The following is a 54,940-nucleotide window of genomic DNA, read 5'->3' on the forward strand; positions in this document are numbered from 1 at the left end:
TCAAATGAGATAAGTATTTGCGGACAATTTGTAAAAAGGCAATGTGACGAGCCGTCAAACAGCAAAATCGAATCGCACCCATCCATACCACTCCCCGTTTGAATACAGAAGCCGTTCTGTTCAAAGTCGTGGGCGGCAGAAATAAAAAATTACCCGTATTATGTAGCTACTAGCTACCTACCGCGTCTGAGTCTGACAGAAAAGATGACAGCCGGAACGTAGTGTTGAAACCGATACCGTTGTCCAAGCCGTTCAAAGAAACGCCTCTCCCTCCCTTACCCCGTTTTCATTTTTTAGAACTGTAGGTTAGGCTGTAGGACTGAGGGCATAATCGAAAATAAAGGATATAGGTATGAGGGCATAAAAGAAAGGATTTAACTTCTTCTTGTTGTATTTGGTTTAGTAGTCAATTTATATTTATATATATATTTAAGAAACAGCCTCTCACGTGGTGCTGGAGTGCAGCGGAGTGGCCCCATAATACAGGGCAAAACATCTCGGATCCCCGAGAGACCTCCCCGAGGTCCTACTCAACATCAAAGGTTTGATAGGTTTCCTCGAGGAGCTGGGCTGGCAGGACTAGCCCACCCCCATGTCACGCAAAATAGGCGCCAGTCGTCGAGTTGCGGAAAATCGCCCGAACTACAATACCTATTTATATTTATTTATAGCATATTTACTTGTGAATAAAATGCAACGTTCTCATCAGTGTTTACAGAATTAAGAGAGCCTATTAACGATCTGGTGTGATGAAAAGGTTTTTATTCAGACCAGACGATGCACGTGACAAATCTCTCACCGTCTGGAATTGATAAAGAATTATTTAAAAACATAAAATTACTAAACATACAAACAAGCCAGATAGCGATAAAATACGAATATCCTGAGGAAACCAGCAATTTGTGCGTAATTGAAAGCAATCGGTCGCCGCTTTGAACTTGCACTTTTTACAACTTTGACACTTTTTTAAATACCGCTTATCTTTGGAGATCTATATGCGGTTACTTTAGCTTTTGGGGTTGCGTAGTCAAGGCATTAAAGCCCAAGAAAGTGGCTACTTTTTAAAATTAATCTTTAGCCGCCCAGACTCGATGTCTGCCAAAACAAATGCAATTATAAGTATAATATTCAAAATAGTATGGAATGGGAGACCTTTTTATATACCTCTGCGGCGGTATCATGGTTGAATTTTTATCACTTGTCATGTCATGCGTCGCTTTCGCTCTTACATATTTGCTAGAACGTGACATACATGATGACAGATCAAAACCGACCATCTTAGCCCTAACGGGCGGCTAATTAATTGCGATTGTCTGCGTAACATTTCTTTTATCAAATATGGGTATTTTTGGTTGATATTAGGTACTCAGGTTGTACGTGTACTTACTTTTCACTACCTATTTAACTTTTTGTCATCGGCTTATAAAGGGTTTGGACTATACGTCACTATAGGTCGTTCCCACCCAAAGTCCTTTATATATAATATAGGTATAAGTACGTTCGTAGATTTTATCATCTTTACTCGCGATAATTTAAGTTTTTAGCAATTCACTTAGCGCCACTTGCACCATTCCACTAATCCGAGGTTAACCGGTTAAACCTGGAGTTACCATGGTTACCAGTATAATTTGACACTGGGTTAACGGTTTAACCGCTTAACCCCGGGTTTAGTGGCATGATGCAAGTGGGCCTTACCTACGTGCTGGTAGGTTAAATCCCAGCAACGTCTTCGGTCCGACTCGGTAAATATTAAGCGCGGAACCCATTGTACAGCACTCTTACAAATCTTACAATCCCTCGCTACCGTGTCTCAAGGGACGTCAAGGGTTCTGACATGACCGTGATCTCGTTTTAAGTTTTTTCCCACTTATCTACTAAGTACCGCGTTAATGGAACCCGACATGATTGGCATATCCATTCTAGAATCGAATTGACTGAAATAAGATACGTTGTACACGCGCTTTTAGCGTTTATTGTTAGAGTCTTAAAGCCCAAAAAGGTGTGCTGCATGCTGTGCTAGCTGTCAATGCCAAACTCTTTAATATTTTCTTTAAAATGGGCAAAACTGTCGATTCACTAACTTAGTAACTTATGCCCGTTTGAAGCAAGAAATGATTTCAGGCCCATTTTTTCGTAAACATCTTTGCCGACGGCTTGCGTTGCGTAGTTTTTATGTTTACACATTTAATTGAACTGTCTAGTTCGGCCTTTTAAGTGGGTCACGAAAAGTTACAAAAAATGTATATTTTTTTAATGTTTTCAAAAGTTAATGAGATTAATTTTATTAGCCGTAGAATGTGTTAAGGGTCCCACTCATTACCAGTCCGCCGGGCCAATCAGTTAATCGCTAAAGACCAACATTAACAGTTCTCGTTCAGGTTTCGGCCTGACGGCTAACACGAACCGATAGTGTGGCCGCTTCAAGATTCCGGTCAGCGCTGACCTGACAGATATCAGCCGGACAGTCCGTGGTCTGAAATAGACTAGATCCGAGGTTAAGCGGTTAAATTAATCGTTAACCCAGTGTCAAATTGTACTGGTAACCAAACCATGGTAACTCCAGGTTTAACCGGTTAACTCCGGGTGAGTTGAATGGTGCAAGTGGGCCTAAATGTGTGCCTGTTGCGATTAAAGGGGCCCACTGACTATCAGTCCGCCGGACGATATCGACCTGTCAGTTAAAACAAAAATTTGACAGTTCCCAACATCTGACAGGCCGATATGGCCGGACTGGTAATCAGTGGGCCCCTTTAGCCAAGCCGAAGTTTTTTCCCCTCTCCTCTTACTGCTTTTGTTGCATCGTAAATGGGGCATTTTCTATGAAAAGGGACCTTATTGTCGATGGCGCTTACGCCACACAGCGTCGCGCGGCATGGTATTTATATCGGAGCATCGTTAATAATGGCGTAAGCGCCATCGACAATAAGGGCCCTTTTTATATAAAATACCACAAATGATTCCGGTGTCCCAACCTATTAGGGCTTATTGCATAATAATATACAAGCTAATACTATTAGCGCTAACCCGGGGTTAAGCGGTTAAACCGTTAACCCAGTGTCAAATTGTACTGGTAATCAGCATGTACTATTTGTACTGGTAAAAATGTACTAACTTTAATTTAAGTTACCTACATCATAAGGTTTCTGTGTTTTTTCCATTGCTGTACTATTTTGTGTCTGGTAATAAACGTATTTTTATTTATTTATTTAACTCCAGGTTTAACCGGTAAACCCCGGGTTAGTGAATGGTGCAAGTGGCCCTTAGTGATTTTACATACAAAATCACTAATAGTATATGCAATAGCACCCTAATCTAAAGAATTTTTGTGGCAGCGCCATTTTGTTTATAATTTCGAAAACCGCACCCCAGATGGAAAACTAAGCATTAAGTATATAAAACCAAGCATTATATAAAATTAAGCAATATACAAAACTAAGTTCTAATTTAGAAGTTAGTTGTTCGCATTTTCGGAATATCTCCCAATAGCAATCGTAGTACCGGTAGTCCGGTACGAAAATACAAATTAATTCACCAATATTAGAAACCTCAAGTTGCACATTTTGTAGTTACATTGCTGTTTAACAAAAAAGTTGGAGAACACAAATGCGAAAAATAAGCATACCTCCAAAGCCAAACCCCAATTTGCGAGAATTTGCTCTATCTGGCAGTTCCTTGAACGGCGCACGCGCAAACGGTATCGGTTTCAGCGCAACGTTCCGCCTGTCATCGTGGTTCGTGGTCTGTGTGTCACAGACGGGAAATTATGTAATGCATTTTATATTTTATCCGGAAATGTAAAAACCACACAGCAAAAAAATTTAGTTAATCTGTACCTACATATATTCGAATTTCGGTATCGTAATACGGATGACAAAACTAACAGGCGCTTTATTATCGCTAAAGAGCAATCGAAGGATAGTCTATATATATACATTTTACAATAATTTTATAAGAATATTAATAGATTCGACCACGCTGATACCCCCCCCTGATACGCTGATATTCAAACCCCGAAAAACTCATTGGTCAATGAGACTTAGGACTTATGCACGAAATATCAATGATATATATTTGTGGTATTTTATATAAAAAGGGACCTTATTGTCGATGGCGCTTACGCCATTATTAACGATGCTCCGATATAAATACAATGCCGCGCGACGTTGTGCGGCGTAAGCGCCATCGACAATAAGGTCCCTTTTCATAGAAAATGCCCGATTTTACCAGTCGTTTTTCGGTAAAGGAAAACATCGTGAGGAAACCGGACTAATCCCAATAAGGTGATGATTAAAACATCGTGAGTTAATTTCATAGATATCCTGGTCTGCTGGTCCTGGACATTTTGGCCTGATACACAGACAAGAGGTTTGAAGGATTATTTTACCACATATCACTATTGCCAAAGCAGCGGCGTTCGGAATGAGGGCTATCGTTTTTTTGCTCACCAGTTGGCGTCTCTGTTGATGGTGGTCCAAAAGACTAAAGAACAGCTGTCAGTCATTGAAGTGACAAGTGACATTTGACATTTCGAACTATGGAAAAGACCACCATCTACACTAGCGCCCCTAGCGGCGAATTCATACGCGTTAGCCCTCATTCAAAAATCCGCACTCCACAAGTCGGGGGTTAACATTCTTAATTTAAATATTTGTCATGCCGCTTCGGCTCATCGCGCGCGCGTTGACGGCCGTTATTAATGTGCGCGCGCACCCGGATGTGTCCGGATTGTTAGGCGCCACCAGGCTAGCAGGAAAAAACAAACGAGTATGGCGGACTTTTTATAGGAAGTAGAATTTTCATATAAAACAAGAAGACATAATTCCGAAAAGAATAGTGAATGCACGTACCGTGAGAGTGAGACAGAATGGGAAGGCCCATCTATCCTTTTTCAGGAATATTTTTGGTGAGAGGGTTTGTTCTGAAAATGTTGTAAATTGATATCTGAGAAGGGCTCCTTAACCCGTGTACGCATAATTAATAATTATAATAAGTTTTTGGCAAAAATTTCATTTTTGGTACAAGCTTTTATCGCTGATTGTACTTTTCTTTCCACAGGCAACTAATACTCATCGAGACAATTCTAAAAACCCCAAACACAATTTGGTTGCGTTGTTTTATCACAGAGTTCCTATAACCACCTCCTGTCTCCATCATCAGATCAGCTCGATGGTACCATAATATTGCATTGTCACCCGACTTACATATGTATGCAAACTTTCAGCTTCATCGGAACCCGGGAGGTGGGTCAAATTAAACTTGCAAAATTTGACCCTTACAAACCTGTTACATACATATTACATACATAGGTACATTGCAAGTTAATAAAAAGCTTGTAAAAAAAACCGCCGCCGTCTTGTATTTCTTCATTTTTATTCAATTGAGTCAAAAATGAAATAGATTTCTATGAAGTCAATCCAGTCTCCCTAATTCTGTAGTCAAAAGACTAGGTATTTCATGAAAATGCATGTACTTATATTAAAAAAGCATGTTTACTTGTAAAAAACCGTCCAGATTTGATCTGCGCCTGTGATTTGAGACGTGCCAAATAAGATCTGAATTCAAAATATTTATCAGTACGGTTTTTACTCACTATTATTTTCAGTCAGTGCACGACGTACAAGTCGTACAACCGCCGCGGACACTCGTGCCTGAGGATGGATTCCCAAAGAATCCGAAACATGTCGCCAAAAGCGACTAAAAATAATAGTGAGTAAAAACCGTACTGATAAATATTTTGAAATATGTCTCACGATAGTTTAAGTGAGATCTGAATTCTTCTCCAGCCAGAGAACTCAATACCAAAATCTTCTATACCAACCCCGGTGCAACTTGGATATAGATAAAAATAATGCGTACAATATGTGCATAGTTCTATACAACAATTTGCCCAACAGTATAAAACTACTAAACGCTATAGAATACAAGAAAAATCGGCCAAGCGCGAGTCGGACTCGCGCACCGAGGGTTCCGTACTTTTTAATATTTGTTGTTATAGCGGCAACAGAAATACATAATCTGTGAAAATTTCAACTGTCTAGATATCACGGTATCTTATTAGATACAGCCTGGTGACAAACGGACAGACGGACAGCGGTCTAAGTAATAGGGTCCCGTTTTTACCCTTGGGGTACGGAACCCTAAAAAACTAACTAGTTTTCTGTTAGAGCACCTTGGTACCTAAGAATTAATTACTTATTATGAATTTTAATATTGGAATTTTAATCTATTATAGTAATTATTAGATAACATTTTTTGGAAAATTTGCATGTCGTGCGACTGAATACTGTACACCATTTAACCAAAAAAAATACCTGTATTTTAGAATTAAGTATTCTTGCAAATAGATAATCTTTATCTCTTTACCTCTATCTTCAATTGCACATTTCTGTTGAATCGCGAGTTCACAGATTCACAGTGCGAAGTTCTTTCTAATGCTAAAAAAACGAAGTACGAGTAGGTATGTAATTTATTTTCAAAAAGTGCAATTAATTATTTCCGGTCAAAAAGCAGCAATATTTTCTTCTAATTACTTTTCCGTGTTAAAAGAAACATTAATAACCGCACACTATTTTAAAATCTTAATAATGACGTTGCATATCGATCCATCATTTCGCGTAACGGTTAATATTGTGGCGTTTGGTTCTAAATTCGAACGTTAATCGAGCGGCGCGGCGCGCGCGCTGATGGATGGAGTGGTTGAGTGGGGGTAATTGCGCAGGCGCCACGCTTGAGGCGGGAGAGTTCCTTTTGGATTCCAGTAGGCTTTGGTACTGCTCCGAGCATCCTAGTGATTCCTAAAAAGGTCACTCATTCGCTAATATTACGGCCGTAGGCGTGCAAATGTAAACCTTAGGGTAAGCTGAAGGTCTACCGCGAACCACGTTCGACGTGTTGTGTGTCGCACTTGTAAATTCGTACGTAAGTGTGACAGGGAGGCAACACGTCGAACGTGGTTCGCGGTAGGCCCCTGCCCGCGCAGCATGGTTTCCCCTATCACTAAGTCCGTCACTTTCGCACTCACATACTTGTTAGAACGTGACAGGCATGGTGATAAGCGTACCGTGCTACGACTCTGTCTAAGAGCACGTATCCGATAAGAGTACGCTACCACTTTTCGTAGCACGCAGTCATCCCGATAAGCTTACTTTTCGATTGTCGATATAAGATTGTCAGTAGACGTTTTTATGCTCAAGAATCATAATTAAAGCAAATCCCGTAAAAACACCATTTTAACAAACGGAACCGCGGAAACGTTAATTTTTTAATTGAAGTGTTTGATGTACTTCTAGATAATATTTCCAGTACATACATTTCAATGGCATCACTTAACACAAATAATTACTACACCACATAAACATACATTAACTACTACAGTATAAAAAAAAAACACAAATAACCAAACCAATTATAACTAATCAAACAACCCACCACGAGTCATTCCAGGCGCAAAGTTTCCCAACACGCTCGCTGCGTTTCCGCGTTGAATCGCAATAGATAACCTTTGCACCAGGAACGACCCGGAGCGGGGATCAAGGCCCCTCTCACGCAAGCGACTTCCGAGCTGCCTAAAGAAGGACTGTGCCTCCGAGCACCAACACCCAGTGGTCTCCAGCGCGAGTGGAACAAACAAATAACCATCCAAGCACGCATACTTTTCCCGCTTTCTAAGAGCGGCTTCGGCAGCTGCCCCTGCCGAACCTACTGTGCGACTTATGTGCAAAAAACCATCCAACTATGATTCACAAGTTCATTACGTGATGAAGTATCTATTTTACCAATCTTATTTTTGGTGTTGTCTGAGATCTTCCTCCACCTATGACTAGCCTTCAAAACGCGATGCGATTTTTAAATTTCGATAGCTCGATTTCGTCACTCGATTATCGTTAGAAAACGGCGAAATGCTAATTTTTGAAATACGAACGATTTAAAATACGAATCTAGTGGTATTGAACATTCGTTTTCGTTTTTAGTAGAATTGAAATGCCTAGTAATGGAGATATTATTGAACGTAATACACTAAATATTCAAGTTAGTTTTGGACTATAGTACTACTTTGGACTAGGTATAGTTGGCTGGTTTTACGGTAGGCGTTTATTTGCTCAATAATCACAACTAAAGCAACCCACCAATTTCACTACAGTTTGGTTACCCTACAGTCGGAAGTAATGACAAATGTCCCTGTTCACGCATTATTGGGCGCATCCTACACTACAAGACCACACGGTGACAGCGAAAAAAGTCGGCGCAGGAATTCCTTTTTTTCTCACTGAAAAAAATGTGTTGACGGTTCTGCAAATATATATCCTTCCTTAGATTTAAATGGTAAGTCATTAGTTAAGAGTTTAGAGTAACTACAGGTATGGTATAGGCCACACAGCAACAACAGCGGTATTTCGAACTTACACGCAAACCTAGCCGCCATACAATTGGAGTTAAGCTCTCATTTTAAAACGACATTCAGTAACATAATATCTATGTCTGATAAAAGTCATCTTATTAAAATTATTGGCTAACTATATAAGCAAAACAAAACCCCACAAACACGTCGACTAACACTACAGAACATCTTAATTTAACATCCAAAACCGCCTTTGAAAACATTAAAGCCAAACAAAAAACCGGAAAAAAACGCAGTTCTATATTCAAATTGAAGCAAGCGCGCAAAAGTGTCGTGGTGGCGAGGGCGGCCATAATTGAAGCTGACAGTCGTTGGTGTGTCAGCTCGTTTGCGGCTGCGCGTGCGATGCTACAGTTGCGACTGCTTAACGAGAAAGGGCGTGTTTTTAGGGTTCCGTACCTCAAAAGGAAAAAACGGAACCCTAATAGGATCACTCGTGCGTCTGTCTGTCTGTCTGTCCGTCTGTCTGTCTGTCCGTCTGCCACAGCCTATTTTCTCCGAAACTACTGGACCAATTAAGTTGAAATTTGTGTCACATATATAAGTTTGTGACCCAAAGATGTACATGTAACGTAAACAAATGAATTTTAAAAATGGGGGCTACTTTTGGGGGTAAATGAGAAAACTAAAAAAATAAAGTTTTTCAAACTATATCGTGTTACACATGAAATGAAAGAACTTGTTATGAGTATCTCAAATATTTTTTTTATAATTTTAGGATAAATAGTTTAGAAGTTATTCAAGAAAATAAGCAAAATATGACCATTCCCGCCCTTTTATCTCCGAAACTACTGGGTCTAAAATTTTGAAAAAAATACACAAAATAGTTCTATAAGATGATAGGAAAACCTATTATAAATGTGCAGTCAAGCGTAAGTCGGACAATTACTAAATTTTTGATCCGACCCCTACGGGTTTTTTAAAAACAATTCATTCACATTTCACAAAAAAAAATGCATTGTTAGAAATTGTGTAAAGTACGGAACCCTTGGAACGCGAGTCCGACTCGCACTTGGCCGGTTTTTTGGGAACAGAGTAACTTCCAGTTACGCCAACCTTAATTAGCAGATTTCACTCGGCAATGAACTATTAAACTTCCCATACAATAAAATTTTGCGAATGCTTTAACAGTGAGAGATGGTTTGGTGCAATTATAACTAATAACTAATGGCGAGTTCTGTAAGTCAAAACTTTTATATCTAAAAGCATAATAGATACAACGATAGCATAAACAATCCATCATAGCGAGGGCAAGTCATCCATCCGGATGATATAAGCCGTGAAAACGCAAGTTTCTGTTTTTCACTTTGAATGCAAGGAAAATTTAAAATTATATGTTTGAACGGGACTTTATTGCCTATTTATTTTTTAAGCCTAGCCTGAGAAGTTTAGCTCGTAATTATTCAGACAAATTTTATGAGCATAAAAAGTGAAAAACTTTTTTTTGTTGCCCTTGATCGGTAGTACGCTAGTACGCAATCGGAATAACACCCAGGGAAAATGTTATAACAAACCTAACCCGGGATTAACGGCTCTATGTCCACAGAATAAGAACACACGCAGAAAATCATTTTGTAAATCTTGTCGTTTAATAATAGGTAATACGAATAGACGTCGTAATTTAATTTAGAACTTGTAATGCTGATAGAATTAAAGGATGGACTAGGATTTACGAGCAGTTTTTAAAACTAAGAAGCCGATACGTATTCAAGTCAAGTCAATATATTCTTTATTTAAACAGGCCTAGCAACAAGCACTTTTAAATTGTCAAGTTTTAAATATTACCTTAATCTAAATATCAGAGCAATTTATTGATGCAGTTATTATTATTCATAAAAACATTGAACTATTATAGATATGTCAAACATTAAGAATTCACAAAAAAAGAATTTTCAAAATCGGTCCAGAAATGACGGAGTTATGGAGTAACAAAAATTAAAAAAAAAAACAACCGAATTGAGAACCTCCTCCTTTGAAATCTTGAAGTCGGTTAAAAATAATTGACATAACCATGGCCAGCTGGTCGCACAACATTTTGAACTTCCCGTAAGGCATTCTATACAAGAACTTGCATGCGATTTTCGTTACATTGCGGTATTTGGTCGATCATTCGGCGGCCGATCGTAAGATCAGGCAGATCGTGAAATTCCTAGGCATATCGTGAAACGTGAAAATCTTGTAGCGGGGCTCATATTTCTGGTTCGGGCATCTGAAGCAACTTAACGAACCTCTCCTACCTATCTATTGGTTGAAATGTGACTAGTCAAAACATTACACAGGGACACTACGATCTGCCTGATTTTACGATCGACCGCCGACAGATCGACTGAATTATTAGTACTCTGTAGTTAGAGTTAGACCAAGACAGGTCTGCAACAATTTTGATAGCACAGCACAGCAACTGTTATTTTAAACGTCAAACTTCTATGAAATTATGAAGTATAAATAACACTTGCGTTGCAGACTTTTCTTAGTCTAACTCTAGCATCGTATCGAACCGCCGTAACGTGTATCGGGCTTAAATGTAAAATGTATTGTGTCAATCTGTAGACGATCTGCTGCCACGAGTTGAGGTGATTTCATTTGAGGCAGGATGGATCCTGTCCGTTCTCTAGGTACAAAATTATACTGTTACTTTTATTCTGTGCTTACGTATAAATAACTACCAAGTTTAAGTCGACGTTCGTCACGTTTCACTAAAAAGTTTGGCATTTACAACTTAACAAGATTACAAAACTACCTAACTTATTGACTTACGCACTAAAAATACAATCTTTATACTTAGTTCAAAACAGAGCTTAATTTTCTTACCAAAACGGGAAGAGTTTTGAATGATTCACGGTTAGTTTCACTAGACTTATATTGACCGGGATTTAGACCGTGATTGAGTGTGAACGCGACCGGACCAACAAGTGTGAATGCGACCGTTGGTAACGTTGAAAGTGAACGCAGCCGACGCGCAAGAATGAGGGTAGACAGAGCGCTGTCTACACAACTTTGACACCCACCCGCTATCTTCAGTCACCCGTGAACATGATGCATGTAACTGCGTCGAAATATCGGGAGCTCACAAATAATACAAAAGGTAATCACGGTCTAAATCCCGGTCAATATAAGTCTAGTAAAACGGGACTTATTTCGTAGTCCACATCTAGTCTAGCGTCAAGTAGCGGAATTTATCAGTAGGTACTGCTAGTTGAGAATAGACTTAATCTGTGCAATATATGTCGACGAACGAAAAGTCTAATGCTCAACAAGTTTCAGCTACTCGTAATATTATAACTGGATTAACCGGAACTATTTTCCAATCGTACACGCAAAGATACGTGAAGTTGTGCCAACCCTAATAATTGCTCGGCACAATGCTGAGCCGAATGGAGCTGAGAATGCCCGAAAGGAGGAGTTTCGCACCCCTGGTTTTGGTAAGAAAACTGATGCATGGAGTTACCACTCTTTTCCTTACTTATAAATATTTCTCCATGCTGAAAATAAATAAAAATTGTCATATCCTCACTGTCCTAAAGATCCCAGAGTACCTAACTGCACGTTTGTCTTTTACTGGGACGTCAGTTAGCTGCGACCACGACCAGAGAAACCTGTGTCGAATCGTCGGTAAATAAAGGTAAAAAAATATTTCAATTTCAATTTTCAATCTTTATTTGCAACCAAATAAATTCGCGATAGACCCGTTTATAAATGTGATTTAATGTGTTCAAAGCGCGAAGGTTTTAAATGTTATACTTTTGTCTGAGTCTCATTCGAGTACGGAAGTTGAACGTTTTTCAAACAATTGAGTAACTACATTATTATTAACTTCATCGATAAAGCAGCGACTGCCCGAAATTTTTCGCAGACGGATTTGGGTGCCTTGAATTTATTTTCAATATTTATTTCAATTTACGCTGAGTCTTACGTAAGCGAGCAACTCGCTAAGCGAAGCGGCGCGGCGGGCCCACTGCGGCGTTCGCAACAAGATCGCCTACGTAGGACACTTCTATAGGTATCAAACGATTGATTCACCCCGCATCGCTTCGCTTCGCCTTCGCGTGTTGTTCGCCTACGTACTACGCTGCATTAGAGCACTAAAAAGTCATGCAGTGCCGTTCTCTCGACTAATATTGGGCTCAAATCAAGAGTGTTTTAAAAGGGAAGGATAAAACAACCAAAAAACTTGGTCATTCCTATACTGATTTAAATAATTAAATCATTTTACGGTTTAGACTCACTCGTTTCAGTCACTCGCGTGACATGTCGCGCGAGTGACTGAAACGAGTGAGTCTAAACCGTAAAATGATTTAATGTTAGTATGTCTCACAACAGTTTAAATTCGATGATTTAAATAAATATAATAATGACGGTTTTTTTTATCTCATAGTACAGTATTTAGTCAAGGCAGCATCCGCTCGGTGTACCCTTTACGTCATTATAGTGACTAAAGGGTCCCTACGTGTTGCCTTCGGCTCCGCGCACGCCTCCTAAATGTCCGGAACATTTTTCCATGGTGAGTAAAGAAGTAATAATAATGTGATGGAAATAGGCTAAGAAGTAGAAATATTAACAATTGACTGTGGGGTGTGCGAGTGTGCGTTCGTTTTTACGGTGCGCGTAATTCGCTGCGACAGCGCTATTCTTGGCGCGCATACATATATTGCTGCCCAGGGGCCCGTTTATCAAAAGCTTGTAGCTTGTAATACAAGTGGAAGTCCCTTTTTGACGGTTTTTGCTAGAAAGGGACTTCCACTTGTATTACAAGCTAAAAGCTTTTGATAAACGGGCGTGCTGTTTGTTTCATTATTTTAATATTCTAGTCGTACTAACAAGTAGGTAGGTACCTACTTATCTAAATTCGGAGTAGGACCAACAACTTATATTGTAAGGTCGTCCTGCGAAAGTAATACAAAATGATGTAGGGTACACAAATTATTCCAGCCAACTAAGGCTCGTCAAAAAATTACAAATTAAAATATTGTAGCGCTAAAACAAACCTGTGTTCACCTTACTGCACAGTCACACTATGAACACAGTACATCACCTGATAATGATTTCTATTTATCACATCTAATTCAATAAAGTTTGGCAATGTACAGAGCATAGCAGTCAATATCGTTCGCGTGTGACGGGACACTTTGGCATAGGTTCTACGAATAGATGCTACGCAAGCTACGCGGCGTTGAAATAAAGGTATGCCTACATTTCTGCCGTACAGCGGTGAAAAACTAGTTTAAATATGGAATTTTATGTACGATTCCCACCGACCGGCTGGTGTCGGGCCGCGTTTTCAATGTGCCTATATGGCAAAAGCGATGGCGTCCGTCCGGAGCCGGTCGCGTCCGCGAGGAGCCGACCGGCTTGCGGCCGAACAAATGTGAAATGCGCGCCGACTCCGCCCGTTCGGTGGGTGGGTGGGTGGTTGGGTGGGTATTTAAATAAAAGCGCGTTTTGAAACGTCGACATCGATTTCACATTTAAATTTCGAACCTCTCTAAAAAACAAAGGAGTTATAGTTGGTCAAACCAAATTGTCAGTAAATAAAAACGAAAAAAACTACTCATCCTTTTTTTTTTGGGTGCTGGTACTAGTGTAAGACAAATATAGTATGATTCTCTCTGTCTATGTTCGAAAGTTTGCCCGAAGCCATAAGATGTGAAAATAAGAAGTCTAAATTTAAATCAATGTTAAAAATACACTACCTCAATATTTTGTAGTAATTGCACTGCTATAAAATTAAGTTAAGAACATATGTAACTAGAGACTGATGACCCCACAGTCAAACTCTTTATTGAGTTTTGCGGGGCTATGATTATTGTAAGAATACTCTGTATTTTATTAAATAAATAAAATAAAAATAAAATATAGATTTGACCTCATTTTTAGTATGAGTCGAGATGACACTTTATTGAGTGTGTGATCGAATCCTGCAATGGCGGTTATATTATAACATGCGGTTCCACGGACGCAGCATGGTTCCATTTTTATCGCCTGTCACTATGCCTATCACTTTCGCACTTACATACTTGTTAGAACGTAACATCAGGCATGGTGAGAAGCGATAAAAATGCGACCGTGCTACGGCCACTGGTCTCGATAAGAAATGTATTGGTGTGAGAGAGATGGGCTGCGAATGATATCAAATAGGTATAAATTTAAAGTTCGAATACTGCCTCATCTTTATAATAATTCTATCAAAAATTTTCGGAAATAAATGGAAACGAAGGGAACCACACTCAGACCAGTTTTTACGCACCATTGACTTGCTTCTAATTTAGACACTCGTAAAAATCAATTTCCACATCCGCGCTACAAAAACATAAACTTTTCAGAACCAATCACATAACAACTTAATTTAAATTAACTGTTCAGCGCCCATAAATAATAGACGTTGACGCGTCAATTATTACTCGAAATCGCTTCCCGTTCAAATTTAAAAAAAACATGGGCGGGTCTATTGCAAGCCACGCCTTGAAATTTAAACTTATTTCGAAATAAGCGTGGCGCGCGGCGGCGTTCTAAAAATAATTTAAATTAAACAGTTATAAGGTTGGTTTTCCGATTACTGAACGAAAATTTCAAAGCTTTTAATAATGGGGCTTATTGCTTTGACTTAAGGTGTAAGTGGTTTTCGAATGATGCTTGTGGGAGTGTACCGGTTGACGTTTGCGGGATACTTTTTCCCCCGCACATGTTTTGGTTTGGGCGTCCAACGCTAACAGCCAGAACCGAGCAAAGACTCAATTAGTTCACACATTAGTAAGAAAGTTAGAATAATTAAATTATTTAAAGTAATTCGATAAGCTAGTGGATTAATAACAATTATTTGCGAGTGGGAACGATGGTCTTAATTTAAGTAGAGTTGACAGTGCGCGTTCAAGATACTAAACCTGTTGGCTAGATTTATCTAATTTTGTGGTTTTCGACGTAATTGAAATGGACCAGAGCAAAGGTGAGTGTTTAAGTTGACGTAATTTTTGTTAAATTGTGTTGTGGTAATACGTTTACATTTTGAGCGTCTGTTTCCTTTTATTACTGTTTCATGTTTAAATTATGTTCTACGATTTATTTTCGTTTAATATCGTTGACTTTTTATTTAATTTTCTACATGTTAGGTAACTTATTGCAATTTTAAATAAAGTGGGCAGTTATAATGTGTCTTATCTTGTTGATTATTTTGGGAAATCTGACCACCAAATAAATACTAAGCTGAAAGGCCTAAAAAAACGGATTTTCAGGCAGTTTAAAAATGGTTACAGAATCGCTTTACAAATATTATTTGTATATGTTGTACTTTAATATTATTGTACATGGAATAAATCATTTATTTACATAAAAGATATATACAGTGGTACTACTAAACTCTAAAATCTAAAATAGGCCCTTGAGGCATTGTACCAAGGATGCTGGCGGCATTTCCTCGCTGTATCACAATGCTGATACGTTGTGCGAGGAAGCCGCCAGGTCTTCGGTCACCAGTTACGTCAACCAGACGCTTCGCGATTTCTGCAAATAACTTGTGCGCGCTGGGACCCCATGGGCCTAGACTCAACTCAAAATGGTACTCTTTACCGAGGCTCTATGTATAAAGAACTTAAAACAACCTATCAGCTAAAAATGATGCGTTCAAACCCCGGCTTCGTACCAATGAGTTTGTCTAAACTTATGTACGAAATATCTTTGATATTTACCAGTCGCTTTTCGGTGAAGGAAAACATCGTCAGGAAACCGGACTAAATCCCAATTAGGCCTAGTTTTCCCTCTGGGTTGGAAGGTCAGATGGCAGTCGCTTTCGTAAAAACTAGTGCTCACGTCAATTCTTGGGATTGGTTGCCAAGCGAACCCCAGGCACCCATGAGCCGAGGCAAAATGCCGGGACAACGCGAGGAAAATGAAAATTTTGCGTGAAAACGTCATAAGAAAACATTGATGAAAAATTTCATACTTTTATTTATGAATTGAATTGAATTATTATCTGTCCACAACGTGGCCGTAACGTTACCATGGAAAGCTGTCCACAACGTGACACTTTTTCGTGTAGCAGTACTGATAATTCCGCTACTTGACCCTATAGATGTCGACTACGAAACTAATAGTCTTTTTGGTAACAAAACTGATGTATGGAGTGAACTCTATATCTTCTTAATTCTCTTTGGTAAAACCACCCAATTATACTCCAAAAGCTCCCAACTTGGGACCATCCCAAATTACCTCAAATATCTTCCATCAGGTGTGACTATTATTTACATCCATAGACATAGTATATACAAGTAGTTATAGAGGCGCCACCGAGCGACCGGGGGTAAGAGAAAGAATATTCATATAACATTTGGGCAGCATAGGATTTTTTCTCTTTCACTCTTATAAATTTCAGTATTTCGCCATCGCCTACCTATGATGCCGCCCGGTCGGTGATAAGGATGGCACTATTTTCTCTTTCCTCTTATAGGAATCGCAATAAGACTATCTTTCTCTATCAAAGAGTGTCAGGCCCTTGTTTACATCCGACCGCTCGATTTCGTGTATTTCGTTCAATAATATCTCCACTACTAGGCATTTCAATTCTACTAATAGAATTGAAAACAAGTGGTCAATACCACTATACACGTAGATACCTAATTTCTATCGCTCGTATTTCAAAAAATTGCATTTCGCCATTTACCAACGATTTTCGAGTGACGATTTGACGAACGAAATTCAAAAATCGCCCCCTGCTCTACTTAAATCTCTTTGGTTTTACCATAGAGTAACTTATACTAGAGCGGTACTGTCATAGTAAATTTTGTAACCCCAGTAAATTCACTGCCATCTGTCGACACACTTTAAAACTAAAAATGAAGATTTATAAAAATACGATAGAATGTATTTAAATATATATAAATGATTTTTTTTATTTGCATTAATTATTTTTATGATTTTGACCCATGTTCTTTCACTGATATGCGTTAAAATTGTTAAATAACTAACGAAACCGTCAACGCCATCTATACGACTGTAGGCCAAAACTAGTAGCGCCCTCTGATCGAGAATCAAATTTTCTTGATTTTCTGAGGCACGTTTTTTTCTTAGACTGTATCCATCTATTACGGAGTTATATCTATTTTTGGTTTTACGGAATAAACTTAGGTACCTGTGATAACGATACAGTGCAACTATGACCCATCCCTGGAACCTTGGAAATAAGAGTGAAATCCAACAGGAACTACCCCTTTTCTACAATTTTTAGGGTTCCGTACCCAAAGGGTAAAAACGGGACCCTATTACTAAGACTCCGCTGTCCGTCTGTCTGTCACCAGGCTGTATCTCATGAACCGTGATATCTACACAGTTGAAATTTTCACAGATGATGTATTTCTGTTGCCGCTATAACAACAAATACTAAAAAGTACGGAACCCTCGGCGCGCGAGTCCGACTCGCACTTGGCCGGTTTTTCATTGCTTCAACTATTTTTGTAGATCACTACACCTTATGAAACAAAGTCCCCCCGCGTCTGTCTGTTTGTATGTATGCTCGCGTTAAATTCAAAAACTACTGAACGGATTTACATCCGGTTTTCACCTATCAATTAGAGTGATTCTAATGGGACCCACCAGTTAGAACAAAAATTTGACAGCTCCGAACAACTGACAGGCCGATATCGTCCGGCGGACTGATAGTCAGTGGGCCCCTTTAAGGAAGGTTTGGGTGTATAATTAGTTAAGGTTTTGTGTAACCTGTGCTAAGCCGGGACGGGTCGCTTGTATACACTAAAAACATGTTTAATATTATTTTCCCCTCACTAGCTCGGAAAGTTGTCTTTTATCCTTTAAAACAAGCGGGGAAAGTAATTTGACCTTGGATTGATCGTATTTAAGTAGCTTGACAGATAACAAAACGTAAAACGCTCATAATAATGATTCGTTTGATATTAATTATCATTAAACAAATGGTTTGAGAATCTAATAAAAAATACCAAATTTAGCTTTATTTAATGATTTTATGTCATAAACCTTAAAGTTCCATAAGAAACGTTTTTTTTTAATAATGACATTAAATATAATTCTGAACGCACAAGTTGAGTCGATGCAATTTCAAAACGCATCATTGACATTTCATACGTCAGAAATGTCAACATTGTCAACAAAATTTTTACTTAAAACTTCTAACGTAAAAATACAGAATTTCCAGAGTTTTTTGTTATAATATCGTAAAAAAATGAGTGATTTCAGTGATGAAGATGATCTAACGCCTGTGGATGTTGCACTTTCCTCGCTATAGTGAGGTGAAAAGTTTTGTGTTACACACGGGTGCAAATGTATTTTACTTCTCGTGTGTTGAAACACATGCTACGCTCAGGATTCTATTTTAGAACAACTCGCTTCGCTCGTGGTTCAACTATAGAATCCTTTCGCTTGCTCGTGTTTCAATTCTACACTCGCGGGTAAAATACAACTTTGCACCCTTGTATAACAAATAACTATTTACTCCGTACGGTTGAAGTCAATGGAAATAAATTGTAATATTTTATTTGTTTACCTAAATATTATCATGATTTCTTTTACTTTGTGTATGTATTCTCATTTTTCTAATAATTGCTTTGCCGCTTCGCGAATTATTAGATTTTTATTTAGTACATATTTTGTTTACGGCGAAAATTTCTCGTTTGATTGTAATATTTCATTCGACAGCAAAACTATTTGGCGATTTATTTGATACCCTCGCAACACTCAGCTTTCTAAAAATTAAGTCTTGTAATACTTTGAAATGCTCGTTTATCTATGTACATATTTATACATATAAGCATTTACGGTAAGTAAATAAAAAATTACAGTTTTACAATAAAACACTGATTTAAACTTTCACGACTTTTACACATTATTATTCAACAACGATGGGAATTAATCGCGTAAAATAAGTTTTAAATTTACCTCCGTCGTCCCCGTGGTCTCGGAGAAGACAACGCCGTCCTCGAAACGTCGGAGGTAAATTTAAAACTTATTTTACAATAAAAGTTAATAAAATCGCGACTAGCAACTTTGCCCGCTTTATGCGGTTTCTTATATTTTTACAAGTTTCTTTGCTTTTGAATTGTATGATATAATTAGGCCACAATAAGGGCAAACATGTACCTAAACATACTTTTCTTTGTGTCAGTAAAAATATACCTGCTCGTTTTAAAATTCTGAAATAAGCTGACCAAAGTATACTTAAATAATAAAATATTAACTTTAAGGATTTAAATTTTAATATTCTCTCTTTTAAGAATAACTTTCCGCCCTCTAACTTTATAGAAAATACTTTGTAATTTTTTTGCTTTAATACGGTTGCTCAGCTACTGTTTCGGAGTAAAGGATCTGATTTCTACTGACTTTTTCTCCAATACACATAAAATTGATAAAAATATACATTTGTAATATTATAATTTGTAAAATTTGCCGTCTTTTTCTACTGACATAGTTGGCTTACCAGAATATATTACAAATGTATATTTTTATCAATTATGTGTATTGAGGAAAAAGTCAGTAGAAATCAGATCCTTGAATTGTTGCATGTTTCCAAAAAGCCCTAGAATAGTACATTTCGATGCTAGTGCGGAAAGTATGTCATTACTTGATGACATTTCCGCACGTGTATCGAATATCGAACGACGTTTTTTAATACAGTTGCGAAAAAATAAGAAAAGCAACAAGTAAGGAATGGAATTCGAAACTTTTATATTATTAGTTCTGTGACATCATTGACATTGACATTATGAAGAAGTGTTTTTCTAGCTTTTATTCGACTAGAATAGATTTTGTTATCATTATTGAACCCACTTCAATAAAAGTTTTTTTTTTCAAATGCATGTTCTATAAGACAGAAACAATTGTAAATATTAAAACATTGTACTATTATTACCTAAATATCGTTATTTATGATTATTTGTGTATCGTATATTTATAAAAACAATATCGAATGTTGCCATTGGAAGCTTAAAACATTCTTGCAGTAAGAAAATACGCCTCTTCTTTGACAGGCGTTCCGTTCCATTCAGACAACTTATTAAGAACGGTTTTTCAACATTAAAAAATAAACGTGTTATAATACTTATAATGATGAAGAGGTAAGTAATAAAATATGAAATATGCATATTTTTCGTATTCTTACATTAACAGTAGGTTTTTATATTGATTACGTTTAAAGGAAACTAATATTAACACTCATCAATAAGTAGTCATGAATTGGAACAAGTAAAAATTTAAAAAAATTGGAAAAGTAAAAAAGCACTAGTTCGCGAAAACCAACTTTCCGCACGCTAAACAGCCACGAAAATTAGCACTTTTTGAGCAACTGTTAAAATTATAGGCCCTCTGCCGTCACCTTATCGTACCTACGCTGAAGTTTTATCTCATAATATTTATCACAACCAATTTGCTATGAAACTGCTACACTGATTTAGTTGAAATTTGGTATACATATGTAAGTTGGTGATCCAAAGATGGACGAGTAACGTAAATCAATGAAAGGCTGCCATTTTTGAGAAATTATATAAAAAGCAATTTCTTCCTTTCATATCAAATACAAGGGCTTGTGGTAAGCATTTAAGGTGTATATTTTTTAAAGTTATATTGTTAGAACATATACGAAAATTAAAAACGGTTTATAATGTTGAAAAAAAAAATCTGAATAAATTTAATTATCCATAAATTACAACCTATAAGAAAGGTCTGGTGTGAGTCGATCTTTAGGAAAAAAGTGTGAATATGGAACCCTCTAAATATGACACCGACATGCACTTGGCCGATTTTTAATTATTAATACGGTGTAGATTATTTTTACAAACTGCATGTCTACCTACTAAACTTTTTATCTTAATATAGGTATTCGAGAAATAAAAATATTTCAACGGAAATAATTAATAAATCAAATGATAAAGCGTTAAATAACGTACCTTTTTCATTTGACGCATCAGTTCAATTCCTTACAATAGTGAACGTTGGCTATGAAACTTCTTTTTCTTTGTCGTATTCTCATGACTGAGGGACGTGACGACTGTGGACACTCTTCACCATTCAGTGCTCTGCTCTCCAAGCGACGGGCCCAATCTTGGCCTACCTATTTATCTTTGGTATTTTATAAGAAAACTAAATGGTAGGTACTCGTTATATTATAATAAAACAATATCGTAAACAATAGAGAGTATTAAGTAACTAGCTTTTGCCCGCGACTTCGTCTGCGTGCACTTAGTAACAGCAGCTAAAGTAGCGCCTGGAAAAATTCTCAAAGCAATAATTCAATTTGAGCATATGCACACAAATTAGCAGGCACTTCATTAATTATCTCAATTCCACCCCGCTTTTTACTTTCTTAAGGGATGATTTTCGGGATAAAAACTATCCTATGTCCTTCTCAGGGACTCAACCTATCTCTATGCCAAATTTCATCTAAATCGATTGAGCGGTTTAAGCGTGAAGAGGGAACACACAGACAGAAAGACAGACAGACAGACTTTTGCATTTATAATATTAGTATGGAAGTATGGATGGAAGTATGGATTATGAAATGTTGCAACAATTTCAAAACTTATTCAAATTTTGTTAATTTACTTGTATAACAATTACGTAAACCCAGAAAAGTTGGCAACAAAAAACCTCTGATGTCTTTGTGAAGTTTACATTTGATAGGCTTGAACTTTGAACGAGTTATTTAAATTATTCTCAGACTAAAGGTTAAATACCCCGTCGGATTATATGTAGTAGATTATACAACTAGGGTATAAAGGCGAGGCCCGTTGTAGGTTGGTGATTAAATGGGGCATTTATGCCCAAGTTATATACTCTGCTTTACACTTCGATTGCGAGGAAAATATACGGAAATATCTAATATTTTAGGTTATTTTACCATATTTTGATAGATGTATAGATTTTGTACTTTATTGCCAAGTCAATAAGAGTCGTAATAGATGCCAGATGATTTTACTTTATGCTCTAAACTTCCAGAGCATAATAACCAACTTTGTGCCGCGGATTAAGGCCGAACGATCGGTTTGCCACTGTCTTTGTCACATCTCGCAAGAAAGAACGGGAAAGAACATACGCGCCAAGTGTCAATTTTGATCGAATTTTGTCGGTTTTTATTTATTTTAAAAACGTTACCTTACAATATCGAAATTCTAAAGCTATGAAATTACTATTTATGTTAAGATTGTTTTTTCTTCTTTTTTTGTTTATAGTATCACATAATAAATAACAGAGTAAAGTAGGATTAAAAGTCCGAGTTAGAGGTTACTTTGGGAATTAATTGTATCGAGCGAAGTGTCATAATTCGTGTATCGGAAGCTATGTTCTTAAAGATAATATAGTCAAGAACTACATATATTTTTTCCACGTCTACGAATATCAACGCCTCTTAGAAAAACATGATCATATAAGGAGATTTTTCGCCTTCTGGCTCAGGGAACCGAGTTAAGTCGAATGCTGTAACCGCCCGGCCCCGACATCGCGCGGCGGCGGCAGCGGCGAGCGGCGGCCATACGTGGGAAAGAAAGGTCCGATCGCTGTGTCTAGTTCGAACCTATGGCCGCCGCTCGCCGCTGCCGCCGCCGCGCGATGTCGTGGCCGGGCGGTTACAGCACTCGACTTAACCCTTAAATGCATGATTTTTTGTATAACTTTTTAATAAATTAAAATAGATGTGTCATGCTGTATAAAAGTAATAAACGTGATTTTGGATAGCTGCATATTGAGCCACGGACCATCAAATATACGATGCATATATACATCATTATGCATTTAAGGGTTAATCCGCGGCACAAAATTGGCCGTGGCCGCCGTGGCCGGGCCGTGAGGCACGCGACTTAATCCGCGATTTTACGAGCATGAGATTGAAAGTTTCACGATTTTTACTCATTATTATTCACAACGAACTTATTTGTGATATTTTCTATAAAAAGGTACCTCATTGTCGATGGTGCTTACGCCATTATAAACGATGCTCCGATATAAATACAATGCCGCGCGACGCTATGCGGCGTAAGCGCCATCGACAATAAGGTCACTTTTCATAGAAAATGGCCCATTTTACGGGATTAAGTCCCGTCGTTGTGAATAATAATGAAGTTGTTGTTTAACCTCTCGTGCTAATATTGATACCCTAGCAAGATTCCAAAATAGAACCAAGAGCATAGCGAGTGGTTCGAAAAATGGAATCTTGATAGTTGCGAGGGTTTCAAGGCACGCAAGGGTTAAACAAATAATGCCACCGAGTGACACAAAAAATTTCACCGCACCAAAACAAGGAAAATACTAACTGTAAAATATCTAACAAAATCAAAGCAAATCGATTCAAAATGAATGAATGAATGAATGTTTATCATTCAAAATCATCATTTAATAGTCAATTCTACCAGCAAACATAAGAAAACAAACTCAAAATTTGCATTAGATTACTTAGCCTCACATGTGAATAAAATATGAAACTTTCTTATCAATTTTTGAACAATCAAAAGAGTCTTTACCAGCTGGTGTGCTGAAAAAGTATTTTTTAAGAGTTTGTGGATGTGGATTAGAAACAACGGGTAGTTCAACTAATTTACACAAAACCTTTACAAATTATACATATAAACCTTCCTCTTGAATCACTCTATCTATTAAAAAAAACCGGCCAAGTGCGATTCGGGCTCGCGCACGAAGGGTTCCGTACCATTACGGAAAAAAACAGCAAAAAAATCACGTTTGTTGTATGGGAGCCCCATTTAAATATTTATATTATTCAGTTTTTGATATTTGTTGTTATAGCGGCAACAGAAATACATCATCTGTGAAAATTTCAACTGTCTAGCTATCACGGTTCATGAGATACAACCTGGTGACAGACAGACGGACAGACGGACAGCGGAGTCTTAGTAATAGGGTCCCGTTTTTACCCTTTGGGTACGGAACCCTAAAAAACCGCATCAAAATCCGTTGCCTAGTTTTAAAGACGTAAGCATACATAGGGACGAACATACATACAGAGCGGAAAGCGAATTTGTTTTATACTATGTAGTGATGATGCTATTGGTTGATTCCCGCGCGTCTCCTCTCATCTCCGACTCAGTGGAAAGGCAGCCTAAACTACATTTTCAGTGTAAAATATATTTGCACAAACGCACTGATCGCTCAGAACACAAACAGTATAGTGTCCGTATGTGCCACACGCACCGCCGCTGCTCTGAAGTATCGGTTACACACGTGGTATCGCTTTTACGGTGGCTGCGCCCGCGCCGGCGCGGATTCAGATTACTAAATATCATAGTCGACATGATATTGTTCATCGCACGTATGATAGGTATCGAAGTTCAAAGATGCACTTTGCGCCGAAGCTAACAATATTTTTTCCCCTCACTAGCTCGGAAAGTTGTCGTTTATCCTTCAATACAAGCGGGGAAAAACGCGTTTTATCCACTAGTGGGGAAAGTAATTTGACCTTGGATGGAGCGTGTTTAAGTAGCTTGACAGATAACAAAACGTAAAACGCTCATGATAATGGTTCGTTCGATATTAATTATCATTAAGTAAATGGTTTGAGAATCTAATAAAAAATACCAAATTTAGCTTTATTTAATGATTTTAAGTCATAAACCTTAAAATTCCATAAGAAACGTTTGTTTTTTTATAATGATGTTAAATATAATTCTGACAGCACAAGTTGAGTCGATGCAATTTCAAAACGCATCGTTGACATTTCATACATCAGAAATGTCAACATTGTCAACAATTTTTTTACTTAAAACCTTTTCTCACCGACTCGCGTAAAAATACACAACTTTCAGAGTTTTCTGTTATAATATCGTAAAGAAATGAGTGATTACAGTGATGAAGATGATCTAACGCCTGTGGATGTTGCACTTTCCTCGCTATAGTGAGGTGAAAAGTTTTGTGTTACACACGGGCGCAAATGTATTTTATTTCTCGTGTGTTGAAACACTCGCTACGCTCAGGATTCTATTTTAGAACCACTCGCTTCGCTCGTGGTTCACCTATAGAATCATTTCGCTTGCTCGTGTTTCAATTCTACACTCGCGGGTAAAATACAACTTTGCACCCTTGTATAACAAATAACTATTATTTTCCAATCTCGCCACCCAGGGCTAACTTGAGACGCGCCTCTTCCGAGATATTGAAAAAAGGCGCTTTATCTTTCTATATCTCTTTCGTGCTAGAAGGTGCGGTGCTGACACATAGGCGCAAAAGGAATCGCTGAGAGATTGATTTCGTGTTCGTATCAGAAATAAAAAAATGGCCAAGCCCGCAGTCATAACACTCATAACTGCGGTAGCAAGTGTCCCGTGCGTAGGTAATCCGGACGGATTAAATTTTACGCATTCTCAAACACTATGAAATGCAGGGCCTTATTAGCTATAAAGCTTTTATCATTGCTGAAAGGTATTTCGAACAGGTTTTAAGACGATAGTGGAGGACTGGGTAATTACTACGTATTGGGTTTAATAGAGCTAATAAGGTACAAAGAAATGTTCTAATCAAGCGATACCAATACAGTGACAGCATTATTCTAGACACCTATGATTATGACTTCCCACTTACTCCTATAATCACTACACCATATCAAAGATAGATATGAGTCCGTAATAGATGGATACAGTCTAAGGAAAGAACGTGCCTCGAAAATCAAGAAAAGTTGATTCTCGTTCAGAGGGCGCTACTAGTTTTGGCCTACAGTCGTATAGATGGCGTTGACGGTTTCGTTTGTTATTTAACAATTTTAACGCATATCAGTGAAAGAACATGGGTCAAAATCATAAAAATAATTAATGCAAATAAAAAAAATCATTTATCTATATTTAAATACATTCTATCGTATTTTTATAAATCTTCATTTTTAGTTTTAAAGTGTGTCGACAGATGGCAGTGAATTTACTGGGGTTACAAAATTTACTATGACAGTAACCATAACTATTTATTAATCTGTGCAGTAACGCTCTAGTATCAGTTACTCTATGACCATATAAAACAAAGCCCCCCCCCCCCCCCGCGCGTCTCTGTTTGTGTGTATATGTATAGGTACTTATGTTCGCGATAAACTCAAACACTACTGAACGGATTTTCATGCGGTTTTCACCTATCAATAGAGTGATTCTTGAGGAAGGTTTAGGTGAATAATTTGTTAAGGTTTTGTGTAACCCGTGCGAAGCCGGGGCGGGTCGCTATAGTCCCTTAGTTACCTTGGATTGTTATCCAGTGTTGCTTTGCTTTGGGCTTTGTAGACTGGTTACCACTTGCATGACTTGTTTGATTTTTCACCCTCATTCACACAACCAACTCACATTGATAAAAATCTTGTTATTACGGTCCATTTGGTTTATGTAAGCATAAAGATAATATATATACGAAACTCTCTTTTCATCTTTATTTACCAAACACCAAAATAAAAAACAATGTAATAAACGTCAAAGTTGACAATAAACATGACAAATGACTTCGTACGTGAAAAACTAAATAGGTCAAAAACAGTAAGTCATGATAACAGCCTATGACAATTATTAACATAGTATTTGAAACTTGTAGACTGGACGCGACTCAAAATGGAAAGTCAGTTTTTGTCACTTAGGTCCGTTTCTTACAAATACCCCTTTACGGTTTTTTTTAATAAGAGGTATATAAAAGTAGCAATATAAGAAAAAATACATTTTTTCTAGGAGGTAAGACTTGAGACATTTAGGTACGTATATGATTTGACGTTGTAGCCGCGAACGTAATTATGGATGGTATAGAAAGGATGCCAATCTCTTATGGCAATCTCTTATATAGTCTCCATGAACGTAATGTTACGTTCAAAACGTCAGGCCAATATGATAAAAGTGAGTGCATTCTATTAAATCCCGTTTTAGTATTAATTTTGGGACATTTAATTCTCGCCAGATCTCTAGCAGAATACCTACTGTGAAAACTAGTTTCACCTAGTGAAAATGCGTTTTCCCGAAAAGTCAAAACTAGTTTTAACCAATGTACTTTTGCGACTAGTTTTAAAAATCCGAGTTGTAACTCGGATTTTTGTAACTAGTTCTAACGCCTTTTATAGTAGCACATACATTATTGCCATGAAACTGTGTTGTACTTGTACCATATTGTATAAATGACCATTCATTTGTAATATGTATAAGGTTCCTATCTGTCCATCACACAACCCTTATCCAGGTTTACTTGACAGTAATTCGATTAATCAGATAGTGAACTGTCAGTCGTAGTCAAAATTAAAAATCAAATCATCAACACTATTTAATAAATATTAAATAAATTTATCTAGCTAACTACGATTTAGTAACTCAATGCACATATAAATTCCACGAACAAATTAACTAAATGACTTAAATATGTGAAAAATCCCGTTCCAAATTTTAACATTTCTATTCGAATAAGGTTGTATTTTTAAGGTAATAGTTCAACCATTGTAAAGTACAGAATTACTAAGTACCGATTCCCTAAGTAACCTAAGATCAGGCTGCAGTCAAAAACTAGTAAAGGTAAGGTTATCTGGATAATTTTCCCCGCGTCTTCATACTCGTTTTAGTTGGTTATTGTCTGGTTAGCTGCCTGTAAGCTTTAGTTTTTCCGAAAATTCCCAGAACAGAGGCGAATCTTTTTGTATGAGCACTTGCAACTTTACATTTTTTATCGAAACTACTGCAGTCTAAAATGAAGTCAAAATCAGTCCATAGACTAAATTTTTTGCAAGCTTTCTAGTGGTACCCCACACAATTCTTACAAATAAAATAAAAATCTGTTCACCCCTCTCAACCCCCAAAATTTTCCCCTAAAATAAGCGGTTTTGACTTGTATTGTATTGTATTGTATTGTAGTTCGGGCGATTTTCCGCAACTCGACGACTGGCGCCTATTTTGCGTGACATGGGGGTGGGCTAGTCCTGCCAGCCCAGCTCCTCGAGGAAACCTATCAAACCTTTGATGTTGAGTAGGACCTCGGGGAGGTCTCTCGGGGATCCGAGATGTTTTGCCCTGTATGGGGCCACTCCGCTGCACTCCAGCACCACGTGAGAGGCTGTTTCTTCTGTCTCCATGCATCCTCTGCATAGGGGACTGTCTGTGACACCTGTTATAAAAAGATGTTTGTTAAATAGTCCATGACCTGTTATGACACTGGTTACCATGCTCAGTCGGGTCTTTCCTAATTGAAGGAGCACCCTTGTGAGCTTTCCGTTGATGCCAGGCATGGCTTGTTTGGCCTGTCTGCATCCAGTCTGGTTTAGCCAATGTTCTGTGTGTAGTTTCCCTGTACGTGCCAGCAGCATTGAACGTACCTTGCTAAACGGTATCGGGAGGATCGGTTCTGGGCCAATCGCTCCCGCACTCGATCCTTGCCTGGCAAGCTCGTCCGCAGCATCGTTACCCCGGGATCCGCTGTGTCCTTTGATCCATTGTAGGGTGATCTTATTGTTATGACATACCTCCATTAGTCGTTCGTGGCATTCGTGTATAAGTTTGGATGTGACTATATGGCTTTTTAGAGCCATCAAGACTGCTCTACTGTCGGAGAGTATGCGGATGGAGGATCCTACTACCTTCCTTGCAGTAATGGCAGCCGCCGCGTTTATGATGCCCATGCACTCAGCCTGGAATACCGAGTTATGGGCTCCTAGCGGAGTGGTGATTGACATGTTCAGGTCTTCTGAGAAGGTTCCAGAGCCCGATCCGCTGTCTGTTTTGGACCCATCAGTGAAGATTCTGAGCTCCCGAGGATTGAGTCCTTCGTAATTGTCGTCCTCGTATAACTGTATTTTGTACCTTTTGTCGAAGATAGCTTGTTTATGAATCCGATCCGTGCCCGAATTGAGCACTGGAAATTCGTCATATACCTTATCCAGGCAAGTTGTGTGAAGAGCTCCTATGATGTTGGACCATATGTTAAGGGCTCGCAGCCTTACCGCTGAGAGACTGGCCTCTTGTTGTATGTGTAGGTGCAGCGGTGGAAGGCTTAACATGACCTCCATGGCTGCAGTCGGTGTGGACCTCGTACAGCCAGTGGTGGCCGCGCATGCGAGCCTTTGGAGTCTTTGTAGCTTGTCTCGTACGTTGCCTAGGTTTGTTCTTGGCCACCAAACCAGAGCACCGTAACAGAGTAAGGGGCGGATTATGGTCTTATAGAGCCAGAGAGTAATTTTTGGGTTGAGTCCCCACCTCTTACCAATCATCCTTCTGCATTGCCAAAAGACAACTCCCGCCTTGTCTATACGTTTGTTGATGTGATTGTTCCAGTTGAGTTTACTGTCGAGAGTTAGCCCTAAGTACTTAACTTCATCGGTCAGCTGTAGCTCGGTTTGGAAAAGTGTTGGTCTGGTAAAGTTGCCAAGCGCTCTTTTATTGGTGAACATTACCATTTCTGTTTTGGTGGGGTTGACTGATAGGTCGAATTCTCTACACCAGCGTTCTACAATCCGAAGAGCAGCCTGGGTGAGATCGCAGACTGTACTGGCAAATTTACCTGATATTAATATTGCCAGATCATCAGCGTAGCCTATTGTGTAGAAGTGTTTCTCGTTCAGTTTGGTTATAAGGTTGTTGACTACTAGGTTCCACAGCAGAGGTGACAGGACTCCCCCTTGAGGGCATCCTCGCACCGCCGCCACGGCCTGCGGTTCACCTGCATACCTTATAGTTCTTTTGTTTAGCATGTTCATAATCCACTTTGTTAGTCCGGGTTCCGCGCCGTGGCTATCCAAGGCATTCCCTATGCTGGTAAAGTGGGTCTTGTCGAAAGCGCCCTCGATGTCAATGAAGGTGCCAAGGCACAGTTCTTTGGCATGGATGGCTCTCTCAATGCGGCTGACGACCATGTGTAGTGCCGATTCTGTGGATTTACCTGAGCTGTACGCGTGCTGGTTGTTGTGCATCGGTGTGTTCTTTAGCGTTCGATCCCTCAAATCCCTGTCGCACAGTTTTTCCAGTGTTTTCAGCAGGAATGATGTGAGACTGATGGGCCTGAAGGATTTAGCCGCCGTGTAGTCATTCTTACCTGGTTTTGGTATGAATATCACGTTCACATCCCTCCATCTCCTGGGCACGTACCCCCAGGCTAGGCATGCTGCCATGATGCTGGTCAGGGTTTGCTGGATGGGCTCTAGACCCCACTGTAGGAGAGCAGGGAAGATCCCATCCGGACCAGCCGCCTTGAAGGGATGGAAACTGTTTATAGCCCACCTGAGTTTCTCAGCGGTGACGACTCTGTGCGCCATTTGCCAGTTGTTGTCTGCTGTACTGTATACCTCATCCTGCTGATCTTCATCGGCGAGACTTACGCATCCTGGAAAGTGAGTTTCCAGGAGAAGGCGTTGGGTCTCTACAGGGGAAGATGTGTACGTGCCATCGGGTTTCCGGAGTGAGCCCAATTGCGATGTGGTCTTGTACGCTAATGTTTTCCTTACACGGTTGGCGTGGTCTAGTGTTTCGATGCTGCTGCAGAAGTTCCTCCATGATAAGGATCTCCAGTACCGCAGTCTTTTTTTGTAATTGGCCTTGGCTTCATAGTAGTTGTCCCAGTCTACCTCGGCCATTGTGTTCATGGCCCTGTTGAAGAGTCTCCTGGTTTTCCGTCGGAGTCTCTCCAGTTCTGGACCCCACCACTTGTGTCCCGTTATGGCAGTCCTTGCCGGTGGTTTTAAGGGACACGCCTTGTGGTAGCTGTCTACGAGGGCATCGGTTAAGATGTTTACCTGCTGTTCTATTTCAGTCGGTTCCCGGAAGTCGTCCCTCGGAGGAAGCAGGTCGAGGCTTTCACCTAGGACCTTCCTGAAAGTGGCTCGGTCCGTTTTCCTGGGATTCCTTCGGGCGGTTGGTGTGTCACTAGATGCTAGTAGATTGAAGCGAATCCATCTATGGTCTGAGCAAGAGGCCTCCTGGGAGACGTGCCATCCCATGACTAGTTCACTGACCTCCTCCGAAGCCAGAGTCAGGTCAATAATCGTCCTGCATCGTTTGTTTACGAATGTTGGTTCGGCACCTACATTTAAAATGTTTAGATTAGTAGTCACAAGATATTCAACAAGTGTCTTACCTCTGTTGTTACTGGTCTCCATTCCCCACAGCGGGTGGTGTGCGTTGGAGTCGGCCCCGATGATTAATGCGAGGCCCGCTCTCTCGCAGTGGCTGACCAGTCGTTGTAGTTCGGCGGGCGGCGGCTCGTCCTCTCCGGGCATGTACGCCGAGGCAAGGACTAGGTCGCGACAGCCTGTTGGCAGTGGAACTTGTAGTTTAATCGCACACAGGTCTCTGGAACAGAACTCAGTGAGCGGTTGTGCAATGATATTGTTAGTGGTTAGGATACAAGCCCTAGGGACGGCGTGTACCGTGGAGTAATAGAGCTTACCTTTCGTGTCGGAGAGCCCGCGTATGTGACCGTTGCCCACCCATGGTTCTTGTAGGAGGGCAACGGCTGTTGGCAAACCTACCAGGCAGCGTCTCAGTTGGGCCGTAGCGGCCACGCTGTGCTGGAGGTTTGCTTGTAGGACACTAGCCGGTGTCCATGTTGTCGGTGGTGGGGTCTCCGTCTTGCATCTCCCCTCCCTCCTTCAACATGTCGGCCAGCCCCGTCTCTATCCAAGCCGACAGGTACTCACCGTCGGATGATGTCCCGGCTGGTTCGTCACCAGTGCCAAGGAGTTCATCCTCCGAGGGTTCGGCTGTCGTTGGCTTGGGCATCGATGGGGGGGCAACTTCCTCTCCGGAGGCAGATTTACTCTGACCGGGGGTGCCCGGGGCCTGTCGACTAGGGACCTGTGCTCCCGTTACCCTTAGGGTGGAGTCCTGCAGGGTGGGAGGCTGGTCCAGGTATTTGCCTCCGGGACCCCTGAACCTGAGGTAGACATTACCCACTCCACAGTTCAGGGATCTCCCCCTCTCCATAAAGGCGGGGACGAGGTCTTCGGGGATTGTGAAGGCGACAAACCACCCCTGGTCTTGCCGCAGTATCTCAATGATGGACCAAGTGCCGACCTTGGCCCATTCATTCTGGTACTTCAGTCCGTCAGCTGCCTGACGGACGTCTTCCCAGGACGAGTTGTTGATGTTGGGTATAAGGAGCCCGCACTTAACTCTCCTTGCCATCTCCGACTGGCGAACTGCCGTTAGGGAGATGTCTGGCAAGGTTAGGGACTGGATGCATCGCTGAGACCAGGCGGCCGAGTATTCGTCCTCTGCGAAGACCCTCAGCTGCCCCTCAGCGAAAACCGGTTTACCCTTGAATTTAGGTGGCCGGGCTCCCACGATGTTCTTCCTCGCCTCCACCACGATTGCTTGGTGCAACCCGCGGAGAATGGCGTGGGATGTTTCAGCGGAGATCTTACCCGACTTTGCGTCCGTGATGACGATCGTCAGGTCAGATGCCGCTGCTTGTGCGTACGACGCTTTCGGTTGGCTGGGGCTCACTAGTCGCTGCTTTTTGTTATCTCCTTGCGGGGAGAAGGACTCTTCTCGCGTCCTTTTAGCAGTGGCTCGTGCGAACTTGCCTGGCCGTCGTTTGGGTGGAACTGCAGTCGGAACAGCAGGGCTACTGGCCGACCTTCCTGCCTTAGGGGGTAGGATGGAACCTTTCCCCTTCGGCGGAGGCTTGCCAGCAGCATCCTGCTTGTTCGGCGCCGGTTCGGGTGCCGGCTTCTGAGAAGCCCGTGCTCCCTCCTCGGTTGCAGGGTTGTGTGTCTGTGTGTGTGTGTGTGTCTGTGTGGTGCCCAGTTGCTGCTCTCGTGCTAGCCGAGCCGCGCGCCTCTGGTTCTTATTTTTCTTCTTCTTCTTAGCCACCCCACCTTGACGTTGAACAGGGGGGGGTGGTTTGGAAGAGGAAGAAGTCCCGGCTCTGGCTGGGTGAGGCTTCCCACTAGTGGGTCGCTTCTTGGGCCTGCGGTCCACTACCTGCCAGTCCTGGAATGTGTTTGGGCCAGTCTGCTCCCCAGATGAACTAGGTTGCTGACCAGCCGGGTGGTTTGCTTGACGCACTGTCTCTGGGACAGCTTGTCTCGCATGTGTGGCTTCACCATTAGCGATGAACGCTGCTGGATCAGCTTGGGGGTTTTCGTTCGACCTGTTATCCATAGTTCGTACGTTTTATCTTCATCCTCATCGGCTCCCACCCTACAAGGGCCCACAACATTGGGAACGCTTACCGGCACATATAAAAGGTGCTTTCAGTCGTTAGGACACCGACTCGGGTATAGAAGTGAGAAGTTGGCTAGTTGCGCGACATCGGAAATTTGTGAAGGTGGGACGTAGGGTCGCCCAGGTCAGACGCCCTCCGCCAGAATCACCTAAACGAATCTCCTCAGCATGGCCTTTCACCACCACATCAGCAGCCGAAACTACCTCTGCGGCCCTCCCACTTCTTGCCGTGAGTCCACCTACGGTACCTCACTAGACCATTTCCCGGACTGTGGCTAGTAGCCCGGGCCACCGTTTCGCCCGAAATTCGGGCCGAAGCAGACGTGTTGCCACGCGGGTTGGCAATGGCTCAATCGCCAGGATCCCGTCATCCTTGCTTACGGCGCTCAACTGTGCAGGTCCTAGCACAGGTGGGTTGTGTGTAGGTTGTCAGCAGTAACCCACTCCTGCTGACAACACCAGTGTGGATGTTAGCCGTGACTAGAAAGAGGCACGAATGCCAGTCGCTAGTGACGTTGCCCAGGGTGGACCAGAGGAGACAGACGGACCTTTGGGCGGGCCGAAGCCCACCCAAACTTCCCCCCGTCTCCCGCTCGGGGAGGTCATCACACCACTCCACCCCATGCGGACGAAAATAAGCGGTTTTGACTTATTATTTACAAAATATTGGTGGTGGTAGCTATAACTGTTTCAAATTTTAGGTATCTACCTCAAACGGTCTCTGAGAAAAACGTATTTAACTGATATGCAAGACCGAAGTGATCCCATAAGTGTTCCGTTTGTCAAAACAGTTTTGCACGGAACACTAAAAATTTGAATATGCTTCCATCTGGAGGCACACAAGATCTCTGTAGATATCAGAATAAGGGCGGCTACACACGTAGGGCTGGGGCTTTACACATAACATGTGATTTTACAGAACTTCCTTTTTATTCGTTTCATATGGTTTTATGAAGGGAGGGGCATTTTTTAGAGTTCCTGAGTAAATTTGTCGTAGCATTTTTTATCTGTAAATATATTGGAGCTATAGTTGGTCAAACCAAGTTGGCAGTAAATAAAACCAAAAAAGCTATACCCATCCTTTTGTTTTGGGTGCTAGTACTAGTGTAAGACAATAGTTATTTGTTATACAAGGGTGCAAAGTTGTATTTTACCCGCGAGTGTGGAATTGAAACACGAGCAAGCGAAAGGATTCTATAGTTGAACCACGAGCGAAGCGAGTGGTTCTAAAATAGAATCCTGAGCGTAGCAAGTGTTTTAACACACGAGAAGTAAAATACATTTGCACCCGTGTGTAACACAAAACTTTTCCCCTCACTATAGCGAGGAAAGTGCAACATCCACAGGCGTTAGATCATCTTCATTAACTGGAATCACTCATTTTTTTACGATATTATAACAAAAAACTCTGGAAATTCTGTACTTTTACGTGAGAAGTTTTTAAGTAAAATTTTTGTTGACAATGTTGACATTTCTGACGTGAATGAAATGTCAATGATGCGTTTTGAAATTGCATCGACTTAACTTGTGCGTTCAGAATTATATTTAACATAATTATTAAAAAACAAACGTTTATTATGGAATTTTAAGGTTTATGAATTAAAATCATTAAATCAAGCTAAATCTGGTGTTTTTTATTAGATTCTCAAACCATTTATTTAATGATAATTAATATCGAACGAACCATTATTATGAGCGTTTTACGTTTTGTTATCTGTCAAGCTACTTAAACACGCTCCATTCAAGGTCAAATTACTTTCCCCACTAGTGGATAAAATGCGTTTTTCCCCTCTTGTTTTAAAGGATAAAAGACGGCTTTCCGAGCTAGTAAGGGAAAAAGATAGTATGATTATCTCTGTCTATGTTTGAAATGAGTCATTTGACAAACTATATAAGAAACGTTGATGTTCGCGGAAAACCAATTGATGTGATCTGCCGAACCAGGCACGAGATATTCTGTGGCTTTTCAGCCAACTGTTACACCGAAAAAAATAGCTAAACATGGAGTAATTACAAAAAAAAGTGAAATTAAGAAATAAAAAAATCATTTATTTCATGATAAATCGCAACATCTATTGTCGAGTAGCATTAGACAAAGCAACGATTGCACGCCCGCAGACGGATTTGAGTGCATGGACTTTAAACATGACCAAGATGGGTCATTCCTATAACTGATTATGTAGGGCAAAGTAATGATGCAAATTTTGAGTTTTTTTCTTATGTTACCGTAGAATTGACTTTTAAATAATGATTTTGAATGATACATTTTCTATTACGTTCATTTGGATTTGATGTGGTATGATTTTTTTGGTATTACATTGTTAGTATTTTCTATTGGCGTGGTGAAACTTTTGTGTTTCACTCGGAGGCAAAGTTTGTTTAACCCTCGCAACGCTCAAGATTCCATTTTACGAATCTTTTAATAACCGCACGAGCGAGCGGTTAAACAACCACTTTTCCCCTTAAAAACAAATAACTATTTTGGAACATGTACTGAGAGCTGCGTTTATAACATACTAGCTTTTGCCCCGCGACTTCGTCTACGTGGAGTTAGTAATTTGCGTAGCTTATTTTATAGATTCCTCATACAAACTTCCACCCCCCTTTTAACCCCCTTAAAGGATGATTTCTGGGATAGAAACTACCCTATGTCCTTCCCCGGTACTCAAACTATCTCTATACCATATTTCAACTAAATCGGTTCAGCGGTTTAAGCTTGAAGAGGTAACAGACAGACAGACAGACACACTTTCGCATTTATAATATTAGTATGGATTCCGTCGCTGGCCTTTCGTGATTACTTGATTAAAGTCAGCGCAAACAAGCGCATCCAAAAAATCCATCCAATCACTAGGTCCTCAGCTAGTTCTGAAACTCATAGCTTGCGTTTCTTTGTCAGCAGACACCCCACGTCAAGATGTGGCAAAGTTGTATGAAAACAAACCAGCGCAGAGCTACGCAAACCCCAACATTGCCTACACAGATAACAGCCACAACCTGTTCCAAATGATAAAGTGCCACGAGGACAGCTTACTCCGGTTGCATCACTTGACAGGTAAAAATAACAAAGTCAAAGTCAAAATATTCTTTATTCAAACAAGCACTTTTAAATTGTCACGTATTACAAATCGTCGCTATACTTACTCAACCTCATATCCGCAACAATCATTTGATGGAAATGTCGCTTTTCTTTCATTCGGAATACGGGTGTTTTTGTCATCAAATGAGTGTTGCAGATACGAGGTTGAGTAAGTATAGCGGCAAAATATTACCTTAATTTAAATATCAGAGCAATTTATTTATGATACTCGTACCTGTGAACGGGGTCCAGCAGGCGTTCTACATGACATTAGAGCTTTCCAAGGGGCCTCTACGTGTTGGATCTATATTCCCACGCAAGCCTATCAAAAGACTGGGTTTTGTAGGCCCGTGAAATCCAAATTCGTGATACATAATAATTTCATAAAAGGATCGTCAATCACCAAAATTGTATAAAAAAAATACTAGTCTAGAAACTTTCTAGAATAAAAATCTAAATGTCAAAAAATACGGATTACCTAATATAGGTGTTCTGGAACTGTGGTGTCTGTGGTGTTCGGAGGAACGTGAGTCTTTTGAGTCTACAGAGTGGCTAAAAAATAAGTGCATTCCCGTTGCCAGGAAGGTTTTGGGATTATACTAAGCAACTTTTACTATGGAAACAACCACGAAATAGCGAAAAAATAATTACCCTCCCATAGAAAATGGACCAGCAAAAATATATGAAAGAGCCAAATTTTTTTCGCGATTTCGGGACTGGTCCCATAGTAAAAGTGGCTCAGTATAATCCCAAAACCTCTAGGCAACGATAATGTACTTATTTTTTAGCCACCGTGTATATGAGGCACCGCGGTTAAAAAAACTTCCGTGTCTTTTAAGTACTGAGTCGTTTTGTTGAGTTGAGCACTCTATGTCTACTTAATTCTCTTTGGTTGAGTTAAGAATGTACAAGATTGCCTGTCAAATGCCATCATATTGGCCCACTAAGATGGGCCAGCGTGTAGAAAGGGTAGTGGTGTCGGACGACTTATGGCGCGGCGGGATGGCGATGGGATGTCAACGGTGTCGGTTTTTCGTCCTCACATCAAAGGTAGTGGACCAGCGATGGTGCGTACGCATCTATACGTGGCCTAATCCATAGTGCGTGTTCTCAACCATCGCATGGCCATCTCGCTGGTCCAGCGCTGGGCCATCGTGTAGAGCCATAAAGTGCGACCAAAATTGGAATGCCGTCGAGTGTCATTCGAAGTATTGTAATCAGACACAATAAACGATTGCGTAAATTCTTTGCATTTGTAAGAGTATATTCCAAGATGTAGTCACCCACCGTATCTCCTGAACAGCTTTTCGTGTTATCCAGTCCGCTAACCTTACGTTTTCGTACATTCAAGCGGCTCGTAATCACGATCACGAATACTCATGTTCATACACGTGATGGCTCCCATTTGCACACTTCAATTATATTTCATTGATTCAAAGCTTAAACGCTAGACCGGGCCGGATCTTCCGGCTCTTCGTTTTCTATGGAAAGCATCACGTGATCAGACTTCATAGAAAATGACATGCCGGAGCATCGGCCCGGGCTAGCGTGAATCATCATTAACACAACGCCTCCCACAGCAGCCGGCCGCCACAACAACTACGAGCAAAACTACCAAAACGAGCTCCCCTGGTACTCCAAACAGCAGTACATGAAACCCGTCGAATACCTGGCATATGAGGACACGCTTCGGCGAAAATTCGACGAGAAAGAAAAGGAAGATGAGAAAGATAAGGACGAGAGAAAGAAACCGAGAAGGAACAGGACAACGTTTTCGAGTCAGCAGCTCGCGGCGCTTGAGAAGGTGAGTTAGCCAGAATATTCAGAATTATCGACATTGACGTGGTTCTTATTATCACAGTTTGATTCACGGTTAGATATGTCTAGTAGCTTTTATTGCTTTTTTGTTTTGTTTCTACTAGTATACGAATGCATTCGTGGCGGGCGTATGCCAAAACTTATGGCTTATTCCTTCTTCTTCTTCCTCGCGTTATCCCGGCATTTTACCACGGCTCCTGGGAGCCTGGGGTCCGCTTGACAAGGCACTAGTTTTTATGAAAGCGACTGCCATCTGACCTTTCAACCCAGAGGGGGAACTAGGCCTTGTTAGGATCAGTCCGGTTTCCTAACGATGTTTTCCTTCACCGAAAAGCGACTGGTAAATATCAAATGATATTTCGTACATAAGTTCCGAAAAACTCATTGGTACGAGCCGGGGTTTGAACCCGCGACCTCCGGATTGAAAGTCGCACGCTCTTACCGCTAGGCTACCAGCGCTTATGTCGCTTAAATTTTATGCGAACACTCCGACAAACATTTATGTGCATATCCCGGTCTGATGAGGGCAAAAATGCACGTTGATTAAATATGGACTCTAATGTTAATATCGATACAAAGTAATTTCTAAATCATTATTATAACAAATGTGACTACTTCTTAAATTAAACGTTAATTAAGAGCGTCAGCTCATGACCTATATTCAAACCTTAACTAGTAGACCGCGAGCCAGGAACAGATTTCCATGACCAACCGCCTCCGGGGCGATAACTCGTATAGTGGTTATTATGCTATGTATGATGAACCCTCGTGAACGTCAGCTGTCGCTCTGTTGATAGGTTGAGGAATGGCAGCCACAGAAACACGTAAAAAAATGACTGTTTTTTTTAAATTTAAAATAGCATCTAAACTATCATTTGACACAATATGTCAATCGGGAGGCCATGACTGAAAAAAAATATTTTTACATGTTCTGTCATCAACTTACGGTATTTCCACCTCGAAACAACCGGCTGACTATTTTTTTTAAATCATGATAGCATCTAAACTATCATCTGACGAAGTATCAACCGGAAGGCGATGACAGACGATATAATAGGGGGTATTACTGCAATGTTCTGCCACCAGAGTGCAGCACTAGCCTTTTTAGTAAACCATAGAGTAACTTATACATACTGTACCTTGAACAGGTTTTTGACAAGTTTTCAGAGATAATAAAATATGACATTGATGCATCAAGGCGGTTTGCTTACAGAGGACCTACCGGGAAACGCGAATCCGAAAATTCGCTATCTGCCTCTTTATCGCTCGAATATGCAAGTGACAGAGATATTAGATAAATAAATTTTCTTGTTTCACTATAGACCTTCAGTTGTGGTAGTGGCGCCCTGGCGCCCCCTACGCAGTTTTCTTTTCTGGCCCGCGGTCTACACGGAATTCTTATGTCCTTATTCTCACCTTAAACTAATAGATTTGTACGTTGGATACATCAGTCCGACATATCTGATGGACGCTGTACGTATATACCTAGCTAGCTAAACTCATGGTGGTTTGTGGTGCATTGCAGGTATTCGAAAAAACACATTATCCGGACGCATTCGTGAGAGAAGATTTGGCAGCGAGGGTCAATCTTACAGAAGCCAGGGTTCAGGTTAGTGAAGGTTTTGTAGGATTTGACGCTTTGAAATTTTTTACTTAATAGCTTTTGGCAAAAATTTCATTTTTGGTACAAGCTTTTATCGCTGACTGTACTTTTCTTGCCACAGATAACTAATACTCATCGAGACAATTCTAAAAACCCCAAACACAATTAGGTTTCGTTGTTTTATCACAGAGTTCCTAATGGCCACCTCCTGTCTCCATCAGATCAGCTCGATGGTACCATAATATTGCATTGTCACCCGACTTACATATGTATTCAGCTTCATTGGAAGTCAGGAAGTGGGTCAAATTTTACTTTGTAAGATAAAAAGCTTGTAAAAAAATAGAAAAAATTCACCGCTTCGGGCCAAACTCGAAATTGCGACCTTTTAGGAGACCAGTTGCACCATTCCACTAACCCGGGGTTAACTGGTTAGACCTAGAGTTATCGTGGTTACCAGTACAAATTGACACTGGGTTAACAGCTTAACCGCTTAACCCCGGGTTAGTGGGATGGTGCAAGTGGCGCTAAGTTACTGAAGCTTACCAGAATAATGCCAATTTTTTCACTCCTTCCTTTTGTTTACATGCCATAGGGAGCCACATATTCTTGCGAGGTAGGTAGTTAATAGTACATTATTGTCGAGGCTCGGAAGTAGCTACTTGCTGGCTGAGGATTCGTTTTAAACGGACGACCTCGGGAGTCAGTTTAATGAGGGCTAACGCGTATGAATTCACCGCTAGGGGCGCTAGTGTAGATGGTGGTCTTTTCCATAGTTCGAAATGTCAAATGTCACTTGTCACTTCAATGACTGACAGCTGTTCTTAAGTCTTTTGGACCACCATCAACAGAGGCGCCAACTGGTGAGCAAAAAAACGATAGCCCTCATTGAATTTTGAATCCGAAGCCTGCAATTAGCCTTCCAGCCGAGTCATATGTAGTGCTTTCCTCAAAAATGGCGCAATAAATGCAAATATAATAGAAATATTTTACAGAAGCAATGTTCTTATTCACAGAAAAAAGTAAAAAGATTTGCTTTGCCGCCGTTTTATTTTTTTAATTAAAAATGGAAGTGTATTTTTCTGCTGAAAATACGCCAACCTATTTGAGACACCTAAATAGTCGCGGTACCAACATTATAATCATCTGTTTGGCTGTTATGCCTTCATTTGATATGGCCACTTCAACTTTTAAAAAGTTTGGAACTCGACAAATAATAGAATTTGTATGCAACATTGCAGTCCCGAAATCGAGACTGCAATGTTTTTAACTTTTTAATTTTTTGACTGACCATAAACTAGGCACTTCGCGACCTAATTTTTAACCAGCAATGTCGACTTTGCCGTCCATTTTTGAGAAAAAAATATTTTACTTGAATCGTTCCATATTTCTAAATGGCCCGATGATAAGCCCTCCGCCGTCACTTTATCGTAGGCTGAAGTTTTATCTCATAATATTTCTTATATTTACAATCTTTTTCACGATTATAACTGGCTAATCATACTCGTACGACTTCATTTTAATAAAATTCTTATTTATAAAACTTACAATACATTTATGTACGGTCGAGTTCACAAACATCTTTAGTTACAAGCCAAACGTTCCATAAATAATATATTTTCCCGGCCTTATTGTCAATGTCTTATGGCTCCTCTACACGATGGTCTCCACTAAGACGGGCCAGCGTGTATAGAGGGTAGTGGTGTCGGATGGCTTATGGCGTGGCGGCCACGGTGTCGGTTTTCCATCCGCACATCAAAGGTAGTGGACCAGCGATGGCGCGTACGCATCAACACGAGGCTCATTCTATAGTGCGTGCTCTCGAGCATCGCATGGCCATCTCGCTGGCCCAGCGCTGAGCCATCGTGTAGAGGAGCCATAACCATCGCACGTCCATCTCGCTGGTCCTGCGCTGGGCCATCGTGTAGAGGAGCCATTAGAGGCTTGTAAATATTTTTGGAAAGTTGGCTTGTAAAGATGTGTGTTAAGTCGACTGTACAAATTTTGACATTCCCATTCCAAGTAACGATCCAATTAAAATGACATGTTATATTGACAAACGCCCACGAATAACCCCATTTACCCCACAGGTATGGTTCCAAAACCGTCGCGCCAAATTCCGTCGAAACGAGCGCTCAGCGCTCTCCAGCCGCACCCTCCCGTCGTCACCAGAGCCCGTCCCCGTGCCCATCGGCCAACCCGACCGACCCGAGCTCAGAAACAAAGACTGGCTGCACTTCCAACCCACCTTCAACGTCCCTATCGTCAACTCCATGTACCAGAATGAGTACCTAATGATGCAGAACAATAGACAGTATGTGCAGAACTCGCAGCTGATGGGGTACAACGAGGGCTACTCGTGCGGGCTGATGGGGTACACGGCGCCGCTGCAGTCGCACGCGCCGTACAACTTAAACCTGAGGCACCGCGAGTTTTCTATTAATAATATTACTTTATAAGACTTGTAGTTTATAAATAAATGTTTGTCTATATTTATTGTATTTTTGTTTACCCATAAATCCTCGCTTTTTCTGAAGTTGTAACAGAATAGTAAATTTAATAAAAAACTGGCCCATAGCATGCTCAGTATAGGGTTCCCACATAACAGCTCAACAATTTACAACTAATATTATAAGCAGAAGGAGTTGAAAATAGTTCCGGGTAATCCGGTTATAATATTCGCTGAAAATCGTTGAGCAATGTTTCCGTTCGTCGCGATATCTATTTTCGAGTAGAAGCTGATAATTCCGCTACTTGACGCTGGATGTCGACTACGAAAATAAGACTTTTTGGTAACAAAACTGATGTATGAAGTGAGCACTATGTATACTTAATTCTCTTTGTTCTTATATACCTACCGTGATCCCGGCTTTTGATATAGACTCTTTTCTTTTCCTTTTTCACAAGCGTCTTATTTAATATTTTATTTTGAGGTAACATTCAACTACTGTGTCTCATAACATAACCTTAAGCTCATGGAGACTATATAAAGGAGCCAAATCTCTAAGTATAAAGTTTAGTGTCCATCAAAAAACAGTAATTAGGCGGCGCCACCATACACCGAAATACTACCAAAAACAACTTACGTAATTTGGTCGGGTTATTTGTTGCCTTATATTATGGTTCATGTTATACTCATGTCCCAGAGCCTAACTAGCGCCACCGGAGAGATTAGGAATTATTATTTAAAGCTGAAAGCGGTCACTTTTGCAACAATTCTACCATAAGAGATTCCTTTCTATACCATCCATACTTAAGCTACTTAATGGTAGGTAGAAAAGGAATTGTAGGTACAGTGCGACAAAATAGTAGAAAATAAATGAGGGCGCCACTTTCTACGTAACTGTCACATTTTTGTCGTAAAATGCTTAAACATGGCGACAATTTTAGTATGTTTTTTTTAGTTCCATTTTCTACTTTCTACTACATTTTTGTTGACTTAGTAGTTACCTACACTAGTTAGGTACCTTCATCTCTTGCCATTTCACATTCTAAGGTACTAACTTTTGCCCGCGACTTAGTCTGGGTAGAGTTAGTAATTTGCGTAGCTTATTTTTTACCCAATCTGCTTTTCATCGATTCCCCATACAAACTTCCATCCCCCTTTTCACCCCCTTAATGGATGATTTCTGGGATAAAAACTACCCTATGCCCTTCCCGGGACTCAAAACTATCTCTTTACCAAATTTCAACTAATTCGGTTCAGCGATTTAAGCGTGAAGAGGTAACAGACAGACAAGACTGAACGCCCTTTCGTGTGTCACACGTTGGCCGTCAAAGATGAAAATATGTCATTGCCGAAAATTAGGTATTAGTTGTAGCACCTAAACGCAGTTTCTAATCAGACTCACACTTTCATTAAATATAATAACTCGCAAAGGCTTATATACTTACTTTAAAACAATTAGATTTAAAGTAAGCATAGAGGTACCGAAATCTGCAGTCGTAATTACAATAGTTATTTGTGCAACAAGAGAGGAAAGTTGGTTTTTCTTGCGAATGACGAAAGTAGGCTTGTTCGAGCTGCTGAGGTGAGGTGAGGTGAGCCTACTTTCGTCATTCCCTGGAGTGAGGAAAGTGCGACTTTTTTTTCTGTTTATTCTGTGCAATTCGAAATACATTTTAACCTTTAATATGTTCTCACTACTGAGGTGAAAAATTATGTGTGCAAAACGAGAGCAAAGTTATTTTACATCTTGTGTTTTAGAGTCCCTCGCTACGCTCAAGATTCTACCTTAGAATCTTTCGCTTTCTCGGGACTCAAAATAAACACTCGCAAGAAAAACCAACTTTCCTCTCTTGTTGCACAAATAACTATTTATCCTAGAATTTTTTATGGTATGTTGCACAGGCAGGCGCCCGAAGTGCTCCAGTGTTCCTGTGGCCTCGCCTTATAGCCCTGAGACGGCCAAGAGGGGTTTTTAGTGGGTAAACCGTGGGTCCCATGAGCCTATACGGGAGTCCCACATAACCATCCTAGGCCCTTCCCCGCGCCTGGGTGGGATGCGAAAAGCATTTTCCCCTCTACATAAAAAAAGTCGCCCCCTGTATGTAAAAGCGCGCCAGCGCGCTGAATGTCAGGCGAAGCTAATAATGTGTCTTCAGTTTCAACATAATTTTCTACAACACCAAAGTCCTGTAGAATTCTGGATAGTCTGGTCTATAAATACTGATTTGCAAGAGGCAAAAAGTTTTCAAAAAGTTAAACTTGAAAATTTACAGGAAATAGTAAGTTTCTGATAAATTTCCATGTGAACATTTCGCATTTTTGAAACTACCCGACGGCACAAGTAGGGTAGGGTAGGAAACAGTGGCTTAGCTCGAACAGTGGCTCAGTCGCCCCAATATCGCCTATATCATGTTGGAATTAAGTTGAGTGAGCCACTGTACTCGGCTATTTTTTCCGAGCCACTGATTCCTACCCTACCCTACTTATAGGTAAATATTAAAACACTGTAAAACACATTACATATTACATTCACAAAGCAAGCATGAATGACTAACAGAATAGCATAGAAGTAGGGGAAAGGTGTACGAGTTGATCCCAAGAGGTGAGATGATACTTTTTCATTGCGAGCAGACAACAAACGCCATCTAGTAGGAGTTTATGCCATTACCCCGCACCTCAGTCGAAGTGTCATGGCGGCGTACACGCTGTGTCGGATTTTACGGCAAAATATATTTATTGTGATCGGTTAATATAAGGTAAGACGTAGGGGAAAGGTGTACAAGTTGATCCCATTAAGCGAGATTGTTCGTAAAATCATTATTTTAACTTGTAGTGCAAAAGTGTTAATGTTTATTACTAGCAGATTTATCTATATTTCTATTGTGAAACAACAAATATTAAATTTATTAAAGATTTATTACACCCAGGTGTTTAAGATGATCACTTCAATATTGCAATGAATCCTTAATAAATTTAATATTTGTTGTTTCACAATAGAAATATAGATAAATCTGCTAGTAATAAACGTTAACACTTTTGCACTACAAGTTAAAATAATGATTTTACGACAAATCTCGCTTAATGGAATCAACTTGTACACCTTTCCCCTACCTAATGTACCTAACAGATATTTTTTCGATGGAACAAAGGGTGCAAAAATAAAATTACATAATGATATGAAAACATTAATCTGATACATGGACGAGTAAAGGGGCCCACTGACTATCAGTCCGCCGGACGATATCGGCCCGTCAGTTAGAACAAAAATTTGACAGTTCCGAACAACTGACAGGCCGATATCGTCCGGCGGACTGATAGTCAGTGGGCCCCTTAATAGAACAGTTAGCAGTGTCAAACTGACATATTCGCTAAGGTCTGCATGACTTACTTTCTATATATCCCGCTCGCACTAATATGCGATTCCACTAGATTCCCAATTTCTATCGCTCGTATTTAAAAATAGCTTTTTCACCTCAGCAGCTCGAACGAGCCTACTTTCGTCACTCCCTGGAGTGAGGAAAGTGCGACTTTCCTCACTCCAGGGAGTGAAACAATGTAGCTTTTTAATTTAGTGAAGGCCATGAACTTCATACTTTTATTACATTTTTTTTGTATGGTATGGTACGGTACGGTACGGTACGGTACGGTACGGTACGCTACGGTACGGTACGGTACGGTACGGTACGGTACGGTACGGTACGGTGCGGTACGGTACGGAACGGTGCGGTACGGTACGGTACGGTACGGTCAGGTCCGGTCCGGTACGGTACGGTACGGTCCGGTCCGGTCAGGTCCGGTCCGGTCCGGTCTCGTATCGTATCGTATCGTACATATTATAATACTTTTTTATTCTGTTTATTCTGTGTAATTCGAAATACATTTTAACCTTTAATATGTTCTCACTCTGAGGTGAAAAATTATGTGTGCAACACGAGAGCAAAGTTATTTTACATCTCGTGTTTTTGAGTCCCTCGCTACGCTCAAGATTCTACCTTAGAATCTATTCGCTTTCTCGAGACTCAAAATAAACACTCGCAAGAAAAACCAACTTTCCTCTCTTGTTGCACAAATAACTTGATGCTAGTATGTGATGAAATCGCTAACTTACCTAACCTTAAAAATAGATCTAGGTCACAAAAATTAAGAAATATCAATATACCAAAGTATGTATTACCGCCTTACAAGAATACCTATGGGAAAAGAACCTGGCAATTTCTGTTACCCGATACTCTAAATTCATGGCCTAATGATGTTAACCAAAATATACTTAATAACACACATAAGACTAAAATAATTTTAAAAAACATGTTGTTATCAAGTACAGGTGCGCGCCCGAGTTGTTTATCAACATATCGGGCAAACTACTCGTAAATGCTGATTGCTTAACTTACCAGTATTTCCTTAATATTAAATTTAGATTTTAGATAGATACCTAACCGGAATGTAAACGAGCGACAATGGCGGCAGATAAACCGTACGCGGTTTTCGTTCGCTGTTTCCAATATTTGTACATAGTATTTTAAGATTGTTTTTGGATAAATAAAAAAAAAAAAAAAAAAAAAACTATTCCCTGTTTTTCACAGCCACGAAGTCGAGCGCTCGAAATTCAAAAATCGCCTCTAAAAGTATGACAGATCTTTTAGTTACTGAATTTTGCGTTCGAGAGGACATACAAAAGTTAATTGTGAAGCTGTAATTTATTATATGTAATTTATTACATATATTATATTATTTATGTGACTAAATTCCTTCTAATTGTGACAAAGTCCTACTGTTGCAAGTTATTACGTGGTTGGAAGTAGCTACAACTAGTAAAAAAGTTTATCATATATTATGCTATTTTATGCTTGTCCTTTAGCAACAGAGACATCAAAACATTCCAAGAAAAATGTAATTTTGATTTGTCAAAAATGTCAAAATAAAGATTTAAATTAGAATCGAACTGAAGACCTTTTTATAGGCCTCTGGGCGGCTAAAGGTTAGTTAAAGTAATAATGTTTTCATAGACCGCGATTTCTAAATTTTTAATGTTAAAAACACATTAAATTGTCACACAATTAATACCAAATCGAAGTAATTCACTCTCTCACTCTCACGCATGTTTGTGACAATTTAATGTCGCAATTCATTTAGAGAATAGAAGGATTGTATTTATCTAAATCATCAATAAAACACTTGTTTGCCCAACTGCATGGTATTGACAAATTTTTACCTTTTATTTAATTATAATCACTGTGAAATTCCTGAAAACATTAAACAAGCGAAATTGTTTGTCAAAAAGTTTTTAAACCATTATCCTTAAGATTTCTTCTATGTACGTTGCTAGGAATGTGCAGATTGGACTTGAGAGAACCCACAGTAGTACGTTTAGTCAACTCTATGGCTACTGCTCGACGCAACGTTCGCGCAACCACGCAGCGACACGCCATGCTCGACGCAACGTTCGCGCAACCACTCAGCGACACGCCACGCCGACGCGACGGAGTCCATACTGTGGAGTCTCTCTAACATTTCAAAATATGATTCTAAAGGGATATATATATAACTCTCTAGTAACAACATCGGCTGTGGTTACACAGAAAACAACCGAAGTTGTGAGTTTTCGATTATAGGATAACCCGAATGGTTAATTTAAGGAGAGTTTATAATACAGGTACGTACATATGGAAATCACATATGAAAAAGACCCTAGTGTAGAAGTTAGACCAAAATAGAAAGATCTCAATGCAAAAACTATGTACTATGAAATTTTATTTTATTAATAGCAAAATAATAAGACACCCAAAGTGGATATTGTAGCCTTGATTTATAACTAAATGTCATTGTATTTTTGTAGAAATTAGATTATCAAACGTTAAACACTTGATATTCTAGCTCCCGCAGAATGATGCGTCATACAACGCCATCTACTTCACTTTTAGAATCCAAGATATACGTATAGGTCCACTTTGTGCATTTTATTATACATAAGTCATAACGAACGATGGACACGCCTCTATAAGAAGAACAAAAGACAATTATACATTCGAAAGCATTTTTTTATAAACATAACCAGTATACATTCATCAAAAATAGTTTTTTATCTATGTGTCCATCGCTCAGTCCACAATACGTCTGGATGAAATCACTTCCGACAATAAGCTCACTCGTAACTATACTAATACAAAATAATTCGTAAGTTTTTTTCAAATCGCTATAGTTTTCTTGTATAACGAAATCGACTGTCAAATCATCAGTTGTTAAATCACTTGTAAAATTATATGTTATGACAATTGGTTTCTTTATGCAACTCACTGAAGCATACAAACATACGTACAGTACAAGCTTAAATTGGCACATGCCCTGTCTTTGATAAAATTAAAAACGAAAAATTATATTATCAGTCTCATTAACCCCAACACTGGAAACGAATCGTGAACGGTTCACACAGTCTATTTTGGAATGTAAATAAAACAGAGTATAACGTTGTGTATGTAGTGTTTTTATAGACGTTCTATTGTTTTTTTTTTTCGCTCAACTACATACACATTTTTTACTCTTTAATCCATCTATATTCTACACCGTACCGTACCACTCTATAACGGATGATGAAGCGGGGTGGAATCAGTCGACTCATCCCCAGTTCTGGTATTTTACTATAATTCGTTCAACGCAGACCATACTCTGGACTTATAAATTTACAATCCAAATTCAGTCAAATTTATTTTACAGAATAAACACAACCGAATCAATATGTTTTACAAACACAGTTATTCTAATAAGAGAATTTGAGCAAATGTGTTAAAGACAATAATACAAATGTATGTTACATATCTCTTTAGACACTGAAGCCAGCAAGTACCGGCATACCCTCAAGAAAGTGGGCTCAAAATATTTGTAACCTTTGTTTAATGTAAGTAGTCGCCAAACAGCGCCGCCACGATCGGACGTGTTTTTAATTTAACTTCATTTTGGCGAGCAGCGCAGCCATACCAATCTAAGTCAGGTAATTTTTGTTGTTTCTACACAAGAGGATATGCAGTGGCTGGACTGGACTGGTTTTAATTAATTATTGATACCTTTTGTATTATCGCTTTAAACAGGAAAGTTTGTTAACAATCCTACAAAGAAAAAAGGTAGCTTACTCACAACTTTTTTTATTCAACGGGGGTCATAAACACACGCAGGTAGTTCCTACCTTATAGTAGACATGTCTATTTCTGTAAAAGCACATGTTGGTGACCTCTTTATGATTTCCTAAAGTTAACACTGTCTGCAAAGGATTTAAATTGTTTTATAGTGAGTGAAACCCTCGATAATATTACACTTGAGAGCTAGAGGGTGGGTCGCACCAGGTACAATCTATGAACCGATCAAAGTTAAATATGGCGCCGACAGCAGATTTTCAGAATTTCATATCAGCTGACTTTAAGGAACTAGTCACCTTATAGTTGGTCAGTACATGCTTAATAATTGGCCACTTAACAATAAGACTTCTATTGGCTTGTTTCTTTCTGATTTCTAAGGAGTGGCCAATTACTATGTAGTGGTCAAAAACTGTAGCAGTCAACCATTATGTTAACAGACTGGTGCAACCAACCCGAACACTTATTTATATTATAATAGAAATATCTTTCCATGGATACATTATGGGAGGTACATTGACAATCGCAATTCGCGATAGATATCGTATTTATTAAAATATTATCAGCCTACTGAACCCAAGGGGTACAGGCCACTTTAATTCATGGAAACACACGGCGTGACTAATGTTCACCTAGTAAGGCTTAATGTACAATAAAATGTACATGCTTAATGGAATTTATAACTCTATGACGACATTCACTATTTCACTTTTTTATTGGAGACTTATGTAACACAGATATCTTTAAACGTATTTATTTCTCTAAAAAAATATTGCATTAAATTTAAGCCGTGTGTTAAATTATACTTCAAAGCAATAGACCAGCGGTTCCTAACCTGGGGGTAATTACCCCCGTGGGGGTAAAACTGGCATTTTACGAGGGTACATATCTATAAGAAAAAATATTAACGATTATGGAGGAGGGGTAATATCGAGTTCCCTAGTTAGTCAAAGCGGTGACAATACTAAAAAGGTTAGGAACCACTGCAATAGACGCTTCAAATTTATCACCGAATAAGGGATGACTCACCCCAGAACGGTCCGGGTCTGGGCCGATGGGCCTGATCGGTGAACACGTGATGTTTCTATAGAAAACTGAAGCAGCGTGAGTCATCCTTAAGGCTATCCTTCAAAATATTCTGTTCCGAAACATATATTGTGAAAAATAAACAATTGAACATTTCTCATTATTTGCATATTTTTTTTTTTCAAATCATTTTCGAAACGTTCGTGTACAATATCGTTCGTTATAATAATAAAATGAATAAACGTATTCTTGGATAGCCCTGAATTATAAAAAACAAAGTAAATATTAAGGTAAGGTGTGGTAAGACTATCACCGGGGTTAGCCTATTTATTTATTTAAACTATATTGCACAAAATATACACAACAATGTACAAATGGCGGACTTAATGCCAAATGGCATTCTCTACCAGTCAATCATAGGGCCAAACAGAGACACTTACAATTGGTGCAGAGACTACCACATGTATGGAATACTCATACTGTCTGTCTTGCCCCGAGCAAAATAAACTATGTTAGTCTTACCCCACCTTACTTATATACACCGTGTTTTTATTGATTTCCGTTAACTTCGGGGTATGGTTAATTAACTTGCATATAGCGTTGTTGTAGCATGGGCATTACATTTAACGTAGCCAAAAGATTGAAAACTGTACACATCAATGACATTTCGAATATCACTCATCTTAGATAATACTTACGTTTAGTAGAATATGTATAAACTCGTACTAAACACTTATCAATATGTAAACAGGCCCTAAGGCAAGTGTACAAGCCCAGGGGCCGTATAAGATAAAATTAAATTATTGATTATCTCCGGAATGGAGTTGATTAGAATACCCATCTTTGAGAAAGTTACTAAATTTAAGTTCAGGAATGCACCCTTGAAATTAACGGAAAAAAACACGGTGTATAAAAATGTGCCGATCCATATAAAAAAATATCTCGACAGCACTTCATATAAATTCTTACAGCTCGACTAAGGGGTAAATGGACTGCAAGTCTTTAGAACAGAGTTGGAGCAAGCTAACTCTGCATGGCATATGCAACGACAAAGTGTGCGTTGGGGTATGATTAAACGGGTTTTTCATGAGGGATAAGACAAAACAAGTCCGTATGCCGAAGCATTACGGTCGACTTTTCATCTTACCCCGCGTGAAAAACCCGTTCAATCTTACCCCATCGCACCCTAATAAATATCATTTATGTCCAATTTCTATGAAAATATGCCGTTTACAATGATACTCCTACACTTTTGTTCTGTCTAAGTCGATGCAAACAGCCGTCTTAGGCCAGGATTACACTTGTAAGTTTTACTTACGTAAGTAGGGACAAAGCTATTTGCTAGAATGAGATATCGATATTCATATCTCATTCTGTAGTATAGCTGTGTCCCTACTTACGTAAGACTTACAAGTGTAATCCTGGCCTTAGTTAAGTTTCCACCGACTCCGAAAGACCGTACTTTAGTAACCAATTTTGACAACAACAGCACAACCGATGTCTCCAGCGCGTTTCAATTTCGATTAATTGGTAGGTAGGTCTGTAATTTATTGTTATACTGTCCATATTTGTGTCATCTGAGTTATCTTTTTATATAGATTACCACTTAGATTTCAGCAGTGGCAAATTCAGACAGGAGCCTGAAGGGTTTATGCTTTAATCGGCGACATAATAGTCAAATTAATATAAGCTTTAGCCGCCCAGACATCAAAACTTGCTCAGGTATTTTTTTTATTTGTCAAATAAAGAAACGAGACCTTTTTATAGACCTATGGGCGGCTAAAGTCCTCCCCATCCATTTTGCCATCGCCACAAATATCATTATACAGGAATTACATGAGAGTCCATTGTAAAGATTTTACGTTTGAATTTTCGGGGATAACTCTTTTTGTACTCGACGTTATTTCACAATCTTTTAATTAACAAGTCTTGGCGAGGCAAACATCACTTTTCTCTCTCCCTCTCTTCAAAATCTTTCGTAATTTAGCAAACTACTTACTGTTATTCGAAACTCCAAATTTATTTATACAGTTCAACACTTGAATAAGGTAGCGTGCTAAATATACAGAAGATATATTTAATGACAAATAGATACTTAATATATAAGTAAATATATAAATTTGAAAACGCTTAAAATAAAGTAATTATTGACAGAAAAATATAGGTAAAAAATTGATTAAGATGATCAACTTTTTGAACTAGAAACGCATTAACATGTTGCATTTTAGGTGCATCCACACTGCAGTTAGCTTTTGTGAAGCAACACTGCAACACGATAATATTCATAATCATAATAGTTTTTTGCAACCATGGTATTACAAGGTGTTGGTTCTTTCATTTTAGACAGTACAGACATGGACCCTACTAGGGCGTGGCAATATTTTTAAAACATTAATTAATCTAAAACTAAGTTGCACACAAACATAAGATAAAGATAGAATATAAAAATGTAGCATATATCGAACACATAATCGAACATATAGGGTATTTGACACATTTGTATTAATAGTATAAGTCGATCAGGTTGAGGATCAAATTTAATGTCTGTATGGGACCCATTATTATAAGAAATACAAGTCACGAATGATGGACAAAGTACTGACACCCGAACTTTACTGACCAAAACGCTTCTAATTTAGGCAACTTACCTAGTCACTGTTGCACAATGTTGCTCCACACAATGTTACATAGTTAAGTTCATCTTTATATAGTAGATAATATCCTCCTAAGGCCCAAGGTTCTATCTATAGTACTTATTTATTCAGTTCGATAAAATCTAAATTGGAACAGCTGCATTTGTTTGTTTCGTACAGTTTTCAAACAAAGCAAAATCAACTCTATTTCCTGCACTATATGTTCAAATTGCAGTGGCAAATTTCGGATTTTTCATTTGTATGGCTGGGCTTTAGGAGGATATAGAAGAATCAGAGAAGGCATTTTAATTCTAAAACGAGTGGTCAATACCACTAGATTCCCAATTTTTATCGCTCGTATTTCGAAAATTTGCATTTCGCCGTTTGCCACCGTGACGAAATCGAGCGATCGAAATTCAAAAATTTATTTTACAGTCCATATGGTGCTACTTGTACGCTGTACGTTGTGCGTAAAAGAGCACTTTTCGTGCATACGTCGAAAGTTTAAAGGGCCATATGTGCTGTAAAACGTTGTGCGATACACGTGCGAATAGGTAATTCGCAACTCGTGTCGATTTAAAACACTCCCTGCGGTCGTGTTTTAATTTATCTCCACTCGTTTCGAATTTCCTCTTTTCCGCACTTGTATCGTAAATAACTTAGCGCGCAGTTCAATGATATTACCAAAGAGTAAATTAATACTAGGCAATGTAAAAAACCATGGGTTTTTCAGAAGTTTGATAGTTTCGTAGGCATCTCTGTATATCTATGTGAACAGATAGGTTCCGAATTTCTAGTATTCGTATCAGAACCTGATAAAACAATGTGAAGTTAAGTAGTTGAAGATTTTTTATTATAAATAATTCTTATTACGAATAAAGTTAGTTATAGTTTACTGTGCGTTGATACCGATTCGATTATTGCCTAAATTGCTTTTTTTTAACATTGGCACATCTTTTAACCGTCGTATTTTTATTTCTGAAGAAGTGAGTAATTTCAAACATAGACAGAGAGAATCATACTATCACCCAAAAGAAAAGGACGAGTATAGTTTTTTTTGTTCTTATTTACTGATGGTTTGACCAACTATAAATTACTGCTACATGCTACGGTGGCGTAGCACTTCGTAGCCAAACTGCGCCTTGAGAAGCCAGTACATTCACTGCCATTGCGAGCTACGCGCTACTAGCGTAGCTGGTAAAACGGGAAAAACCATATGCAGCGAAAAGCGCTTACGAACAAAGAACCGCCTAGCGGGTCACTGACTCCTCACTCTTAGCGCTACGTAGATGACAATATAATTTTTCCGATATGTAGCGAGAATGGTTCGTAGATGAACAATGATGTGAGTGATGTGACATAATTAGTGGTGAATGTGTTAAACGTGTGTGCATAAAAAGAAAAATATTAAGTGGCTCATCATATGACTGATTGACAACAAGCTTGCCTTTGTGTGTGATTCTAATAGAAATAGTTATAAAACTAGTCACTTAGGTGGCGAGAGAGACAATATGCACGGGCCTGATTTAGACAGAACACGACAGCAGATTTTAATGCTTTGTACATCCCAATAATCAATCTTTCACCATTGTTAAGTCAGTTAATGTCCGAGGCAGTGTCTACCGTTTCAAACTAAAGTCATCGTCAATAGAACTTGCAAACAATGTAAATAAATATGACAGATTTTGCTAGCATTTGACACATAAC

At 39.6% G+C, this 54,940-nt stretch overlaps 1 protein-coding gene across 3 annotated transcripts; it reads left to right on the forward strand.

The window, feature by feature from the left end:
• The first annotated feature begins 15,051 nt into the window (after nt 1-15,051).
• LOC134755188 (homeobox expressed in ES cells 1-like) lies at nt 15,052-42,493 on the forward strand. 3 transcript variants are annotated; one of them, XM_063691699.1, is made up of 5 exons: nt 15,052-15,338; nt 36,404-36,559; nt 38,164-38,387; nt 39,927-40,010; nt 42,092-42,493. In XM_063691699.1, exons 1-5 carry the CDS (start codon nt 15,323-15,325, stop codon nt 42,458-42,460), a joined length of 849 nt encoding a protein of 282 aa, XP_063547769.1. In that variant the 5' UTR covers nt 15,052-15,322; the 3' UTR covers nt 42,461-42,493. The 3 variants fall into 3 exon arrangements, with proteins under 3 accessions (XP_063547769.1, XP_063547770.1, XP_063547771.1); XM_063691700.1 differs by having other exon boundaries at nt 38,167-38,387; XM_063691701.1 differs by having other exon boundaries at nt 36,407-36,559.
• Nucleotides 42,494-54,940: the final 12,447 nt, after the last annotated feature.

This window comes from Cydia strobilella, chromosome Z (assembly GCF_947568885.1).
Source record: "Cydia strobilella chromosome Z, ilCydStro3.1, whole genome shotgun sequence".
Classification (NCBI taxonomy): domain Eukaryota; kingdom Metazoa; phylum Arthropoda; class Insecta; order Lepidoptera; family Tortricidae; genus Cydia; species Cydia strobilella.

Bases quoted from the DNA above. Each gene is read 5' to 3' on its own strand.
- LOC134755188 (XM_063691699.1), top strand. The intron at 38,388-39,926 runs GTGAGTTAGCCA...GGTGCATTGCAG, and splicing joins AGCTCGCGGCGCTTGAGAAG to GTATTCGAAAAAACACATTA. The intron at 40,011-42,091 runs GTTAGTGAAGGT...TTTACCCCACAG, and splicing joins TTACAGAAGCCAGGGTTCAG to GTATGGTTCCAAAACCGTCG.